At 42.7% G+C, this 71,004-nt stretch overlaps 6 protein-coding genes across 6 annotated transcripts; 3 read left to right on the top strand and 3 right to left on the bottom strand.

The window, feature by feature from the left end:
- Positions 1-6,222: 6,222 nt before the first annotated feature.
- On the bottom strand, positions 6,223-12,345 carry LOC128107924 (beta-defensin 109-like). The gene is made up of 2 exons (XM_052734261.1): positions 12,288-12,345; positions 6,223-6,428 (listed from the first exon to the last, which is right to left on the bottom strand). Exons 1-2 carry the CDS (start codon positions 12,343-12,345, stop codon positions 6,223-6,225), a joined length of 264 nt encoding a protein of 87 aa, XP_052590221.1.
- A 7,695-nt stretch (positions 12,346-20,040) lies between these two features.
- Positions 20,041-26,823, top strand: Defb108b (defensin beta 108B). The gene is given in 2 exon segments (XM_052731879.1): positions 20,041-20,083; positions 26,663-26,823. Coding segments are annotated over 2 exon segments (204 nt in total).
- A 3,662-nt stretch (positions 26,824-30,485) lies between these two features.
- Defb130b (defensin beta 130B) lies at positions 30,486-33,716 on the top strand. The gene is made up of 2 exons (XM_052734260.1): positions 30,486-30,543; positions 33,535-33,716. Exons 1-2 carry the CDS (start codon positions 30,486-30,488, stop codon positions 33,714-33,716), a joined length of 240 nt encoding a protein of 79 aa, XP_052590220.1.
- Positions 33,717-46,133: 12,417 nt separating this feature from the next.
- Positions 46,134-51,275, top strand: LOC128107921 (beta-defensin 43-like). The gene is made up of 2 exons (XM_052734259.1): positions 46,134-46,191; positions 51,039-51,275. The coding sequence occupies exons 1-2, from the start codon at positions 46,134-46,136 to the stop codon at positions 51,191-51,193; spliced, it is 213 nt and encodes a 70-aa protein (XP_052590219.1). The 3' UTR covers positions 51,194-51,275.
- Positions 51,276-57,788: 6,513 nt separating this feature from the next.
- LOC128107920 (dehydrodolichyl diphosphate synthase complex subunit Nus1-like) lies at positions 57,789-59,138 on the bottom strand. Its single transcript, XM_052734258.1, has one exon. The coding sequence runs from the start codon at positions 59,076-59,078 to the stop codon at positions 58,194-58,196; it is 885 nt and encodes a 294-aa protein (XP_052590218.1). The 5' UTR covers positions 59,079-59,138; the 3' UTR covers positions 57,789-58,193.
- A 6,395-nt stretch (positions 59,139-65,533) lies between these two features.
- Positions 65,534-66,735, bottom strand: Defb135 (defensin beta 135). Its single transcript, XM_052734257.1, has 2 exons — positions 66,678-66,735; positions 65,534-65,709 (listed from the first exon to the last, which is right to left on the bottom strand). The coding sequence occupies exons 1-2, from the start codon at positions 66,733-66,735 to the stop codon at positions 65,534-65,536; spliced, it is 234 nt and encodes a 77-aa protein (XP_052590217.1).
- Between the last annotated feature and the right edge of the window lie 4,269 nt (positions 66,736-71,004).

The following is a 71,004-nucleotide window of genomic DNA, read 5'->3' as shown; positions in this document are numbered from 1 at the left end:
AGTATCCAAAGCGAGCCGGGTGGTGGTGGCACACGCCTTTAATCCCAGCACTCGGGAGGCAGAGCCAGGCAGATCTCTGTGAGTTCGAGGCCAGCTTGGGCTACCAAGTGAGTTCCAGGAAAGGTGCAAAGCTACACAGAGAAACCCTGTCTCGAAAAACCAAAAAATAAATAAATAAATAAATAAAAATAAAGTATCCAAAGTGTCTCTAAAACTTCAAAGTCTCTTAACTGTGGGCTCCTATGAAATAACAAAAAATAAAAATAAATTACATACTTCTTACGCCAAGATGGAAGAACCAAGGCACAGCTACAATCAAAGCAAAGCAAAGCAGAACTCCAACAATGCTAATTACTGTAGCTCAGTGTCCCACTTCTGGAATTCACGCAGCGTCTTCTGGGAGCCAAAGGCCTTGGACAGCTCCACCTCTCTGGCTCTACCATCCACAGTACATATACCTCATCACATAAGCTTAGGGTATCTCCACACCACAGCTGCTCTTCAATGGTACTGGCATCTCCAAAATGCTGGGCTTTTCACTGCGGCCTTAACCAGTAACTGCTCCTGCACTCTCTTCAGGGACTCTGACCTGGCCAGGTGGTACTAAGTCTCAACTTCTCTTTATGTTCCCTGCAATCCTGGGCTTCCAACTGAGGCTGCACCTTCACTAATGGCCTCTCACAGTGCCAAGCCTTAGCTGATCTCCATGACCCCTTCATGCCTTCAAAATCAGTACCACCTGGGGAACTCTCACATGTTACCAATTTCAGATGCCAGCCAGAGACAGCCTTGGCCCACTCTGGACCATGGCTTCTGCGTGCCGACCATGAGGAATTAACTCCCAGAAGATTTCACTCCTATGATGCTGGGCTCTTCTTAATCACAGCTGACTCTCCGGCCTCAGTGAGCAGAAGACAGATCCTTAATTCAAAATATCACATGAGAGGCCCCAGCAGAGTCTTTAAGGGCCTCTCAAGTCTCTCTCTGAAACTTCACAACCAGGCCTCCATCGTCTGCTCTGCTCACAGCTTTAATCTTCCAAATTCCCACAAGAGCTCATTAAGCTCTGAACACACAGCAGCTTTTCAAGCGCAGAGTTCTAAAATCCTTCACGATCCTCCCATGACTACTCGGTCAGGTCTGCCATGGCATTAATTTACTCTCCGGCACCAATTTCTCTCCTAGTATCACTTTCTGTGGTTGTGATAAAGATCATGACTAAAAGCAACTTTACCGGGGAGGAAAGAGTCTATCGTCCCCCCTCACAGGTTACAGACTCTCGTAAAGAGGAACCTGGGCATAGAAACTGAAGCAGAGGCCGTGGAGGAACACCGTTTGCTGGCTGGCTAGCCTGGACTTGCTCACCATTTTTTTACCACACAGGGTCATCTCCCCAGTACACTACGACACTGCCCCCAGTGGCCTTGGCCCTCCCATCTCAATCAGTATTTAATAAACCACCCTACAGAATTACCCACAGGAAATGTGATGGCCTCAATCTCTCAATTGACATTCCTCTTCCACAATGATTCTAGAGTGTGTGAAGTTGACAAAAACCAACCAGAACATTTTTAAAAAGAAATTTATTTAAAAGCAATTCTTTATGTCTATACATATATAATATATAATATATTACCATTTATTAATGACAAAGCAAATTTATATACTGAGATGGATGTGCTTGTTTATTTTTACATGAAGAATTAAATCTTGGCTGAATGTTTGATATTATAGCACACACACCATCTCTTGCTAACTACTTGCTGTCCCAGGAGCACTCTCAGGGCTACTGTCATCAGGGAGGCTGCATGATGTGTGGTATGGACACTCATGTGACCCAGAGTCTCCTCCACTCCAGGGATGTCATCCAGCACTCACTCAAGTTGACTGCCTTCCTTCACAAGCACAAGCAGAAAGATGCTCATGTGTTTCTGATATTCAGCTTGAATGCCATGCGCGCATCCTGCCTCGAGGGAGCAAGCACTAGGGACCCGGCCTCTAAGGGCAGCACACTGATCTGCGAGATATTTGGGGGCTCCTGGAGATCTCAGATCTGAGATCTCCTCTGCCTTCAAGCACCTTCGACTCCTTCCTAAATCTCCACTTGGATATCAAAGCGGCTCCGAGTGTGAACGAAGCCTTGGAGAAGTTAGCAAAGCCTAAAAAGCTGTGTGCAAAAAATGCTATCTTTGCCGCAGCTGTCAGGAAATGATGCTGCTTCCAAGACCCTGTCTGTGCAAAGCGCCTCCTGTTGGTGTTGAATGGCTTCTTAGACTTCACGGGTGACAAAGTGTCAGGGGAGCGAGGTACCTTGAGTACCTTGACCTGCAGCCATTCATGTCAGAACCTAATAGAAGACCGTTGGTGTATACCCTCTACGCTGTGATGGTCCATGTCGTGTGACTTGTCCCAGAGGACGTTACTTCCGTTTTGTCAAAACTGGTAAAGGCCGGTGGTATAAGACGGATGATTTTAAGGTGGCCAGGTGCGATGTGACTTCTGTCCTGAGGGAGCCTGCCTGTGTGCTCTTCGACGTCCAGCAGACTGATCTCAAAAAGGACAGTGTCACTGCGCCGGTTGGCAGAGTAAACAAGGCTCTTGGCCCCTGAATATCAGGTTGAGAAAACCCAGCAGAGTAAGATCAACGGAGGATCTCGCATGGAAACTGCAGAGCCACAGGGACACCCGGAGAATACAGCGACCGGAGAAATCTCCTCGGATCGCTGGAAAGCCCTCCAGGAACACAGCAGCCCGAAGCCTGTGCTGAATCTCACTGAAACCGCTCTGCCCGCCACAGGTTCACCAGTGCAGACCCAGAGGGCACTCGGGGACAAGGAGAATTACCTTTGTTGCAATTCCTCCAGGCTCCTGTCTGCTGGGGGTTGGGGGGTGGGGTCAGGTAGGGAGACTAAGAACAAGGGCGGGGGTCCTGGCTGTTCACTAGCTCTCATTCCTCCAGCTGACACCCTGAGAAACAGAGGGGATACCCTTGGAGCAGGAACTGGATTCGCCCACCAGGCAGGACAGACTGTCTCACCCTTCAGGTGGTCTCCATTCGTCTGCTGTGGACTTGCCTGCTCCCCGCTGAGCCCCGAGAATGACAATTTGAATGTAGAAGGAACTGCTCAGGGTCTTGATAAAAGTTAAACCCTAGAAAGCTCCAGGATTCTTGGGAGCAGTCTGCAGCGCCCTCTGCTGGAGTTCATCGGCTTTGAGCAGGGTAGACTTACCGCCCACAAGCTTTTGATTCAGGATTTCGATTCAGCCAATGACGCGTTTGCCAAATCCAGGTTTGATAAATATTTCCTGTAAAATTTTTCTCTTGAATTTGCTGTATAGAACACATTATAGGGATTTTTTTTTGATTCATTGTACTTGAAATGCTATTCTTTTGACCAAATAAATTCCGCTACTTGACACTGCCAGTTTTAGATTTTGCGGTGAATGCAAACTGATCCTGGCCTCATAGATGTTTGCCCGTGGTTTTCTTTAGATAGGTATATTTCTGAGACATGAATTACAATGAGTGAAGAGTTTACCTGTTAGAAATAATGTGAAGAAAGGCAAGAGGATTCGAGTTGTGCTTTAAAGAATGTCTGTCCTGGAATAGCAGGGCACAGGCACTCTGATGCTATGAAGGGTAAGTGGGGGAAAGTGGGTGTAGGAGAGGAAAGAGGAAGGGTGTTTGAAGATGCTGGTCGTGAGGGGGCAGCTAGAGAGACAGCTCTGAGATTAAGAGTACTGACCACACGAGAGAGCCAACACGGTTAGCGCAGGTGTAGGTGAGCCAGTCCTGAAACTGTGACCGTGGGAGAACTGTCCCCATTTCCCATCTGGCAGACCAACCCTACAGATGCCCAGGCCCAGGGTTATGACCCGCAGACCCGAAGTTACAGGATCTCCACAACACAGGGCAGCAGCTGGATGTCCAGGAAGATTCCTAGTGTGGTCCCAGCATCGAACATGTAATGTTGACCAGGGGCCTCAAACCAGACTAATGAACACTTGCAGGTATGGTCAAAGGGGTATATGGAGTAACTTGTTGGGTTACACTGCAGCTTCCATAACAAAAGTTTTAATTCCTTCCCTTTTAAAAATGTTCTCATTTTATTCTCTTCCCTTTTTTTTCTCTTGAATTTTTTTTTATTTGGGGGGAGATTGGTGTGCAGTGGCAGAGAGCAGATGCGAAGGGACAATGAATGAATGGAATCAAGATACATGATGTTAAAAACACATAAAATAGCCGGGCGGTGGTGGCGCACGCCTGTAATCGCAGCACTCGGGAGGCAGAGCCAGGCGGATCTCTGTGAGTTCGAGGCCAGCCTGGGCTATAGAGCTAGTCCAGGACAGGGTCCAAAGCTACAGAGAAACCCTGTCTCGGAAAACCAAAAAACAACAACAACAAAAAAAGCAAAAACAACAACAACAACAAAAACACATAAAATAAATTTAAAAGAAAAAGGACCCAGATCTGATTTTCAGCACCCACACTGCCCCTCACAACTTTCTGTAACTCCAGTTCCAGGGGATCAGCTACCTCTTCTGGCCTCTGCAGGCACTGGACACACATGATGCATGGACATACACACAGACAATAACCCCCACACATAAAAATCAATCAATCAATCAATCAATCAATCAACTAATTAATAGCCGGGGGGAGTCCTTTACAAACCCCCTTCTGCGTTGAGGCCTGAGCCAGAGGGAAGGTGTTGTTACATTCAGCTAAGGTAAATGAGACCTTGTGGTGAGACACAGTCAGAAGGAGGAGGCTGTATCAGGAAGGGGCACCGACAGCCTGTGCCTACAGCACTTTACCAGAGTTACAGTAAATTGGTTAGCTCTTGGGTGGGAAAATTGTTTGTCTGGGTAAGTGTAAGGCATACATAATCTGTAAATGACCATGCCATGTGTTCAGAGGAGCAAAATCAAACTGTTAGCTTTGAACTTCTACTTTTGAAGGATTTAAAAAGTAAAAATTTAAAATAAAAAATGAGTTAAAAAATTTAAATTAATCAATAGAAGTTTGATTTTTCTATTTATTAATTTAAAATTTCTATTTCTATTGATTAATGAAGCGGGAAGGTTTTTTTTTTAGCATCTTCTATTAGTTTTCAGCCTCTCTCTCTCTCTCTCTCTCTCTCTCTCTCTCTCTCTCTCTCTCTCTCCTCCTCCTCCTCTCTCCATCCTCTCTGTTTTCTTTTCTGCTTTCCTATGTTTCTGATTAATTCTTATACACTTGACGTCTTCATGTATTATACCAAATCATTTTCCCCCAGCCTTACTCCAGTCCTCTCCCCTCTCCCTAGTGATCTCTTTCTCTCCACTCTGATATGATCTGGAAACCCTCCATGTCCTGTCTTTTAATTTATTTGTTCCATTTGTGCAGATTTAACGATGTCTTTTATCTTCATTGTTGCCGGTTGTTAATCTATTGAGTTTTGACTATCATTGAAAAAACATTTTTTTTTTTTTTTTGGTTTTTTCGAGACAGGGTTTCTCTGTGTAGCTTTGCGCCTCTCCTGGAACTCACTTGGTAGCCCAGGCTGGCCTCGAACTCACAGAGATCCGCCTGGCTCTGCCTCCCGAGTGCTGGGATTAAAGGCGTGCACCACCACCGCCCAGCGAAAAAACATTTTTAATTAAAAAAAAAAGGTATTGGTTTTTCCAGATAAGGTTTCTTGGCATAGTCCCAGGTATCCCGGATCTCCCTCTGTAGACCAGGCTGGCCTCAAATTCACCGAGATCCGCCTGCCTCTGCCTCCCAAGTGCTGGGATTAAAGGCGTGTGCCACAACTGCCCAGCCCGGAAACAGGATTTTAAAAATTGTTCTTATTTTTATTTTATGGTTATTTGTATTTAGCCTGCGTGTATGCATTTGTAACTTGTGTATGTCTGGTACCTGTGAAGTCAGAAGAGAGTGTTGGATCCCCTGGAACTGGAGTTAGACATGGTTATGAGCCAACCTGTGGGTGCTGGGAACTGAACACAGGTTCTCCAGGAGAGCAACCATTTCTCCAGCTCAAAGGGAGTTTCTCATATTTAAATATTTTGCTTAAATTTGGAAATGTCATAAAGAAATGATATCTGAGCATATTTGAAACCTATATTTGGTTTTATTGGCAAGCTGACTAGAATCTGGTTAAAGAGCTGGAAGCGTTCAGTGTGAAGATTCTATTGCTTTGGGGGCACAAGCCTCTCCGCATGGTGTTCACCATGGCTTTATTTGATCTTGCTCTTGAGGGGTTCTTGGTAGTCTGAAAAGATAATTGGTGTCGGGATCGGTACGAGAACCCACCACATCCTGCAGCATTTCCATTTTCTTCGGCAAGCACCGATTTCATCTTCTATGACTTTGCAAACGTCTCGTCTGCAAATGCCCTCCAGATGGAGACAGTGTTTCTCAGAAGCACCAAAGCCACTTCTAACTGCAGAGAAGAAACCAGGGAGCAGTTAGCCCAGTGTGTGAACGCCAAAGCATCAACGACCTTGCATGGGAGGACATCATAATTCTGGGCGGAGTACCTCTTTCTGTGAGGAAAGGGAGCCAGATCAAAGATCCCCTTAGCAGCTCCTCCGCATTGACCCTCTCTCCCCTTCTCCTAACAGCTCACTTATCCACAGCTTTCTCCTTGATTTCCTTATTAATATGTGAAAAGTCTAGATAAAGCTTCAGACGTTACTTTGTTAAATATCAGACCGAAATGAGAAGGACAAAGACAAAATAGATGCCCTAAGTATACTGATGTCTTCATGGCTTTACTCCTTTATATAAAATGTCAACACATTCTTGCTATTCACTCACCAAACACTTTTCTTTATAATAATAGAACAGTACAAATGACATAAAGAGTCCCTTATTTACACAGTGGTTATAATTGATTGGGAAATCTAACCATACAAAAAACAAACAAACCCTGGAGTAATGAGGTGATTCAAAAAGTGGCAAATGTTTCAGACAAAATAATACAGTAATGAATCAGAGATAGCCTGGGGGATAGAGCTGGTAAGATGGACATAGACCGCTTTCTGAGGTCATGAAAACAATAAGCAATTATCCCAGTCAAAGTACAAAGAACACACAGGACAGCGAGGACTGAATCCCCAGACTAAGACTTGGATGGATGGAGCAGATCAGAATAAGTCAGGTAAGATTAAACACAGGATTAAGCTTGTACCAGGCTTATGGACCATGGTAAGGGTGAAGATTCACACCTCTAATGTGTGGTTGCCAGACCTGATCCTGATCTCCCTTCATGACGCTTATGGCAGCTGTCTCAATGTTTACTGTTCTCACTTTTTCTTTCCTTCTTTCCCTCCCTCCCTTTTGAGAGGGCAGAATCAAGATTTCATAGAAAAACAGTATAAGGTAGTCAGTTATGGTGCTAGTCTATGCTAAGCTAATATTCCTATTTTATTATTTTTAATTGATACATGCATATAATGCTATACAGCATGAGGTTGTATATCATTAGTCCATATTGTGGAATCACTGTTTCCATTGGGTGAGGCTGTCTGTGTGTTGGAGCTGGTATCTGTGGTACCGATGTACACTGGGAGAAAGTTAACTCCTTATAGCAGTGACTATGGACTTTACATTTCAGGTAGACTTTGACCACTGGTGTACATTTGACACTGGCCACAGTGACTCTAGGATCCGGTGCATGAGTGAGTTCACTATGGTGACTGATTTAGTAACTGGTGCAGAGGTGCTGTGAGATGTCTTTCTGTATGCTGTGAATATGTGTTGCTCTGATTGGTTGATTAATAAAGCTATATTGGCCTATGGCAAGGTAGCTTAGAGGCAGACAGGAAATATAAGCAGATAGACAGGAAGAAGAAAAGAGAGGAGAGAGAGGCCAGCCTGCCACCCAAGGAACAACATGCCAGCAAATCAGTAAAGCCATGGAACATGTGGCAAAACATAGAGTAATAGAAATTAGTTAATTTAAGATATAAGAGCTAACTAGCAAGAAGCTTGAGCCATAGGTCATCCAGTTCATAATTAATATAAGCCTCTGTGTGTTTACTTGGGTCTGAGTGGCTGCGGGACCAGGCAGGACACAGGAAAACTTCTGACTACACATAGGCATATGCAGAGAGCTGCTAGTTCATGGACTCTGCTTGTGAAGAAGCTCAGTATGTGAATGGCTCAGTATTCGAGGAGTAAGAAAAAGAGCTGGGTTCTGGCATTGGGCCCAGTTGGAATGTTTACAACACTGATGATCAAAGACATGATCCTGGTAGGAGAGTTGGTAGCTCCAGTCTTGGAGTGAAACCATGGTGCCTACTTCTTTGTAGAGGTGGCTAAGGTGAGCATCATCTCCCTGTTTCCATATCCCTGGGAGAATTGGTTACTGGTTACCCCAATGGCAGAAGATCCCAGTGTCCTCTGCAGAGCAGGCTGCTTGAGGACCACAGGTGCAGCTAATAACGGTAATGTCTGCTTTTCATTTTCGTTCACAGCCGTCTCTTGCAGTCTTTGGATGCCAATCTCACAGAAACCTGCTCTGTGTGAATAATAAGATTTTCTTTTCCTTTTTTCTCCACTGTGCTCCTGGGCATCCTTCAATGGCCCTGGAGCCCTCACAGGATACTTTGCTTAAACAATTGTTATAAGTATCTCGTGTGTGAGAGTGGGATGGAAGCCAGTATCTCCTACTCTTCCATCTTCATGGAATCACTGCTCTAAGCTACAATTCTGGTCTTTCAATTTCCTCATGTTTTGTTTGATTTGGAAGGAAGGAGGAGCTGCTTTTTCTCTCCATGTTTTGTCCTGAACTATCTACTTCAGAGGTTAAGTGTATCTTAGTCATAGACTACCAGTTTTCTGTGCATGTCGTGTGTCAGGGGTGGCATTGAAAACAACATGAAAATACTATAGATGAGAGAAGAATAGGCAGCATGAAGAATATAAACTACAGACAGAAAATGTGGAAAAAGCAAACAAAATGTTAATGACAAATTATGTAATGGTGACAGGAGAATTTGTGAAGAAAGAGACATATTTAAATTATTTACACAGACAGCAGCACTGAAACCAAAGACTGACATAACTATAGCAAATCACAAAAGGAAAGCATAAGAAGGTCAACATTTCCAGGGGTTTTCAATAATAAGTCATGTAGAAGCACAACCCCAGTCAATCAAGACAGAACTTTAGGAGATACTCTATAAATGGCAATTAATTATAAACATAAAAAAGAAAAACCAAATAAAAGGTAGCAAATACTCTGAGACATAATTTATAACATGGGCCCAGCAAAAGTGAAGGTAAATATAAGTGTGCTCGTAAAAGAAATGTCAAAAAAGTATCTATCTATTGTTGTAGAATTGGGTTCTCAGAAATTCCACCTTCCAAGAAAAAAATTAAGTAGGGGCCTAAAAAGGTGGGTCAACATTAAAAGCATTGGCTGCTCCTCCCAAAGACCTGGATTAGGTTCCCAGCACCCACATGGTAGCTCATAACCATCTGTAACTCCAGTTCCAGAGGATTCAATGTCCTCTTCTGGCCTCCGTGGGTACTGCATACACATGGTGTTCTGAAAAAAGCAGGCAAACCCTCAGATATATAACATAAAAATAAATACATCTTTTAATAAAATTGAAATGTTTTACAAAGTCATCTGCAAAAAAAAAACACTAAAGAATGTTTATGGAGGAAACAATGTAATGTAGACTGTCTTCAGAGCTGAGTTCAAATTCTGTGTTAATACCACTAAATTGATTATATTAACAAGTGTTCTCCAACATTTGTAGATCTGGAAAGAGCAGAAATAAATGCTACTCAGTTTGGGATATAAAAAGTTACAAAAGCAATTGTTCTCTTCCTAAGAAAGAGCACAAGTTGGACAGTGCTTTTAAAATAGATCCTGGGGTTTAGAGCTCACTGCAGGAGCTGAGGACTTAGTGGAAACTAACTGAGCTTTGTCCAGCTAAAGGGAAGAGACTGGCAGATGTTTTCATGTGTGGTTGATTGGTAGGAGAAAGAAGCAGCTCCTGTTGGCAGGAATGAGAAGAGAGTCCTAAATTTCAAATGAACATCTGAAGGTAGAGGGCGACGTGTTTTTTGTTGTTGTTTTGTTTTTGTTTGGCTTTTTTTTTTCAATACAGGGTTTCTCTATGTAACAGCCTTGACTGTCCTGGAACTGGCTCTGTAGACCAGGCTGGCCTCGAACTCACAGAGATCAGCCTTCCTCTGCCCCCCAAGTGCTGGGATTAAAGACACGCACTACAATTGCCTTGCTACAAAACTAATTTTATGGTTGGGGGAGTCACTGCAACATGAAGAACTGTATTAAAGGGTTGCAGCATTAGGAAGGTTGAGAACCACTGTTCTAGAGAGTATTCATAAGATACATAGGGCAACTCAATGTGGTGGGCATGCAGGGGCTATTCCAATTTGAGGTCTTAATGGGAGACTATTAAGACCTTACTTGGAGTCTCAGATCACAACCTCCACCCCTGTAAAGGGAACATGGGGGCTGAGGGAAAAAACTCCTCTCTCTTTAGTTACAAATAGGCACATAGACAGACTGGTAAGGTTTGATGAGCGCAGAAGACAGGACACACTGTGGGTATGAGGCACCTGGTGCCCGAAATAGCCTGAGAGACAGGAACTCCAACAGAACCTCTTTGTACATTGGATCGTTCATTCCAAGACTGGAGTTCTAAAGAAAAGTTCAAGGGAGACTAGCTAAGTCCTTTAACAAGTGAATGGCTGTGGACTAGAGGAGAGGACCGGGCACTGAGCCCTGGAGCTCTCCTCCAGGAAGAATCACCGGAAAAGATGAGGAAGCAGCGACAGAAACTGAAGAGGAGCCGTCCATGAGGTAGACCGAGAATCAAGTGAAGCTTCCCTTCTGGAACATTCGGGTGAATATTATAAAGAGGGGAGGGGCTGACTTTGGAAAAGTCTGTTAACAATGATAAGTGGCCGGTTGGGCCAACAGCAAGGTGATTATTAATGCCTTCTGTGGGGAGGAAGAGAAAGCTTTTTTTTTTTTTAAATGAGTGGGTAAAAACAAAAGCAATTTCAATAGCAGAGTGGGAGGCTTAGGGAGAATGTTTGATGGGGATAGGTTTAAGAGAGAATGAAAAGGGATGATTTCAAGAGCAAGAATACAGATCATGATTTTTAAGGCGTTTTCCACAAAATGGAACAGGAAAAGCAATGACAGTTTTGTTTTTAAGATCAGATAAACATTCAAGTATTTGTATCTTAATGATGATAACCCAGTAGGAATATGATTAATGTAAAATCACTGCTATAATGAACTGCAGCAGAAAGATCTCCAAATACACAAGAGGAGGTGGATATATTACACACATTTATAATAAATCTTCTAGTTTTTCTTTGAGTGTTAGAAACACTTATTGTGAAATAGCTATTTTAAGTATGTTCTAATCTTTTCTTGATCCATATTACCAGATTACTATGAAGTATGCTATTCTTTCAATAAACACCTTTTCTGTCTTGTTGATCTTTTGTTTCCTTTCTTGTATTTGTTAGCTCCTTTCTGATTTATTCTTTGGATGTATCATGATATCTCTTCTAACATCCCTATAATGCATGTTCAGCCTACTAAATTTTTGAAGTCGTTTGCCATTCTTTACATCCATCCTTATGTTTTCAATTACTGCATATGAACCCATTCCACACTAAGTCATTGCAACATTGTGTCTTTGTTTATTATTAGTCTGTAGTTGTCCCCCTTCTCATCCCATGGTCTATTTTGCAAAGCATTTTTCATGGATAACAACTTTTACAAAGCGTATTACTTAGGGTGTTGTTGGTTTATATTTTGACCCATTTTACAAAGCCAATAAGCCCCCTTGCTAACTTCCTATTGGCCGACAGGGACTCTGACTTTTCACTTGTTTGGCAATAATAATTGCTTGGTAGGTTTGTCTCCCCCGCCCCCCAACCCCCACCTCCATCAAATTTCTAGGTCTTTGTGACCCTCTACCTGATGAGATTCCATCCTTCTCTTCTGACAGAGTAGATGTCATCATGGATGTTCCTGCCAGTGTCCTAGAAGATCTAGTCATCTACAGAGAACTCCCCATGCCTTGTAAGGAACCCAGAGACACAAAGAAAGGATATAGTACAATGTGATTGCATTTGGAATTTGGGTTAATGGCAATGGATGTCTATTTTACTCTGACATAATCTTAGGGGAGCTGTTGATATTGGTTTCTGAACCTGTGAAATTAATTAATTTCTGACCTACCAGAGAGACATTTAAACTGAAGACCTTACCCTCTATAATTAGCCATCAACTTACCTGGAGGTAAGAGGGCCAAAAGGAAGAGGAGAGTATGGAGGAGCAGATGGAATCTCATGGCTGAAAGGTCCATGAGGTGATGATGTAGAGATCTGGTGAAATCTGAGGTCTTGGAGTATGGCAGATGCAGAGCTTTTATGATGGCCCTAGGTCTGTGGTTTGTTCTTGGCTAGCAGAGCCTAACCAAAAGAGAATAACTCATTCTCCCACATCAAATCTTCAGGCACACAAAAGGACATAAATGTGGCAATAACTTGATGAGTGAGAAAACAGTAGATCCAAGATAGCCAATATAGTCCCTGAGGGAAAGAACAAAGTCAAAAAACAAACAGTACCTAACTTCAATACTTACTGTAATATAAATTCACAATAATCAAGATGTATCACAAAATAGCACATCAATGCATCAATAGAAGAAGATGAAAGTCCCAGAATTAGACTTAGAAAAAAATGGTTGCTTTTTTGACAGAAACCAAAGGTAACTCAGTGGGAAAAAAAAATACATTTCTCAACAAATAGTGCTACAGCAAAACCCGAAACCCACGTTTAGAACTATGTATCTAAGTACATACCTTAGAACTGTCACAAAAATTAAGTTAAGATAAATGGCATTGCTCAACATAAAACACAGAGTGGTGTGGTGCCTAGAAAATAATGTTGGAAAATATCTAGGTGACCTACAATTTAACGCTGACTTTTTAAAAGATAAAATCTCAAAAGCATGACTTATAAAAGATAAAATTGACATCTTAGACTTCATTAAAATTAACAACTTTTCTTATGTAAAAGACATTCTTAAGAAGATGTGAGGAGAAAGGATACTGGGAGGAAAGCCTTTATAAAATACCTAATAAAATTCTGGTATCCAAACTACACAAACAATGCCTACAAATTGGTAAGAAAGCAAGAAACACAAAATCAGATCAAAAGAATGAAGAGGAATCTTGCCAGAGATGGGCAGTAAGTAAATCTGCTAAAAAGAAAAGGGAAAGAAAACTCCCCCAGCATCATACTTTATTGTAATTGTGATATTAAAGAAGAATCCCATTACAGACCAAATGACCCAAACCTCTAACACTAGCCCTATTGGATATCAGAAATGGTGTGAAGAAAGAGGAATTTTCACTCATTATAGGACACCAGTACAACTTTGCCATTAAGTGAAAGTGATTAGCAAAATTTATTTTTACCATGTTAATCCTTGGAATCTACCTAAATAGGAAGTTTTATACCCATACAAAACCTGCACATGAACTATAATTAATAGCAACTTTTTATAACTGTTCAAAATTTAAAAAGCTAACAAGATATTTTCTAATATACATCCTGATACAGGAAGCATTTAGAGTCCAGTGAGACATGACTAAAAAAGAACCACTCCAGGACATATTATAATTAAAATAACAAAAATTCAGGACAAAGGAGAAAATTTAAAGGTTTGAAGAAGAAAATCCAAGTCACAGATAAAGACAAACTGTTCATAAACAAAACCTAGTTTCTCACCGGAAGCTAAAAAAACTCCAGAGGACATGGAATGATGTGTTTCAAGCTCTGCTAGAAGATGACAGCCAAGCTAAAATACTATACCCTTCAAAACTGAATGAGAAGTAGAGACTTTCCAAAAGACGCACAAGTTGGCGAGGTGAGGTTGGATGTGGCGTGTTCTGTTTCTCTGGTCTTTCAGCGTTCATCCCAATGTCTGGCTCCTGGGTTTGTTTTTATTAATAAGACCTTTTAAGATTTGTGCTAGACATAACTAAAAAAAAAAGAAGAAAGACTTAAAAACAGCAGAACCTAGTACATATCTTTTAATAATAACTTTGATTATAAATGGTTTTAATTCTCTAATTAAAAATTGTAAAATGATTGATTTTTTTAAATAAATAAATCTCAACAACTTGCTGCTTGTAAGAAACTCACCTGGCTGGTCAAGATATTCTCAGACTGAATATGGAAAGAATAGAAAATTGTATCCAGGTAAACAGAAGGCAAAAAGTAAACAGAAGGAAGCATATTCATAACTAATACAGCAGGCTTCAAGGCAAAAAATCAGTCAGAAGAGACAAAGACAGTCACTACATACTGGTAGATAGAAGAATAGGCCAAGAAGGGGTGTGTGTGTGTGTATACATCTACAACTGATGTATCGTATATGCAACTGATGTCAGACTACACAACTTTATAAAAATAGAATACTGGGCATAAATCAAGAAAAAAATAGGCTCAATACAATACTAGTGGGTGATTTTTTTTGCGTTCTTTTATTATTAAATTTTTAAACTTTATTTTACATACCAACCACAGTTTTCTCTTCCTACTAGTGAGTGATTTTGATGCTCCTCTTTCATTAACAGATGGATAACCAAACAAAAAAAAACATAGCAAGGAAACCCTGAAGTTAAACACACTATTAAAAGGACATAACAGACATCCACAAAATATCCCCTTCCATAGTCCCAGTTAGTCATCAGCTCATGGAACTTTTTTCCAAAACAGATCATGGTCTTCAACCATGAATTAGATCTAAACAAATACCCCCCCCAAAAAAAGCCATAATTTTTTTGCACTTTATTGAGTCATAACTGAATTAAACTAAAAATAAAGAGCAAGAGAAACTTACAGAATTTTTTAACGCATGAGAATTACAATTACAAATCTCCTTGAACAGTGTCACTGGAGAAAAAAGAGAGAAATGAGAAGTTCCCAGGATCAAAGGAATATGGAAATGCAATATACCACGAACCTGTGAGATACAGTGAGAACATTCCTAAGATGAAGGCTTGTGGACGTGAGTTTTTAAATTTATAAGACAGAGAGATATCAAATTAATAGCCTATTGTTTCCCTCCAGATCTTAGGGAAAGAGCTGATGAAATGGTTCAGCAAATAAAGGTGTCTGCTGCCAAGCCTGATTACCCGAGTTGAATCCCTGGGTCACACATGGCGGAAAGAGAAAACAGACTACTACAAGTTGTCCGCTGACCTTCACACATCAAGGTGGCACCCTGGAACCTACATGTGCACGCAGACACTTAGACTAGATAAATAAGTAAACAAGCATAACAGAAATAATAATTCAGAGAACAGGAGGATAACAAAACCAATTGCTTTTTTACTGCACATGAATCTCCCGGGAAAGAATTGAGATGACTACCAATCCCATTAACAATAAGGGCCACAACTCTAACCCTCCTGCCAAAAAAAAAAGACTTGTGAGTAAACCTAACCAGGGAGATGAGCAATCAATGCAAAGAAAATTACAAAACACTGAACAAAGAAGACATACAGACAAATGAAACGGATATTAAAATAGAAGACCCATAAACAAGGTCACACACAGCTACCTGGGAAGACAGGCTCTGAACATACTGAAGAGCAAAACAAGATGCTTGCCTCTCCTGTACAAAGTCAACTCGTAAGCGGCTCAAAGACCTCAATGTCACACATGACGTTTCTAAAGTAAAGCGTGGATAAATATTCGTGATATTGGCCCAGGAAAAGGCATACTTCTAAACAGGACACCAGTAAGGAAATAACAGGAATTGACAAACGGACTTGCATCAAATTCAAAACCTTCTGCATAGCAAAGGAATCCATTTCCGGGATCAAGAGAAAGCCTTGAGGCTGTCGAGATGTCTCAGCAAGTAAAGGTGCTTGTCACCATGCCTGACAACCTGAGTTTAACCCCCAGGACCCACATGGTGGAAGAAAACAACCAACTTCTGCCAAAAAATAATAGTTTAAAACTTATTTTCAATTAAAAAAAGAAACAATATGCAGGATGGGCAATAATCCTTGCCAGCAATTCATCCATCAGAAGATTAATAACCAGAGTATATAAAGAATGTCAAAAGGTAACACCAGAAGGAGAAACAATCCAACCACTAAAAATGGACCCAAGTACTGAGCAGACATGTCTCCAAATAGTTGTCTATGCCCAATCATTACATGAGGAGACATTCAACATCTTTAGGCATCAGGAAAAGACAAATTGAAATTACATTGACGTTCTTTTTAACCCAGTCACGACCACCAACAGCAAAACAAACACAACAACAAAGCAGTGCTAGAGAGGACTCAGGGGTGGGGCAGGGGTGAGTGTTCCTAGACTAGTGCTGGGAATTGAAATTAGTATAGCTGTGATGGATGCCAGCAGAGGGTCCACAAAAAAGCCAAAAATAGAATTGCCACATGACCCAGCTGTAGCATGTGCCAAGAGGAATCAACATCAGCAGATGCTGTTGATGCCTGAATACGTATGTCTTCAAACACTCCTCATACTGGCCAAGGAAACAGCCTACGTGTCTGTGATGGTCTGAATGAGAAAGTCCCCCTTTGGCCTAGGTGTTTGAATGCTTTGTCCCTAGTTGGTGGCGCTGACTGGGGAGAGGGTGGGAAGTATAGCCCTACTTGAATAAGTATTCCACTGGGGAGCGAACTTTGAGAGTTTTAAAGCCTTGGGCCGCTTCCAGTTCACTCTCCCTGCTCCCAGTTGTAATTGAAGATGTGAGCACTCAGATTCTTGCTCCTGCCATGAGGCTTGCTGCTATGCCTCCCTGCAGTGATGTATTTTTATGTCTCCAGAACTCTTCCGTCCATAGATAAGTCACTTCTGCTTATGGTGTATCATCGAAGCAAAGAGAAGTAACTAGTACAATGTCTATCAGTGGATGAATGTATAAAGAAAACGTAATTTAGAGAGACAATGGTGTACTACCAGCCATAAAGAAGAATGAAGTCATGTCATTTAAAGGCAAATGATGGAACTTGAGATGCTCGTGTTGGAGGAGCCAAGCCAAGCTCAGGAAGATAACGATCCCATGTATTCTTTCACATGGCTTCTAAAGGCTAAGTTCGAAGTGGAGAGGTGGCCCCACCTTAGGAGTACTTACCACTTTTGCAAAGGACCCCAGCTTAGTTCCCAGAACTTATATCAAATGGCTCATAACCGCCTGTAACTCCAACTTCTGGTGATCTGACATCCTCTGGCACCCACATGCACACACACACACACACACACACACACACACACACACACACACACACACAAATAATAATAATAATAATAATAATAATAATAATAATAATAATAAGTCATTTAAAGCACAGATAAATTAAATTAAATAAATAGATAAGACTTAGAGATACAAAAAGTCCTGTTATGAAAAAGAAAGAGAGCTGGAGTGATGGGAGAGAAAGTAGGGGCAGTGAATATGAGCAAAGTATGTTTCTGCATGGATTTCTCACCATTATTCTGTACAGCTAAAATGTACTTTAGAAACAAAACAACAAAATCTTCTGAAAGAATAAGCTTTACCCAAAGAGAAGTGTGGCTTTGCCCTGGGTTACTAGAGGAATTCTGGAATGTTCCCCCTGAGAGGAATATCTTTCTTTTTCTGGGGCCTTAATACAAGATAGTCTGTGTGTTTTAGGATAAGATTTGGGAACATTGTGTTCGGTGCTCACATCCGGAAAAACTAGAGACTTGACAGTTAGTCCAAACCTCAAGCAGCTGATGGAGACTAAAGGTCATCAGTGTAGGCAGGCTGTGGCTGGGGGTCAACAAAGAGCAGGAGCCCAGACACCTGAGCTTCCTGCCCATGAGAACACAACAGCTTCTTTTCCATGTTGTGAGAAGGGCCGTGCATCTTTAAAGATGTCGTAGGTCTAATGTTCGGAATGCTTCCAGATGCTCTTCCTGAACACTGTGCTTTTGCTTCGTCCTGGGGTTTAAAAATACATATTAAAATGTCTTCAAAAGCTCCACAGTGCTTCAAAAACACTACTACTACGATTATTTACTCTGTTTTTGTAGGTCTACCTATGTTTTTCTATTCATTTGCATCATAGGAATGTGTCCATTTGCTTCTATATGGGCCGCTGTTGTCCTTAGCATTCATTCCCTCAGAATTCTCATTTCTCGGACTTTGTAGTCCTATGCTCCATTTTATTCCAGATTTTAGTAATTTGAGTCTCCTCTTTAGGTTTCTTGTCAGTGTATTTAGTTTTATCCATTGTTTGGACTTTTGAAAGAATCAACTTTTGGCTTCACTCTTTCTGCTCCGTATTCCTTCAACTCTCATTCTTTCTTCATTGTTTCCTCCTCTGTTGTCCTTGCTCTGAACATGGCTTACTGTTTTCCTCAGTATCCTTGAGGACAGCTTAGGCTAGCAGCCTGTGCTTCCTTGTTGTGTAACACAAGTATTTGGGACTGTACACACCCCTCTTCACACTGACTCAGTAGGCACCTGGGGCTATACACACCCCTCTTCACACTGACTCAGTAGGCACCTGGGGCTATACACACCCCTCTTCACACTGACTCAGTAGGCACCTGGGGCTATACACACCCCTCTTCACACTGACTCAGTAGGCACCTGGGGCTATACACACCCTTTTTCACACTGACTCAATAGGCACCTGAGGCTATACACACCCCTCTTCACACTGACTCAAGGTTCTGTAAGGTTATATGCTTTGATTTCATTTACATTCAAAATACTAATTCCCAGTATACATTTCTTCTTTGTTTCATTCGTCTATTATTTAGAAACACATTGTTTGGTTTTCAGACATTTGCTGCACTCCTTCATCTCCTCCCCCTCTTTCTTTCCTATTTAATTCCATTCAGACTGGAGAACATCCTGTTGGTAAAGGCAGTCCCATGGATCTTTTCACCCTCTGCTTGACCACATAATAATGAATCAGGGACACTTCATTATTGAGATATAAAGACCCCACACATCCTGTTCTGGGATTATTACACTGTGTGGGGGTGACTTTCCGGGTTTCAGATTCAGCGTGTACTTTTTTCTGCTTAAGCAGATTTTACAGGTTACAAATTGTTAAAAATATAAAATAACTGAGTGTCTTCATATGCGATGCTACATCCCTCAGCAGAACAGAGGACGCCCCCTGCATGTCTGTACTGAGCCATCTCATTGGCCTCCGGAATTCCTGATCAATTGTTAAAATGATAAAACTTCTTGGAATGGGGTTAAGTGTCTTTTAAACCAACCCTCTCAACTAATTTTGTGCACAGCTGTGACTAGGAATCACCTGATGCAGAATCAAGACCTCAGGAGCTATGGAAGTGGTGTTGGCATTTAAAGAAGGCGTTTTTCCTGCCTAACCCATATCTCAAGACACTAGCTAATCCAGAGGCTTAGAACTCAAATCCAGGCCTCTTGCTATCCCCCCCCCCCACACACAGCAGCATTTTACTACCTGGTGTTGTTCCACTGATGATAAAAACCTTGAGACTAAATGACCATGTCATTCAACATCTCCCTCAAAGCAAAAGGTTCACAGCACAGCGTTGGAAGCAAATACCCATGCAATATGGTAAGCTGTCCTCAATGACCAAAGCACTGTGGAAGTTCAAAGCAAGAATTCAGTGGGTGATTAATTATTAGTAAGCCTAATAATTCTGGGAAATAGTCACTAGTCAAATATCTAGTCACTTAGTAAGCCAGCAGGCACCTAGCAGACTCTAACCCACTGTAACTTAGTATCGATGGTTGTGTGATCACAAACTTTCATCTGTAGCCAAAATATTTGGAGACCATGTTCCTATTTAGCAAGGTTTTCTGATCAAAACTGTGCATGCAACCACATCCTTGATGAGTCCAGGGACCCACAAAACAAGGACTTCAGTCTTCCCATAGAGATCACTCTACAGAACGCTGCCATCCATAAACAGCCCTAATGAGGTACAGAGGGACACTCATTGTCCAGACAAAGGCATCTCACCGATGGTCTTCACTGCCTTCCGGAAGCGAGGCCATCAAGCCACAGGTAGAGGTCTTCCCTGCCTCCCGGAAGCGAGGCCAGGCTTTCTTCTTCCACCATGAAGATCACTCTCTGCTTTCCTACTCTCTTCTTCACGACGCAGGTTCTACCAGGTAACAAAATAAACTCTGCAGGGAAAATAATGCTCACCCGAGGTCCAAAAGGCATTCTCACAAGAAATCCAGAAGACCCAATGGTGGAGAGGCCTGTAGTCAGCTGACTCATGTATTTTCCTCTACAACTGTGGGTTAGAGAAAATGACACCAAGACTGTTTCAAGGGCTTGCAACGCTCTTTTCTCCATTGTAAGTGTGAATTTAATTGGACAAAGTTACTAGCAGTTTCTGGATCAGAATAAGTAAAAAAATTGGGGCAATTCTAATAAATCTTTATCTTCAGAGCTCTCTTTTCCCTTCGGAAAAGTTACTGCTCTGTAGGGCCCAGCAGAAGGGATTGTGGGAGTTGTGACCTTGAGAGATTGCTGCAGCCTACAAAATCCCTAATCCATCCCTGTAAAAGCCTGCTTCCTTGGCCTTGATGCTACACCTGAAGGCTTCAGTCCAGCAGCCCTGGTTTTCCCTTCCTTTTCAACACCTACCCTGTTAAAGTAGAACTGAGATAAGGAAATCAGAGAGTGTGTCTGGCGTTCAGCATGAACCGTAAGAAGCAGCACTTTGCTTGGAGTAATGTGTACAGGCTCCTGGATTTAACCTGCCAATGAAAACAAATTAGAAAAATCTCTTTCCTAAAGATGTAGAGCAAGAGATACTAAGCAACACATTGCTTTACAGCAGAAGGAATCCAGTCTCTTCTTCTCTGGTGCCTGCCGGATGGACCTTCAGGGATGGATGGGGTAGAGTCAGAAAGTGGTCTTTTATCTCGCTTACTTTGGCTGCGTGCTTTATATGTGCAAAGAGTCACTGCTAAAAGTGTCCAGCAGAAATGTCATGGAGGTATGATTATCTTGATAAATCGAGTTTCTTTTCTAAGTATGTGCAATTAAAGACTGCTTACAGCTAGCTAGTTCACAGTACTCCATCCTGGGGGAGGGAGGGACGGCTTAGAGCACAATTCCAATTCAGGAAATACAAAGTGGAAAAGGCAGAGATGAAAGTGGGAAGAAAACGGAGATCAAAAACCAGTTTAGCACTGTAGATATTTACTGTGCACTGACCCCCTGCTGGAAAGCAAGCACACAAAGAACAAAATCATCCGGTGACCTCTGATTCACAGAAAGTCATACACCACTCAACTTTGGTTGCTACACGAGACTCTGTTTCCAAAAACCCTTGACATTTGGAAAACCTGTTCTGTTTTGAGTGTGTGTGTGTGTGTGTGTGTGTGTGTGTGTGTGTGTGTGTGTGTGTTTATCATTTTGGTTTGGTGTGGTCTGGTTTGCTTTTAGGAATATGACAGGGTTTCTTGTAGCCCTTGGACTGGCTACATAATCAGGGCTGACCTTGAGTTGCTGATCCTTCTGCATCCACCTCCCAAGTGCTGGAATTCCAGGCATGCACTGCCACATGCCTGTGGTGCTTCATTCCGGTCAAACCCTCCTGCACGCTAGGCAAGTACTCTGGTGACTGAACCAAGTCCTCACCACCCCCCTTACTCACCTTCTCATTGCCATTCAAACAAAATACAGGACGTGTGATGTCACAAAATGAACAGAGGAAAGGCCATTTCTTGTCACCAAAATGGAATGAGAAACGATGTTAAAGAAGCCACAGGAAGGTGGGTCTTCTCCCATGGTCCTTAGGTAGATATCTGCATTCCAACTGCGGCTTTGGGAGGTAAGGTTAGGAGAGAGGAAGAGAGAGAAAGCAGATGGGAAATAGAGAAGGCTGGGACATAAGTTGCAACTCTGTCCTCATACCTCCAACACTGGGTCCCTAGATGATCTAATCCTTTCCCTTGGTCCCATTTCCTCCTCCACCAGTGCTTTGGCAGGAGGATCTGTGGCTCTGTTCTGAGCCTAGATTCTGTTCTCATTCCAAGTAGATAGAAATGACAGGAGTCCACACTGTGAAATGGACAAGGTTTAGTAGCCAAGAAGTTCATTTTACAAAAGCCCCTAATGTCACTTCAATTCTTAGGAGTCCACATGACATGTCACATGCGGACTTAATGTTTGATATCTTCAGCTGTACAAAGCAGCATAAAGCATGTGAACTGAGCATGACAGCAAATTCCTTCACCTATTTGCTACAGAATGGAAACATCAGCAACTCAAGCCATTGTTCCACAGTCATTTCCTGAATTCCCTCTGTGTGCCAAGATTCGAGCCTGGCTCTTGGGTGCACTGAGTGTTCTGAGATTTCTGCCCTTGAGCAATTCATCACCAGAGAGTGACGTCAGATGAGGACACAGCCATGGTAGGAGGCAAGAGGTACTGAGATGGAGAGATGCTCAGTGATTCAGTACAGTGGTCATCCTCCCCAGTCTTCTAAGCTAGGGTGAACCTTCTTGCTACTATGGGACAGCCTAATAGAAGGGGAACCTGTATTTACAGTAATTAGCTAATGAAAAGATGCAAAGCCCAAGAATCAGTCAATTCAGATTTCAATTGGCTTCTGCCTAGCACTCAACACTTAAAAGGTCCATTGGCTTAAAACAAGACAAAACTATACCCTTAAAATTATTTCCCAATTTACATTCTAAATAAAAATGGGCTATTGCCTGCATGTTTTATCTTCTCATCCATTAAGTATTTTCTGTATGAACCACAAAGGCAATTTAATACATTTGAATGTCAGTTCACTTCAATTTAATAGCCCACACTGATTTGAAGGGATTCAAGAATTAGTGTTGGTCAGCTGAAGGGAGGGAATGGGGGTGTGTTTGATCAAAACACATTATATATATGTATAAAATTCTCAAGGAATAAAAATAAATAAGGTGTTTACTGATATAGAATGAAGAAAAACAAAGCATTGACCTTTGTATTCCAGAATACTAAAAAAATGCTTTGATGCTTCTTTAACTCTTTTTTTTTTAAGATTTATTTATTTATTATGTATACAGTGTTCTGCCTGCATGTGTCCCTTCAGGCCAGAAGAGGGCACCAGATCTCATTACAGATGGTTGTGAGCCACCATGTGGTTGCTGGGAATTGAACTCAGGACCTCTAGAAGAACAGCCAGTGCTCTTAACTGCTGAGCCATCTCTCCAGCCCCAGCTTCTTTAATTCTTAATAAATAGCTTAAGAAATTGTCAAAGAAAACACAGGTTTTGTTGCTCAGAATAAAGCCACTTCTGAAAGCATATGAGTGCATGTGACCAACCTCTGGGACAGTCAGATCTTAGGCCATAAAACAAATACTATCCAATGTTTCAAACAAGTGAATCTGGCTATCTTTTTCGGAACTTGAATGATTCACTCTTAATGCAATGGTTTCTAAAGCAGAGATGTGACCACAACTAGAATCAGAGAGCAAAGAATGAATGATGTGACACCAAGGTGTGACAGATAACAGTGAGAATGTATGTGTCCATGAGCTGTGTAGACATATAGTTCTCTTTCCCGAGAAGAATATCATCTCTCTAGCAATGTCCCTGAGGTGTATTTTCTTATAGGTCAATATTTTAGTTCTACTTCTAAAAGATAAATATGGGCCGGGCGGTGGTGGCACACGCCTTTAATCCCAGCACTCGGGAGGCAGATCCAGGCGGATCTCTGTGAGTTCGAGGCCAGCCTAGGCTACCAAGCTAGTCCCAGGAAAGGCGCAAAGCTACACAGAGAAACCCTGTCTCGAAAAACCAAAATAAATAAATAAATAAATAAATAAATAAATAAATAAATAAATAAATAAATAAAAATAAAAGATAAATATGTAAATATGGGAGATACATACATACACAGGTACATAGATAGATGATGGATAGATAGCATATAATATCTAGAGAGTTATCTAAAAACCTTCTAGAAGAATCAGCAGTGAAGAAATGGTATTAAAAACCTGTCTCTTTCTTGTCATTGTTGTTAGAAGATAGGAAAGAGAAAGAATAAAGTACTGTGTGCGTGCCTAGAACTCATGAAGTAGAGAACACTACTCAGCCTCAGCCTTCTGTTAACTTAGATATGCCCAATGTTGCCAGATTTCTCAAGAAGAAATTTCCAAATGTTTTGTGACATCAGGTGTAGTGGTATTTGCTCTGCACATGACCTTGGGCGATAAGGCCCGAAGGAGGTGGTGCTTCTTGCTGTTGTACATGACCTCTTAAAAAGAGAAGAGAGAGTATTGGGGACTAAGGGGATCCAGGACCTCGAGAGTCCCCTTCTAGGGTCCAGGAAGAATCTACAACCAGCTGATAATTAATCTTTGAAGAAAAGAAATGAATCTATGTACACGAAATTCCTTAGTCCATAAACTTTATTATTCTGTGTTGGTTCTCTCTCTACAAGCTTATACTCTGCTCTCATTTTTAGCTCATTTCTTGCCCAATTTCTCCTTACATTTATCTGTTGTCCCCTCCAGGTTCTATCTTAATTTTTTCATCTTAGTTCTGCCCCATCTAGGTTCTCATCCATCTAGTTCTTTCCCATATCAGCTCCTCTTCCATCTCCTTTCTCTTTCATCTTGTTCTTCCCCATCTGGCTCTTCCTCATCTTCCATCTCATTCCTCTAGTACTCTCTTCTAGCCCTTCAATCTAGTTCTTCCCCATCTCAGTTTGTTCCTCTCAAGTTCTTACCCATCTAGTTCTTCCATTCTCTTTTCTCTTCTCCGTTCCCCTGTGCCCTGGAAGTCCTGGTATATATACACTTACAAGCAGTAATCCCTTGGCAGTGTAAAGCCAGGCTTCCAGGGTCAAATGAAGGGGTGATAAGAATCACATAGAGGGGCAATAACCATTAATTATCATTTGCAACCCCAAAGGGAAGTGACCAATGGGGAAATGAATTAACTAAAGGCTAAATTCAAGTAATATCTAAAAAGAGGGATCTTATGTGCTCAACTAATAGTCTTAAATGTGATTGGTAGAAAATGTTAAGAATCTGTAAGTTGCTAGGTCAGTGGGAGAAAACAAAACTGCCTTCTTTTTTCCTGTGGCTCCTATCTGTCCAAGCTATCTGCCATTTTTCTGCAGGGTGGGGGAAAGTGTGCTTGGTCGCTAGGCAACCTGTGTACAGCTAGATGCCTCTGGTGATAGTTAAAGGGAGATCTGGAACTAGAGGTAAGATTTGGAAAAGAAGGAAGTTAAGCTTAATTGGCACATCCACCAGGCTTTCTCATACAGGTAGCCTGGATCTTTAAGTCCATTCTTAGAGAGTACAGAGGTATCTCTGATAAGGTACTTTCCTCCATCTGGGGATGGACCTGGTCGGATGCTGTCAATGATGACAATTACAGGGAGGCTTGAACTGGGGTTTGGACTGAGCATAGTTATTAGCTCAGAAGGTTATCTAAATATTCCTAGGAGTGGTTAGGTAAGGAGTTAGAGGTCTATAAAGTTAGTAAGGCTGTAAGAAAGGAGGGTCTGAGCTAAATTGTGTAAAGCTATTACTTAATGTCCACCTGACCTAGGTGGTGTCTCCTTGTGGAATTTACCTTAAATCAGGAGACTTGCATGTGGACTGTTATTACTGTTAGTCCTTGAAAGTGGCTAAGGGAGATATCTGATTCCAGAGGAAGCCTTTCCTGAGGCTGTTCTCCAAATACCTGGAATGTGTATGTCCAGAGAGTGATCAGTCCACACTGTTAGCCCTTCCTTAGGGAAAAATCAATTGGGAAAACTATGAAGGCACACATGATTTTCATAACAGAATACAGCTGATATATAACAAGCCAAATAACACCAAAAGCTCCTTGGAATTTGGCTTCCTCTGGAGGAATTACTTGATCCCTCCAGGCAGTGACTTTGCCATAACCAGCTGAGTTCTTGTGATATATTCCTGTAGCCCGCAACAAGAGAGGGTTCACAAGGTTTCCCTTCCTGGTTCCTGCTTCCTGATGTAATTGGACACTGGATGGCCTGGGAATTGAACCCAGGTCCTCTAAAACATCAGTCAGTGCTTTTAACCACTGAGCCATCTCTCTCCTCTCCATCTCTCTCCTCTTTTTTTGGAGAGGAGAGAGGGGTCATGTGGTCCCTTCTCTCAGTTGGTAGAGCATGAGACTCTTAATCTCAGGGTCATTGGTTCATGCCCCATGTTGGGTGCCATGTAATGTGATAAATCTACTGGAGTCTGTTTAAGGAATATTAGGGAAATTTATTAGAGTGAGGAAATACACTCACAAATATAGAATGGAGTAGACAGCTGAAGTTGTTCTCTGATCTGACTGGGAGCTAATCCACATCAGGAAGCAGGCAGCAGGGAGAAGGACTCATGATCCCTCTCCCTTTCCTTTTAAGAGGTCATGTAAATGGCAAGAAACACTGCCTCCTTCTGGCCCTATAGGCCAAGGTCATGGGCAGAGCAAATATCATTACAATCAGGTTTTTAAGTATTGGTGTAAAAAATCAAGTAACAATGAACATACGTACAAAGTTATTTCCAGATGTGACCCCCTCCTCCCAATCTGTGTACTAAGTAAAAATTCATCAAGTCAAGTAAATAGTTATAATAACCCTCTCTGGACGTAGTCAGGGGCAAGTTCAAGGAAATCTGTTAACTTCTAAATGGTGTCTGCCAATCACACTGCATTGAAACAGAAGTCTATGTTGGGATGTGTTTAAATAAATGACCTTGCTGCCTGCCCACAGGGCATCAACCCAGAGGTGAGGATGCTACAACCAAGAGCTGAAGTCTTTCACTTGGATCCTTCATAGTCTGCTTACCCTCGCGCCTCTCTCTCTCTCTCTCTCTCTCTCTCTCTCTCTCTCTCTCTCTCCTTTCCTCTATTTTTCTCTTCTGTATTTTATTATAAATTCTTGTTCATTACTCAATAAATAATAAAGCAAAATAGCAAAGAGAAGGCTGTGGTTTTTTTTAATTATTATTTTATGTGTATGGGTGTTTGGGCTATATGTATGTCTATGCACCACAAGTGTTACAGGTGCAGGTATGGGCCAAAGAAGGTGTTGGAATCCTTGGAACCGGAGTTACAGACAGTTGCAAACTGTCATGTGGGTGCTAGGAATTGAACCTGGGTCCTCTGAAAGAGCAGCCACTGAGCCGTCTCTCCCTGAGAAGGCTGCTTCTTAAAGTGTGTGTTCCAGAGGATCTGATGCTATCTTCTAGCCTGTGTGGGCACTGAATGCATGTGGTACACAGATAGGCATGCAGGCAAAACACTCATACAAAGAAAATAAAAAGACATAAAAATATTAAAGTGTGTATCTTACCTCATCTTCTGCTGTGGTTGGGTTCCCAGGGTATTCTATTCTCCTACCTGGTCTAGGTGAACTCCTGGTTCCCAGTGTCCCCTGTGGAGTGGGAAAACGGGTATCACAGCCATGGCCTTTGTCCAGCATCTCAGTCCTTCTTCACCCTGTTTCTGCGTCGACTCCCTTTTCCCACGGCAAAAATGCACTCCCTCTCATGCAAAGGGAATACACATCCTCACAAGGATGCAAGGGGCCTCCATCCCTCACTGAAAATGGACCAACAACCTAAGTGTTAGCTTGGAAACAACAAACTGCTAGAAGAGAATGGTGGAGAATTTAACAAGTTGGGTAGACAGCGTGGGTTTTTTTTTTTTTTAAATCACACCCCAAAAGCAAAGGCAACAACGTGAAACTATGCAAATGGAATAATCTCAAACTCTAAAGCATCTTGGCATCCAAGAAAGCAATCAGCAGACTCAAAGGACGAACTGCTCACTGGGAGAAAACATTTGCACTCCATTTATCTGATGAGGAAGTAATATCCAGAATATACCAGGAACTCAGGATACAGCGAGAAACCCTGATGTTTTTTTAAAAGGGAAAGTTATTTGAATAGACCTTTCTCAAAAGAGAACATACAAATAGCCAAAAAGTGTAGCAGGAATCTTAAAACGGTTGGTTACTTCTACAAAAAAGTATATAGAAAAATTGTAAGTGACCAGAAAACGCAAGTTATGTGCATACTAGGGTGTCCCGTCACCCCAGTTGGGACGGCTATTATCAAAAAGAAAAGAAAATCACAAAAGCCAGTGAGATGGTGAGGGAAAATGACTCACACGATGCCAATGGGGATAGAAATTAGTACAAAGCAGAGTAGAGGCTGCTCAGAGTTACAGGCAGAGCCACTGGGTCCAGCAGTGGCACAGCTGGACACAACTGCAACACTCTTTTCAGGAGCCATCTGTCTGCACTCCAGTGTTTACTGCAACACGAGTCACATTAGCAAAGAAACAGAACACACCTAACTATCGTGGGGAGATAAAGAAAATGTGATATCGGTATCATGAATGCAATAAAATAGCATCCCATCATTTAAAAGGAACAAAATCCTACCATTGTCAGGAATGTGGGTAGAGCTGGAGATTAATTACAATGTTCTGTGACGCCAACCACAGGAAGACCAACACCACATTATTCCGTTCTACCCTGTTCTCTCCGGGACATAGACACCCCCCCCCCCCAACTGGCAACTCTCTAGTGAGCTCCTCTCTTCATGAAGCTTTTGAAAGGTGTCTGAACATTGTTTTCATCTGTGACAACATGGGTAGAATCGGAAAATGTATGAAGTGAAACCAACCAGACCCAGAAATGCAAATAGTGTGTTCTCACTCACTAGTGGAAGCTTAAGGAGGCTGATAATCTGTGAGAGGAGAGGAGATTAGCCATCACTGGAGGATCAGCTGGAGCAGGGAATGGTGAGGAGTGAGGAAGTGGAGAATAGACAATACCAGTGGGGGAAGAAGTTCTGTTACACAGCATGCCATACTTTTAATGTCGGTTTTTGAAGCTGTCATACATGCCTACCACCCCTCCTCCCTCTAACTCCTCCTAGATCTACCTCCTCTACCTACTCCTCCCCTCTCTGCCCCTCACCTCCCTGCCCCTCCCCTCCTTTCCCCCACTCCCAATTTTGTATCTTCTATTTTTTCTTTTTTGCAAGATATGCCCATAGGTACAGCAGTGTCAAGAACATTCTAGGATCAGGCATGGCAGCGCACACCTTTAACCCCAGCACTCAGGAGGCAGAAGCAGGCAGATCTCTGTGAGTTCGAGGCCAGCCTGGGCTACAAAGAGAGTGCTAAGACAGCCAGGATCATTACACAGAGAAACCCTGTCTCAAAAAACAAAATGAAACAACAAAAATAAAAAAACCAAACACACACACACAAAGAAAGAACACTCTATGGTGTTCTGCTCAGATTTAAGACCCCTCCTAAGAAAGAAGCACATGCCTACTGTGTAAATCTGACCAAGGACCAGAGTTGGGGAGCTCATAGGCCTCAGGAGTAAACCTACTGCTATTATTTGTCAAAAAATACCAAGGTATCATGTTGTCCTCTTTTTACCCATAAATCAGAGCAGCTGTCAGACCTCATTAGAGAAGATTCTTTGTGCAGTGGACAATGGTTAATACAGAAACTCACAACTGGTCAAAATGCAGAGAAATGACTGTGGAGTGCTCAGCTACAAATGGAACATCTGTGTAACACACACACACACACACACACACACACACACACACACACACACACACACACACACTACAAGGGTCAGGAACCATTGCACCCCCAAAAGGAAGGAAAGATATTAAGAGCCAGGGGTCAGGGGTGAGCAGGGCAAATCATGTCTTCTGGACATGATAGGAACTGTCCTCATGAGCTTATGCCCCCTGTGATCTGCCTGCATAAGACCTGCCTGAGATCACGCCAGTCAGTATTTCAGCACAAAGTGGGAAGGGGTTCGTGAGTGCCCCACCCTAACTGAGGAGCTGTGGGGAGTTGACAGCTCCTGGGGGAGGGGGAGTTTGTTTTCTTTAAAGGTGTGGCCCGGGGTAGGTGGAAAACCTTGCACTGTAAGTATACAGACAGCACAAAGGGAATGTGATGGGCTATTAGAAAAGATGGGTAATATTTAATTAAAGAGTTCAAAGCGCTAGGGGATGTTTGATCATGTTCGCAGGAAGAGAGTTGCTAATTATCGTCATTTGACTGTTACATGCTGTGTCCACGTAGCTGATGACAACAGCCCTCCACAAACAGACATAAACAGTATATGCCCTGTGAAAAATTTAATCATGAATTGTGTTTTCCAAAAAGAGAATTGGCTAAAGATACTGACCTCTGGTGAAACTGAGAGCACATAGCAGAAGGAAAAGATTGACCATCTGGTTTCCTATTATTAGGTTAATTTGTCACCAAATTTAGAAACTCTAAGGTTTGGAAATATTCCAACAAAAGCAGTTTTTCTTCTTTGCATGTTAAGCTTCACTGAACAGACAGAACCTCAGGCCCCCAGAAATAAATAAAAGCTCTGCACTTCACCATCACTGACCACCTTCCACACTGCTGGCCACTCAACCATGAGACCTCATTCCTGCCTGTCTGTCCTCTTCCTCTTTGTAATGATAATGCCGAAAGGTAAGCCTGGAAATGAAGGCAGGAGCAGGGCTTCTTAGGAGGTCTACTGAGGTACACAGCTATACTTTGTCCCTTATAACTAAGATGTCAGCACGTGGACTTGAGTATCCCAAAGTCCAACATTTTCAGAACTGATGAGGTTCAAATTCAGAATTGAGTGGAGGAATCCTATCGACATAAAATGGGGCCCAAGAACCCCACCACTGAGAGGGAAAAGCCAAGGTAAAGAAACAGAGGCTGAGAAACTACTTGACTAAAAACTTAAGTCAATATACTTTTAAAAAAATGGCTACCACCAGCACCCTAGTCTTCAAGGGAGTGCGGAGATAAATGAACTCATATTGCTGAGTAGATGGAGACATACAGTCTATTGATGAGACGTGCATGTAAACACTAGAAGCAAATAAGAAAACTCGGGACCAGAGGAATTATGGGGAAAGTGAAGATAATGGGAAGTGTCAATTTTAAAAATGTTAATTGTAAGGTGACAGGAAGTGCGTAAGAATCTGGTTGCATCCTTGAAACACACAATTCACACATTTGAATGTTAGTTCATAGAATCGAAATTAAAGCTGCTCCAGTTCTCTTTTGGCTGGTTCGTGCAGATTCTGGTGAGAACTTACAAAATTCATTCCCTACTACTTTTTGGAAGAAAGGGGGCTTGCTGAGCATACCTGAGGGAGCAGGGGGCTGGACAGTAGTAACAGCACTGCCCACCACCAGCAGGGTGCCCACATCTCTCTGTCCTCACCAAGAGAACCCTTCTCGGCTCATCTCTGAGATCCTCTTAGAGCACAGCCAAAGCCTCTCACTTGTGGCTTTAGGCCTAATTTATGAACATCTTCATATCTAACCTGGCACATAGCTGCACTCTCACAGAGGAGTTGATACAATCCTCAGTTTATTTCTCAGCCCTAGTCAGAAAGCATGGCTCAGGTGGACAGACTCGCAGGAACTTGTGATGTAAAATATGATGGTAATTATCTGAACGTAGATGGCACTTTAGCGGTCATATCTTTCACTGTAGATAACAGAAGCCATGATCATGTGAATAAGATGCTTTAACTAAGATCACACATGTGGTTGCAACATTGAACCCTGTGTCTCTTCCTCTGGCTCATTCTCGTTTCCACCAATCCACGCGGACATAAAAATGGCAACTGATTTCTGCCAGACTTTTCCCTCAAGGTCTATTAACTGAGTATTGAGGCAACTAGAGAGATTCTTTGCCATGTGTGACAACATTAAAGAACCCAGAGGTTACTAAGCTGGGTGGGATAAACCAAAGGTGTCATTCTGCTATATAAGTTAATCAAAATCGGAACAGACACTATGATGGTGGTTATCAGGGCTGGGAGGTGAAGAGGACAGGGGGATTTGATATAAAAATTCAGTTGGACAATTCGGTGAGTAAATTTTATAGATGAATTCTAAAACCTCCTGACCAGAGCTCTTAAAAATGTGAAAAGGTTGGAACTCACAGTAAGTATTCTTATGGTAATAAAATGGAGTACTGAAGGGCTATTGAGGGGGAGGAGGAGGAGGAGGAGGAGGAGGAGGAGGAGGAGGAGGAGGAGGAGGAGGAGGAAGAGGAGGAGGAGGAGGAGGAGGAGGAGGGGAGAGTTGGCCTTCTGCAGAGCTGACAGGGAACTCAGAGGCCTCTGACCTCAAGATCCCTGACCCTGGAGATCAACTTTCCTTTGCTCTTCCCAAATCGGTTGCACTGTGAGGACAGAGTTCCTCAGTGGAGAGGAGCACTTCACATGGCCAGGTCTCTTGTGAACCCAGAATGTCAAAGACGCAGGAAAAGATCAAAGCATGTAACTTTTATTGTGTTTTTTTTTTAAATTCTTTTTATTGTTTGAGAGCTTTATGCATGCATATAATGTGTTTCGATGAAACCCACCCTCTCGTCCCTCTTCTCCAGGTCTTCCTCTCGTCCCTCCACCACTTTTCTCTCTTAGTGTCATGTGCTTTGTTTTACTTTTATTGATTGATTTTTGCTTCAGCTGCTGTTTCTTGACATTCAGGTGGACACTCTAGCACAGGTCTGGAGATGCTGCAGCAGGGAAGGTGGAAATGCAGTGTGAGTGTCTGCAAAGACAGCGGAGGGGTGCACAAGGAGGTGGGGAGGACAAAGCTGTTGGGGAAGCAAGTCAAGGCCAGGGCCAAAGGTTATCTACACTGGAACCTGGACCCCGTACCCTAGCCCCTGTGTGCTTTGTTTTTAAAACCACTGAGTCAACTTCTCCTAAGGACCATAAGCAGATGCATGACTTTTATGTAACATCCACCTTCATCATCAGTGGAAAGAATGAACCTCTGTGGTGCTGAAAAGGCTAGCGGAAGGGCACTGACATGCAGCCTTAGCCATGCTCTCCTCAACAGCCAAATGAATTAAGAAAACATGTGGATATACTTGAAGAAAACTTTCAGCTCTGAAAAGTCTTTCCACGCACGACACACAAGTGGCATCGAGTAACTCAATAAAGGTGTTTCTTATGCAGTCCTGAAGGGGGTGCTGAGCTGGAAGTGGAAGGATGGGCTGATTTTCTACAAAGTGAGTTGGAGATGAGAACATACGCATCTAATAAAGATGCTGTTGAAACTGCTTCTTGGTGGAGGTATTGATGCCTTCAGTGAAGGGTGATTCAATAGAGAGGAAACAGAACAAGACATTGTGTGTCCACTAAAGTTCCAAAGACACCTTCTCCATCATGTTAACAGTAAACACTTCCACACACTTAAGATGTGCTGCCCAGGGTGAGGACCACATCTCTAAAATCCCACAAGTTAGCCTGCTAACTCCAAGGTATCTATAAAAAAAAAAAAAAAAAAAAAAAGGCACTACTTCTGTATAAGCACATGATCTTCCTGTGTAGACAATATTTGTCTCCCATTCCAAAGCCACCTTCTGGTGTTGGGGCTTCACCCATATTTACAGTACATTGAAAGTGAATTAACAGTGTTGTCCAATGTCTTTCTGCACAGGAGAGGCTGGTTTTCTCCCAGGGGAAAAGCAGTGCATTTTTCTGAAAGGGGTATGCAAAGACATAGCATGTACATCCACGGATGACACCATCGGCGAATGTAACGATGAGAAGAAGTGCTGTAGGAGATGGTGGGTGCTTGAGCCCTACCCAACACCCATTCCCAAAGCGAAGTCTCCTTAGACTGGAGACAACTGCAAGTCCTTCAAACTCCGGCAAGCAAGGACAAGCTTTGCAGACTTCTGCTTAACCACACTCACCTTCTCTCTTGCCTGTAAATAAATGTCCTGAGTCCATACTTACTGGTCTCTGCAAGCCTCTTAAAGTTCTTCCGGAAGTTAGTAAAAAGAGTTGAGAGGGGAAATCCCCACACTGCTTCAGGATGTATTGGAACACCTCTGCTCAGTGTCCAACTTCATCACTTTAAAAACAGGTTTGAGAAATTATTTGGGATTTATCATAGCAATACTCTCCTCTCTAAATAATAATAATAATAATAAAATAATAATAATAATACAACTAGAAGAAAATGTACGAGAACCTCATATCTTGAAAATATTTAAGCAAAGTGAGCTTCCAAAAAAAATCAAGGTAGAACTTTATTTTTTTTTATTTTTTATTTTTTTGAGACAGGGTTTCTCTGTGTAGCTTTGTGCCTTTCCTGGATCTCACTCTGTAGACCAGGCTGGCCTTGAACTCACAAAGGTCCGCCTGGCTCTGCCTCCCAAGTGCTGGAATTAAAGGCGTGCGCCGCCGCCGCCGCCGCCGCCGCCGCCGCCGCCGCCGCCACCACCACCCGGCTAAGGTAGAACTTTAAACATGTGAAGTAATGAATCTGAAGTACACAATGATGGATTGCCTTCACTGGAATATAAACCCTTTCTCTCATCTGCTCCTGAAAACATAGCATTTTTCTAGGCTGGGAGTGAAGTTCAGAACCAAAGCACTTGACTAGCCCTGGCTTGAACCAATAAGTATAAATATAATTTTTCACTACTGATGAGTTCTACTTGGAGCATGCATATGGGTAAAAGGCTGTCAGTCATGTGATCTTGCTGACACTGCCCCTGAGAATCAGGCTGTAATCCCTACTTCCTCCCCGAGAATACAACCTCAAGTAACAGAATCCAAATCCTTAAAATCGAAAAAAAGACTACATTTCTTTGTGTTTATTACAAAAGACTAAAAAATTCCTAAATCATATAATTCTGGGAGAATATAACTTTAAATTTCCTTACAATACATCTATTAATGTAAAAGGGTAATTTATCTGTGGAACTTTAAAACACGACAGACCATCTTACAGACTAGTATGTACAGCAAAATACTTAGGATAAACACACATGGCTTTGCATAATAACAATGGTTGCACAGGTAAAACAATTATGAACAGGTCAGATATATCATAAATAAGCCAAAGTGAGATATACAAATGCATACCACTGTGATATTCTCCATTTATAACCACGGTAGTTTAAAAAATCATGACAGATACATGAAGTCTATTAACAAAACCAGCAAGAAGACACTATGAATTCTCACCATCGGTGACCACCCAACAAGCCAAAACCTTTTTATCTTCCACAAGTGAAGAAATACCAAAAAAAAAAAAATGGCATGTCTTCATTAACTGAAAAAGTCTCAGCATTTCTGTGCATATGCACAATATCAAAACATAAAGATGCCTTGTTATATACTCTGTGCACTGCTTTTGGTGCATGAAAATCTGTTCTGGTTGGTTTTTGTCAACTTAACACAAATCTAGACAGTAGAGAGACATTAGCCTCTCTAAGACTGACCTGTAGGGAGGGGCATTTTCTTGATTAATGTTTGATGTGGGAGGTGTCCAGGCCATTGTGGGTGGTGCAACCCCTGAGCAGGTGGTCCTGGGTTCTCCAAGAAAGCAGGCTGAGCAAGCCATGAGGAGCAAGCCAGTAAGCAGCATTCCTCCATGGCCTCTGCTCCAGTCCCTGAATTGAATTCCTACCCTGGCTTTGCTCTATGACAGACTACAAGCTGTAAGCTGAAATAAATTCTGTCCTCCCCAGGATGCTTTTGGGCATGGTGTTTTAGAAATCCTAACTAAGACAAAAATCCATTCCTCTTGCCCTCGCATACAGACTTAAATTGGACAAAAATAATCCAATTAATGTGATAGCATCTTTCATATGTGTCTTCTTACCTCATGGGTCACATGATTATTTCTAAGTATACAGTAACTTTCAGGCTTCTTCAGGCAAACAGAGCTTTGCTTCACTGAAAGCTCTTGGAATCTCATCAAAGCTGGAGGGATGCCAATGCAGGCCAAGGAGAGGGTGTGGGTGGGTGTGTTGTTTGTGTGTGTGTGCTTGTATGCCTAAGTGTGTACAGGTACCTGCAGAGGACAAAAGAGAACACCAGATTCCCTAAAGCTGGAGTCACAAGCACTTGCGAGCTGCCTGATGTGGGTGCTGGGAACCAAACTTGAGTTCCTGACAGAAGAGCAAGTGCTCTGAGCCACTCTCCAGCTCCTCCTTACCAAATGTCTAGGGAGAAGTTAAAGTCTGAAACCCAAACTCAAAGAACAAATCTCTCTAAAGACATAGCAAAGCCCAAAGACATCAAAATCCATATGAATTAGTTCCTGAACTGATCTTTCCCACACTGGGATCCAAAGTTTTCAATTAAATAACTGAAAACTTCAGCATCGGTTTTGGATTCTTCGTTACAAAGACCCTGCAGTGACTTGGGAAGCTTTAATTGATGCAGTATCTGGTCTCCCGTGGTCTTCACGTTTCATCTGAGCAAAGGATCAGATAAGAGGAATAGAAACTATACCAGACAGCTAAGGAGACGGCTCTTTTGGCAAAGTTCCTACCACACAAGAACCAAGACCGGAAGTTAGATCGCCAGAGTTCTGTTTAAAAGCCCAGCATAGAGCCACGTGGCTATAACCCCAGTCTTGGGATGGGAGGGCAAACTGGGAGTATCCTTGAAGCTCATTGGCCAGCCATCCTAACAACTGATGATGCGCTTCAGGTTCAGTGAGAGATGCTTTCAGAAAATCGTAGAGGGCAATCAAGACAAGACCTCCACCCACACATGCACACGTGTGTGTAGACGAATTTCTAAGCGGTCTTATTAAATAAAAAACATGGAACCAAATATAGGGGTGAAAGCCTTAGAGATCAGGGAAATAGGAATAGCCACCAGCTAACCTTACCTCACCACGCTGCAGCTTCCAAAGTGCCACGACTTCCTGTCTGCCCAGGCTTTTATTGCCTTGCTGTTCTGCCCTCTCATTGGCTCTTAGCCCAGTTACCTCACTTCCTTATCACTGCCTGTCCATACAGACCTCCAGGTCTCTATGGTTGGTGCTAGGATTAAAGGCATGTATCACCACGCTTGGCTCTGTTCCCTAGTGTGGCCTTGAACATACAGAGACCCTGCCTGCTAAGTGATAGGATTAAGGGTGAGTGCTACCACTGCCTGACTTTTGTGTTTACTTAAAATGGCTTGCTATTTCCTCTGATCTCCAGGCAAGCTTTATTTATTAACATAGAAATAAAATACCACCACTTTCAGCACAAATAAAACATCGCCACACATATGTGTGTGCACTCCCACTTATACAACACCACACCACACACACATAATAAATAAAAATAAGATTAATTGAAAAGTTTTTTAAATAAAAAGAAACAAGATCAAAAGGAGGCAAAATAAAAGTCTTTACACTCTCCTCTCTGCAGATAGGAAGCAAAGGAAGTAAATGATGACATTCTGGAGTAAGTGGCCATTGGACTCAGCAAGTCCCCAAGAGATGGGAACCCCTTCAGACATGGATGCTTGGGATGCTGACCCTAGAGTCATGACCAGGGGACTTCCCACAGAAGAAAGGGCAATTAGCATAGCCTAGGTGAATTCCATTCTTTTGAACAACATCAATCCTAGCTACAAGAGAGTGCCCCACTCATCACAGGCTGCAAGCCAAATTAGGAGACCTGGAATCCCCACAGTAGCTCCGCTTCAGGAAAGAAACTTGCCGTGCCCTCCCCCCAGTTCATGAGATCGGGCTTAGCCACTACACACTGTCTGCAGAAGCCACTGTGAGGATCCGTTCTTCCTGGGAGAACACTAATTTCAGTGTACAAGCATCCCTGGAATCCCACCACACTTGCTCTAAAGTCTGTAACCCCGTAAACCTACATAGACCCACAAAGCAGAACCCAAGACACGACAGTGCCCTACAATACAGGGACCGGCGCTTGGCATAGTGGGAGGTATGGCTGGAGGCTTGACCCCTGTGTTCCAAGACTGGTCCCCCTGCCCACACCCGTGGTGTCCATTGCTGCCTTCACCAAGTGCCAACACTTTTGACAGAGTTCCTTCTTCACTTCAGTAAAAGCATAGACACACCAGAAGTGAAGGACTGGAAAGAGCTATTCTTGCAAGTAGAAAAAAAAAAAAAAAAAAAGATATACGCAGAAGCCGCTATACTCAGTCAGCTAAAATCGAGGGGGATGGGAGAAGAAGAGATCAACAGGTCAGTTCAATATGAGGAAAACAACAATTTTATATACAACCACTACTGGAGTACCCAATTACACAAAGCAAAAGTAGACATTGTTAGAGCTTATGATGTTTAGTGTTAATTGTCAACTTGATGTGATCTGGAATTGCCAGGGAGATGGGCCTCTGGGCCCAGGTGTATTGTTTTGTAACTACTTCCTCAGAACAGAAATGTTTCATGCTAGAGGGAAGAGGGGGACTCATAAGACACACAACTCTTACAATACCTGTAAGACCCAGGAAGCTCAGAAAGCCACAAGATCTAGGAGGCCCCTCTGCTGTGGGATGTCTTTCTGTATGCCGTGAAGATGTATTGCTCTGACTGGTTGATAAATAAAGCCGTATTGGCCTATGGCAAGGCAGCTTAGAGGCAGGCAGGAAATTCAAGCAGATAGACAGGAAGAAGAAAGGAAAGAGAGGAGGAGACGCCAGCTGCCACCAAAGGAGAAACAAGATGCCAGCAGACTGTTAAAGCCATGGAACATGTGGCAAAACATAGATTAATGGAAATGGGTTATTTTCAGATATAAGAGCTAGCTAGGGAAAAGCCTGCCATAGGCCATGTAATTGGTAATTAATATTAAGCCTCTGAATGATTATTTTATAAGCAGCTGAGGCACCGCACGGCTGGGTGGGACACAGGAAAACTTCCAGCTACATTGGGCACTCACCATTGGGCATTGATCCACATTGACCTAAGAAAGCTTAAAGATTCTGAACGCACAGAAATGGAGCCACACTGGGCTTCCTAGTCTCAGTCTCATGCTAGCAGCAGGGTAGAGTCTCGTCTCTCAACAGCTGCCTTTGAGATGGAGCTGGCCGCCACCCGCCATAAGCTAAGCAGCATGGCAGATTCCCACTGCAGTACACAGTGGCATCTCCAAGCCACGCAGCACACTGCTTGGTGGATTTAGCTTTTGCTATTACAGACAAGTACAAGCAATACCAACACCTAAAGTCACCCCAATAAACTCAGTGATTTGAGTGAAATCGTCTTGTTAGTATAATGTCAGTGTGCTATCTGGGTGAACAAACGTTTGTTCACATACCTCCAGACAAAGTCCATGAGTCACCCTCCTGGCCTGAGCACAGTGCATACTAAGGACCTCCTTTCATCACGCCACCTAAGTGAAGTGTATCAGCAACCCCAGGAGTCACATGGTAAGAAAATTTGGCCAGAAACTGATGGATGAGTAACCAAAATCCCTAGAGTAACTTTATAGCATTTAAATAGTGAAAGTAAAAACACAAAATAAGAATAAGTAAAGGTATTATGGAATATCTGTGAAGTTCATTCTGTAGCCATTAAAATTATTTTGTTTACATTATTCTGAAGGGAGGCTGGACATGACAGAAGTATGATATATGCATCCTGGAAAGGTTATAATGAAACGTACTTTGTACAGCTAGTATGCATTGTTTACCCTGGCAGCACATATGCTAACATTGGACTCATACAGAGATTATTAGCATGGCTCCTGTGCAATTAATATGCATTAGTCATCATAATGTCAGAGTGTTATATGGAAAGAATGGAATGGGGGAAATATTTGGAACAAAATTAAAAACTAGAAATAGATCTGTGTTATTTCCATTCTATCCCTCTGATGAAACACCATGGCCAGGGCCGAAGAGATGGCTCAGTGGTTAAGAGTACTGACTGCTCTTCCAGAGGACCTGGGTTCAATTCCTAGCACCCACATGGTGGCTCATAACTGTCTGTAACTCCAGTTCTAGGGTACCTGATACCCTCACACAGACATACAGGCAAAACACCAATGCATATAAAATAAATAAATTATTTTAAAAAACACCATGACCAAGGCAACTTATAAAAGGAAACATTTAATTAGAGGCTTGCTTACAGTTTCAAAGGGTTAGTCTATGAAAAAAAGCCACATAAAGATGTAAAATACACAGAGAGTCTGGATAATGTATGTTATTGTGTTGTTGTTGAATTGTTTGACAGCTGAGGAAGGAAGTCCTAAGAGACATTTGATTATAAATGGCAGGGAGCATGGTGACAGGTCGGCAGGCATGGCGCTGGGGTGTAGTGGGTAGCTGTTCCAGCTTTGACCTGGAAGTACTACCCCCATTGAGGCTTCTGGTAACTGCCACGCCTATGAGGTGGGGCCAAGACAGGAGCCCTTAAGACCCAAGATCTGGATATGCCAGCTCTCTTGGTTCCTGGATTCTGGACACTGGATGTAGACTGAGCAGAGTTCTCCAGAGAACACTGCTGGACTGCGCTACACCTTTCCCAGACCCTGTAACCTATCCCTTCACTTGTAAGTTACCTCATAAAATAAACCTCCCTTTTATCTACATGGAGTTGCCTTAATACTTCCACCAATACTGGGGTAGTAGCTGAAAGCTCACATCTGATTACAAGAAACAGGCAGAGGGATAGCAAGACCAGGCTTGATGTGGGCTTTTGAAACCTCAAAGCCACCTCCAGTGACATACCTCCTCCACCAAGGCCACACCTCCTAATCCTTCTCAAAACAGTTCTACTAACTGGGACCAATCATTCAAACATATGAGCCTATGGAGGCCATTCTCATTCAAACCATCACAAGATCCTGAAAGGGAGAAATTTGACCAAAAAACAGATAAACCAAAATAGTAAGAATCTTTTAACTGTAGAATGCTATAATATATTTATCATTATGTAGAGAATCTTATTAGCTTTCTGGTTTTCAGATAAAAATATACTATTTATGAGTAAGAATAAAAATATTGAGTATTCTAGATGAGCCGATACATGCTTTTAATCCTAGCACTGTGGAGGTAGAGGCAGGTGAATCTCTTTGTGCTGTGAGATAATGTTCTTGTACACTGTAAAGATTTGTCACTCAAACTGGTTTAATAAAACACTGATTGGTCAGTAGCCAGGCAGGAAGCTTAGCATATTAAATGCTTAAGTGGTCAGAAAAAGATAAAGATATGCAGTAAAGACAGATTCAGAAAAAAAAAAAAACCCAACCTCTAAACTGTTCACACACAATATGTTTAAAAATATGTGTAGGCTTGGGAGAGTAAAGAGAAGGTATAGACAGTCATAAAAAAAAAGAAATATATATAAAGTCCTTAACAGGGAATAAAGTAAAAGAAAAAAAGCCATGTAAAGATGTAAAATACACAGAGAGTCTGGATACTGTATGTTATCGTGTTGTTGAATTGTTTGACAGCTGAGGAAGGAGCAACAGCTGCTACAAGACATTGGATTATAAATGTTACTGGATTAATCCAACCTATATATTTTGAAAATGCCTTAACTTCAAAATTTAAGTCAAAAGATATGTTACTTTGGAGAAGAGTTTATGCTTTTATTTCCATGGGAAATGAGAGGCTGTGGATTCATTCTGTGTTAAAAAAAATCAGATTTGATTGGGGAAGACCCCCTAAAAAAACTCCAGTGTTTCAGAGCACCTCTGTTGCAGTTTCCTCTGAGTTCTGCATCCAGAAAGGTTTCAAGGCTGCTGGCTGAGATGATCCAGCCTCACAGACTACTACAGTCAGGACTTGACCATAATCCTAAATTTTCTCAGGGTGCCCATAAGATTAACAGTGCCCCCAATAAGCAGGAAGTAGCCTAGAAAATGATGCCCACATTCCTGAAAAATGGATTATGGATGTTTGTCTTTGTTTAGGGGGTTGGTTACAAATTGTTATTGGTCATAGTCAATCTCTCTTTCTAAAAGAAGAAAGGGGGATATGATATAGAAATGATGGGAAAAAAGATAGATTATTTAATATACTTTAATTCAAAAAACAACTATTAATCTTACATATTTTACATCAGTATGGATTTTAGTTTATTGATACAAATTTAAAGTTAATTTTGTTATACAGTATGTATATTTCTACTCTTGTTTAGGGTATTAAGTTTATGCAGCTCATTTAAAAATGTAATATAAAATTAAGAAATAGGGAGTAATAGTTATCTATAATCACAAACTTATGGTCATGTTAGGCATGTTTTCAAGGCCATACAGAAATATATTTCAGATACATAGGCAATCTTCAAACACTTCAAAGACCTATAGAATATGGCATTTAAAATGTTTTAAGAGCTTATACTTTTCTCAACAGTGAGACATGTCTGCTCCTGGCAGCACCAATTACTTCAAAGAAGATGATGGGCATCGAAGAAACTCCATATGGAGTTTGTTTTCTTTATGGCAAAAGCTAGCCATGTGGGCAAAGAAAGTACCCTTGCCTCAACTGCTGACAGTATGCTGTACAAATTGGACAAGCAGGAAGGACACAAAAGAAAGTGACTGCAGAATTTTGCCGAAACAAGGTGGGACAATCCTTCAAAAATCCTGCTTCACAGATAAGTCTATAATCACAAACACAGATATGCTAGGCCTGTAGGCCAAAGATGGATGCCCCAACATTGCAGAGGAACTTTGGATGGACTGTCTAGGCAGCCTGATGTCTCTATCATTAGGTAACATTACATCTTTCTGGAGTCTTTGATGGAGTTGAAGACTAGATAGTTATAGTTTTCTTTAGTTATAATAAAAGATAATTAGATACAAAACTTTAGACTTACCAGGATAAGATAGATAATTAAATATTTTCTCTAATTTTGTCAAATGCAAATGGATTGGATATTGTTAGTATGATTCTTGATAACTGTTTTTGTTTTACTATATTTAGGTTAAAATCTTCCTTTTTAATTAAACGAAAAAGGGGAAATGCTGTGAGATAATGCTCTTGTACACTCTAAGGATTTGTCACTGAAATTGATTTAATAAAATGCTGATTGGCCAGAAGCCAGGCAGGAAGTACAGGTGGGATGAGCAAACTAAGAATGCTGGGAAGAGGAAGGGTGGAGTCAGGAGTCACCAGGCAGATCCAGAGGAAGCAAGATGAGAATGTCGAACCGAGAAAAGGTACCAAGCCACGTGTCTAAACATAGTTAAGAATTATGGGTTAATTTAAGTGTAAGAGCTAGTTAGTAATAAGCCTGAGCTAATGGCCAAGTAGTTTTACTTAATATAAGATTCTGTGTGGTAATTTGGGAGGTATCTGCTGGGTATTTGGGAGTTGGTGGAACAGAAACTTCTGCCTACATCTTTGAGTTCCAGGCCAGCCAAGGCTACATAGTGAGAGACCGTGTCTCAAAATAAATTAAAATAAACAGTATAGAGGCAAAAGTTCACACGTGTATGTCTGTTTATCCACATAGGAATTATTAGTAATTTAATACGAAGGTAAGGAAAGATGTAGAAGCCTGTGGGGTAAGAAATGAATGTTATGAGGGATAGGTGGGGGGGGTGTAAAGGGGGAAAGTACTGAGATGACTGGAAAGGGGGCACTTTTTTGGGGTGAGGTAGAAACCTTGTATAAGGGAAACTCCCAGGATTCTACAAGGATGATCCTAGATAAGAATCTTAGCAATAGGGAATATGTAGCCTGAACTATCCATCTACTGTGACGAGACAAGTCTTCCAGTGGAGGGGTTGGGACACCAACCAGCCACATAACCTACAACCTACAGTCTGTCCTGCCTGTAGGATGTGCTGGGGTAAGGGTGGCACAGAGATTGTGGAAGTGGCCAACCAATGACTAGTCCAGCCTGTGACCCATGCCACGAGAGTGCATTCACTCCTCACACTGCCTGGAGTGCCAGGACCCAGAGGCTAGATGGCCCAGAGACTTAGAATAGAACCAAACACGACTGGAGAAAAAAAACAGTCAATGTAATGATGCCTAACAATATTCTGCTTTACTCATAGATTACAGCCTAGCCCAATTGTCATCACAGAGTAACCGATGCAGACCCACAGCCAAACATTAGGCTGAGCTCAGGGGATCCTGCCGAAGAGAGGGAGGAAGGATTGTAGGAGCCAGAGAGGTCAAAGACATCACAAGAAAACCCACAGGATCAACTAACTTGGGCTCATAGGAGTTCACAGAGACTGAACTACTAACCAAGGAGGCTGCATGGGACTGACCTAGGCCCTCTGCACATATGTGACAGTTGTATAGCTTGGTCTTCTTGTGGAACTCCTAACTAGTGGCTTTCTGACAAGCTCTACTCAATAAAACCCGTGATTCCTGGGCCAAGTTTCCTATCTGATAGTAAGTCATCGTCTCTCTTCTTCCTCTGTAACAGCTTGTGCTTGATGGTTGATGGCCCTCTGACCTTTGAGGAGAGCCATTGTCAAAGCACAGAGGCCTGTCCCCACAGAGGCCCCGGGTGATCTGGCAGTGCCCCGGTGTTCACCAGCCTAGAGCCTGAGCAGAATGGATTTGGTCCTTTGATGTCTATGATGGCAGTTGGCAGCTGGGCATCACACAGTGTTCCTGGGCTTCCAGGCAGCACCATCTCGTTTCAAATCTACCACACAAGGAAACACATTGATTGAAAATGTCAGAAAGTCACTAAAAATTCTGCTTTCAATGTTCCATAAAGAACTTCTATTTCTTCTTATAAATTTATATCACTTTACCACATAAACTGTGCTTCAAGAAGCCAACAGTTTGAAGATATGAGACAAAACTCAGCATATTCTGGACTCATGATCAAAGATGGTAAAAACTCAAGCCGGACTCCCCTGAGTGAATGCAAGAGTTATCAACAAGTAGCATCTGCAAGGACTTTCTAGAATGCTGGAGAAGTGGGGGCCCACGTGCCTCTGTTTCAGCAACTCACAAGGAGGAAGGACCTGAACCTCGGCTTAGAGACGGACACCCCTAGAGAGTTCCTTCCCCTCATTTATTCCCTTGGTCTAGAATGTGTGCACTCTCTCAGGACCTCTAGTCACGTACCCTGGTTAATCCATCATCCTGACAATGGCATCTCCAAAGTCTCAATATTCAGGACTAACCTGCATGTATAGAATAACTACATGTTGTATTCTCTGAAACCGCCAAACAGAAGGAACACTCTAGCAAGTCTTGGCAGGAAAAGAACTTCCATTTTATTGATGAAAAGTTCCCTATGTGGAATGAGTCCATCTGGAAAGCAATGAAGATCTTGGGGCTGGAGAGACACCTCAATAGCTGAGCACTTGAGTTCAGTTCCCAGCACCCACATCAGGTTTCTCACAATCACCTATAACTCCAGTTCCAGGGAATCTGCCACCCTCTTCTGGCCTCTTTAGGCACCTACACTCATGTGCACATTCCTGTACACACACACACACACACACACACACACACACACACACACACACACACACACACACAGAGGTTGGCTTTTTTTGTTTTGTTTTGTTTTTGTTATAAAGATCAGTATCAAGGATATGGGCATACTTTCTAAAGTTGGGGTACTTCTGTCTCCTGTAAACCTTCCCTGGGCCCCTCAGACTACTCTGGTATCCACTATGTTTGCCTCATCAGAGCCCAACAGGTAAGTCATGCTACTTCGTCAGAAATACGCCCATGTTGCCATTCCATTTGCATTATATACCTTTGTGTGTTTTATAACGTCTTAATTTTTCCTACATTACTTAATTTTTCCTACATTACTTCACAACTGAGAAGTGTGAACAACTTGTGTTCAATAAGACTTGCAGCAGAGAAGTTAGTTAATCTCATTCAGCTAACTCAGAAATAATAACCGAAGTTTTTTCCCCCACATCTCACTAGCCTATGTATAGTTTCAAATCTAAGTGTCTATTCCCTTAAAACACTGACAAATCAGCATGATATCACATCAAGGGTTTCTCTCCCCATTACCAGGAAATGAGGTGAATAGTTCCCCTTGGTAAGTGAGAGCTTAACTTGCACAGCTCTAGAAACCCTAAGGCAACAGATTGTTAGCTGCACGTCTCCCCACCTTCTCCAGGACTGACCCTTCCTTCTGCTGTGTTTACCATCTGTGCCCACACCCAGCCAGCATTTGATAAATGTGCTCAAAGTGAACAACAGTCATGTCCATTGCTGCCTCCTGGTACAAAGCCTCATCGGAACCCAGAAATGTTCTTGCTATTGAAAGGTTCAATAACCATGCAGCAGCTCACCACTCCAGGGCCAAACACGGGCTCTTCTCATCCTGGCATCTGATTCTCATAGCCTCCCTACTCAGCTATGAGGGTCCTGCTCTCAGTCCTGGGAGTCCTCACCTTGTTGTCCATAGCTCCTCTGGGTAAGACAAAAGCTTTTTATTCCAGGAATATGAAAATAGAGGTGAAAGAGAGGGTCTTCTGTGTAAGAAATTTGAGGAATTGAGAAAAGGAAAGTGGGTAATTAGAAGAAAGTGGGAAGCCAGGTGGTGGTGGCACACGCCTTTAACCCCAGCACTCGGGAGGCAGAGGCAGGAGAATCTCTGAGTTCCAGTCAGCCTGGTCTACAGGGTGAGTTCCAGGACAGCCAGGGTTACACAGAGAAACTCTGTCTAGAAAAAACTAAAAAAAAAAGGAAAAAGAAAAATGGGAGAGAGGCGAAGAGGCACATCCTCCACCACCGTTCTTCCTGGGCTCACAGAATGCTGTCAGCCCTGGCAAAGGCCCCTGCCATGCATTTCTTTCTTCTCTCTCTCTCTCTTTCTTTCTCTCTTTTTCTTTCTTCCTTCCTTCCTTCCTTCCTTCCTTCCTTCCTTCCTTTCTTTCTTTCTTTCTTTCTTTCTTTCTTTCTTTCTTTCGTTTTTCTTTTTTGTTTTTTTGAGACAGGATTTCTCTGTGTATCCCTGGCTGTCCTGGAACTCGCTCTATAGACCAGGCTGACCTTGAACTCACAAAGATCCGCCTGCCTCTGCCTCCCAACTTCTAGGAGTAGAGGCGAGTGCCACCGCCGCCATCACCACCCAGCTGTATTTCTTTAAAGTTGGTTGACACTCATATGGTTTTACTTAATCTGTGTGGGTATTACATAAGGTGGGAATGACGGCTCCACCTGAATTCATTTTTAATGTTTATTAGCATGTATTAGTTATGCACAATAATGGGTTTCATTGTGACATTTTCATACTTGTGCATGATCTATTTTGATTATATTCAATTCCCCATCTTGTCCTCATCCCCCACCCCCTAATCCCTTTCTTCTTCCCAACTGACCTTCTACCTCCAGCTTCAGGTCCTTTTTTTTTTTTTTTTTTTTTTTTGATATGATGGATTTCCTTGGGTTTGTTTGTGGGTTTGGGGTTTTCGTTTTGTTTCATTTTAGATAATAATATAATTACTTCACTTCCCCCTTCGCTTTCCTCCCTCAAACCCTCCCATACATCCCTCCTTTTCTCTCTTTCAAATTCATTCCTTTTTAAAATTAATTGTTATTGCACGCACATTAGGAATAGATGAAAACATAACTTGTTCAGTCTGCATAATGTTACTTGTGTGTATGTTTTCAGGGCTGATCCTTCGGTACTGGATAACCAGTTGGTGTGCTCTTCCCTGAGGAAGACTGTTTCTCCCACACTCAGCATTCCTTAGTTGCCCGGAGTTCTTTGTGTAGGGATGAGGTCTCTCCTGAGCTTTCTCTCTTACACATTAGCACGTCTATTCTTGTCATGTCCTTGTTCAGCTCATGTGTAGGCAGTCATGTTGGTGAGACTTTATGGGTGTTGCTTCTGACGTTACTAGGAGACACAATCTCACAGCAAACTCCCCGCTCCTCTGGCTCTTATCTTTCCAACCCCTTGTGGTCTTCTATAGCAGTCTCCATTTATGTCTGTTGTTATTGTTATTGTTGTTTTGCCTTTTTCTCTTCCTTCCTTTCGTGTGTGTGTGTGTGTTTTGTGTGTGTGTGTGTTTTGTGTGTGTGTGTGTTTTGTGTGTGTGTGTGTGTGATCCAATGAGTCTCATTAGACTGCACTGAGACCACCTTTGCAGGCACTGATACCCAGTGCAGAGAGAAGCTTCTCTGGCAGGCTCTGACAACATCGCTGCCCTGTGGGCACAAGCACCTGCTTAGAGGGTGTTGATGGATCGGTCACGTCCATTAGCAAAACAGCAGCATCACTTCCGCTAGAGCCTATGATCTCCCCGGCCACTGGCTTGCTTTTGTCCGGGTTTCCAGTACCAGATATGTTCCCAGGACTAGACTTCCTGGGGATCAGGATCAAATCTCATTTGCAAGTGGTTGTTTGTCTGTGTGGCAGGCTTGCTGCTAATGCACCAAGGGCTGTCTGTAAGGTACACGGAGCTTACGGCTGAGTAAGACTGTTGGTGACAACCTTCCCTGGAAGCCTGCACAGCACCTTCTGTCTACTAAAAATTAGTTAAAAATCATTTTTGGTTTTTTTTTTGAGACACTGCTTCTCTATGTAACCCTAGCTGCCCTGGAACTCACTCTGTAGACCAGAGTGGCCTCACACTCAGAGATCCACCTGCCTCTGCCTTCCAAGTTCTGGAATTAAAGGCGTGTCCCACCACTGCCCAGCTAATTATTTTTTTTTTTAAGATTTATTTACTTTTTCCTTCTTTGTTTGTTTGTTTGTTTGTTTGGGTTTTTTTGTTTGTTTTTTGTTTTTTGTTTTTCGAGACAGGGTTTCTCTGTGTAGCTTTGTGCCTTTCCTGCATCTCACTCTGTAGACCAGGCTGGCCTCCAACTCACAGAGATCCACCTGCCTCTGCCTCCCAAGTGCTGGGATTAAAGGCATGCACCACCACCGCCCACCCTACTAATTTCTTAATTTCTAAAAAAAAAAAAATGTTTGCTATCAATTGGTGAATTATTTGTCCTGCTTTCAGGTTAAGAATGATTCCATGAACACATGTACCCGAGTCTTATGTGGACATGTCCGGTCCTCCTGGGCGTAAACTTGGGGATTGAACCCTTGGGTTGTGTGGGTATTCTGTGTTTTTGAGGAATTGCCGCACTCTGTGGCTGTTTGCCCTATTTCACACTCCCACGGTGGTGCGCAGGGTCAGCACCTGCTGGTGTCTGTCATTCTGTCCTTCTTTACAGGCGTGTGATGGAGGTGAAGTGATATCCCGTTGTAATTACCATTTACTTTCTTTATCAGCAATCACGGCTGCATTTTTCGTTAGCATTTTGGTCACTTTTTAGACCTTTCATGGAGAAGCATCTGTTTAAGTGTTTTACCCACTTTTAATTGTTTTTTTTTTTTTTTTTATTGAGTTGTGAGTTCTTTAGGTATTTCAGCCCTAAGTCCTTGTCAGACATAAGTTTGCAAATATTTTCTCCCACCCTCCAGATGGTTATCTTAAAATATTTTATTGGACACACTGTCTGAATCATTAAGTTTTCAGGGTTATGGTACAGACAGGCCAGCCTCAATAGTTTTAAAGAATTTAAAAACATGTCATCATACATGTGAAGGTGCTCATGATCGGTCAGTCCTTAATAGACCTTCTGGGGTTTGTATGGCTTTAGTGAATTAAATTTAGCTTAATTGAAGTAAAGGGATTTTAAGATTTGTTAGCCAGGTGTGGTGGCACACACCTTTAATCCCAGCACTCAGGAGGCGGAGGCAGGTGGATCTCTGTGAGTTCAAGGCCAGACTGGTCTACAGAGTGAGTTGGAGGAAAGCCAGGGCTACACAGAGAAATCCTGTCTTGAGAAACTAATAATAATAATAATAATAATAATAATAATAAATTTTTTAAAAGCTGGAAAAAAGGACCAGTTCTTCCAACAGTGTCCACCAGCACCAGCATCCTCCCCAACTCTTCCTCCCTCTTCTCTGATAGTCTCCATCCTACTTAGATGTTTTCATTTATTCTGGATTCCACATATGACAGAAAACATGATGACATATACCTGAAATCTCAGCATTTGGGAGGCTGAGCCAGGGGGATTGGCGTGAGTCCAAAGATAGCCTGGGCTACATGATAAGTACCAGGCCATTCAAGGGTACATAGTAAAATTCTGTTTCAAAATCCAAAGAAGGAAAAAAGAGGAAACATTCTATGCTTTCTTTCTGGTCCAGATGGTTTTGCTTACTGTGATGATCTTTAGTCCCATCTATTTTCCTGCAGATGACATGTTTCATCCTTCTTTATAGCTCGATCCATTTCTTGATCCATTCATCTATGGATGAGCACGTAGACTGATCCCATGATGTAGCTACTATGAACACATTTGAAATAATTTTGCTTCAGGAATTAACCTCCTTTTTTATTTTTTTTGCACCATAGGCAGAAATGTATAGTAAGTAGTTCTCTGCCCCTTCTCAGTGGCTGCTTCATTTGCCCTCTCTTTCCAGAAGAAATTATCATCCACCTGTACTTATCACCTTCTTGTCTTCTTTTGCATTCATTTTAATGCTGTTTTTCTTACATTCTGGGAAGGTTCTTTATTCTTTTCTTAAATCATAAACTATTTCTAACGATAAAAATAACAAATAGAAGGGGCTAGAGAGGTAGGTTGGTGGTTAAGAGCCCTGGCTGCTCTTGCGCGGGACCGGACTTCATATTCTCAGAAGCCACATGTAGCTCACAATCAAGTGTAACTGCAGTTCTAGGGGATCTGACAGTTCTTCTGGCCTCCATGGGACCAGGCATGCATGTGGTGCACAAATATATGTGCAGGCAAAACATATCAAGTAAAATTTCAAAACTTAAAGTAATACTAAAAATAACAAATAGAGGGGCTGAAGAAACGACTCAGCAGTTAAGATACTGCTCTTGCAAAGGATCCGAGTCTAATTCTCAAGCACTCACGTCAGGTGGCTCACAACCACCTGTAACTCCAGCTCTAGGGGATCCAACACTCTTCTGGAGTTCATGGACATTCACATACATGGCAGACAGACATACACACATGCAGAAATTTTTAAAGTAGTAGAAATGAATTTTTTTTCTTTTTTTTTGGGGGGGGGGAGGGGGTTTGAGACAGGGTTTCTCTGCATAGCTTTGTAGCCTTTCCTGGAACTCACTGTATAGCCCAGGCTGGCCTCAAACTCACAGAGATCTGTCTGCCTCTGCGAGTGCTGGGATTAAAGATGTGTAACACCACCGCCCGGTTGAATCTTTTTAAAAGTGGTAACAAATAAGCAATACAGTGAAACATTTTTGTCTTCTCTTTTCAAAGCCAGGAGCTTCCTTGAGGGACAGGAGTGCTCCTCCGAGTACCGCCACTGCAGAATGAAGTGCGACGCCACCGAATATGCCATCAGATATTGTGAGGATTGGACCATCTGCTGTGGAGCAAAGAGCAGAGAAGCAAAGAAGAAAAGGTTGTGGTGACTAGTTGAACTCATCTTCTTAGGAAAAGACATCCAAAGTAGTGAAAAGTTCCGTGTCCACCTAAGAATAAATGATAAGACGAGTAAAAGAAACTTCATGCTTACATGGCCACGTTGAAATAAATACATGCTTTATCACATCTTACAGTCTATTTTCACATCTATAATTTTTTTTACTAGATTGTGTTTTCAACTATATACTCCATCATGTATACAGGGTTGGCCTGGGCAATGCTAATCAAACTCAGTGGGTATTTAAAAGAAGAAGAAGAGGAAGAAGAGAAGAAATAAAAGTATGATGAGAAGTATTGGGGAGGAGAAGGGCTCAGCGGGAGGGGTAGAGGAATAAGAGAAAGGAGCGGGGTGAATATGATCAATATGTATTATATACAAGTATGAAGTTGTCAAAGAATAAATTTAAATTATAATGAATACTACCTGTAATGAGCTATCATGGTGATTACATAAATTAGAATGTGTTTTGTGATCTTTTTACACTCTTATAGGCCCTTCTGGCTTTAAAGGTTTCTGTCAAGGAGTCCAGTGTTATCTAATACCTTTGTAAGAAACCAGCTTTCAATGTTTTAACAATAATACGTCATGGAGAATTTCTTTTCTGGTCTTGTCTGTTTGGTGTTCTATAGACCTCTACCTGGATAAGCAGTCTGGATTTGGGAAATTTTCTTCTATGACTTCATTGGAGATGTTTTCTGTGCCTTCACTGTGATATTCTTCTCCTACGCCCACAATGTGGCGGCTAGGCCTTTTCATGATGCCCGAGAAGTTGCCCATGTTCCACTCATCTGTTTTCCCTCATTGAACTTTTCTGAGTGATCTAGTGCCTCTTCTTTGTCTTAAATCCATCCCTCTCTGTTTTTGACATGGTCCATTTTGTTGCTGAGACTTTCCACTGAGGTTTTTTTGTTGGTTTGTTGTTTTTCCGTTTTCAACATCATTTCAGTTTGGGTTTCTTCATTTCACCCATCTCTTTGTTTTGTTTTGTTTTTTATCTTCTTTGGGTTGGAATGTTTTTAATTCTTTGTCTGGGCATTCTTCCAGATTATTCTCATTAAAGCATGTCACCATGGGATTTGTGTTGTTCTGGGGATGACAAATTCTTTTGCTTGTTGTTTTTATTTCTGCATTGGGGTTTGTGCATCTAGAATTAGCTCTTTGGTTGAGTTTTCTTTCTTCCTTCCTTCCTCCCTTTCTTTTCTTTCTTTCTTTCTTTTTTTATTCCAATCACCTTTCTTCTTTCAGCAGAGATGTCTGCAATGTTCAGGAGGGGGCTAACTCACAGCAGGGTTAAGATGTGGGTTTCCTCTGTTTATCTGGTATTTGGGGATATGGCCTCTCTCAAAGGTCTTGTATCTCTGTTACCACCTGGTGCCTTTATCTGTTTGGTCAAGGAGCCTGGAACAAGCTTCTCCTGACAGTGTGGACTAGTCCAAGGTCTCAAAGCCAGATAGAACAACTGAAGGGCCCAGTGGAGCAGCAATCAGGGCTCTAGGGCTCTGAGCTATGTGTGGTGACTACTGAGCTCCTGGCAGCAAGCAGCCTGGGATCAGCCATAATAGAATTTGAGCCAATAAAGAATATGAGTATAGGTCAGGCAGTGGTGGCGCATGCCTTTAATCCCAGCACTCAGGAGGCAGAGCCAGGCGAATCTCTGTGAGTTCGAGGCCAGCCTGGTCTACAGAGCAAGCTCCAGGACAGGGGCACCAAAACTACACAAAGGAACCCTGTCTCTGGGGAAAAAAAAAAAAAGAATATCGAGTATCAGGCAGAAGCCAGAGTATGCTTTTAGTCCCAGCACTCAGGAAACAGAAGCAGATGGATCTCTATGAGTTTGAGGCCAGCCTGGTCTACATAGCAAATTCCAGGTCAGCCAAGGCTGCACAGTGAGACCTTGTCTCAAAAGAAAGAGGAGGAAGATGACGGAGGAGAAAAAGAAAGAGGAGGAGGAGGAGGTAAAAAAGAGCAATTACCTCTCTGGATCTATAGGACAATTTGCCTTCTAACAGTATTAATTCTGCTGAACTAATTCTTTCCTTCTAATGCGTCCTTAAACTTATTTTTCAGTTCTTTATAGCTTCATTGTGTAGGTCTTTAACATCTCTGGCTAAACTGTATGTTGGGGGGGGCGTCTGTGCTAGGCCATTATGTATAGGGAGAGGGTTAGTTGAACCTGCTGTCTTGCCTATAGTTGCTTAGTCTGTACTGAACAAGAGAAGTTGATGTCCACCAGAGATGTTTTTTGTGGCAGTAGTTTTTCTTTGTGTATCAGAGGCCTCTGCTGGCCACACTTGGCTTTTCCTCCTTCGGGTTGGGCAAGACTCCCCAGATGATACCCATAGGTGTGACTCTTTCAGCTAAGGGCTTCCTCTCAAGTGTACTGGCCGTGAGGGAAACAGCCACATCACTGAGATCAGAACAGGCAGAGCACCTCTTGCATAATAATCACTCTGCAGGAAGGATGCAGTTAGGGGTGTCATGTAGCCCGCCCCCCAGCTCAGAGCTCTCAGGCTTTGCAGCAGTAACCGACAGGTTGCTCCAGAATTTTAACCACACACTGACCCTCAGGCTCAGAGCTATATAACTGCAGGTAGATTCTCAGTTGATGAGATCTGTTCCTGTCCACTGCAGGCAGAACCCTCTCTCCTTATACACGGCTAGACTAAGCCATGCTTTCCCCTCTTTCAGCCCTCTTGCTCTCAATGACCGCCTCACTTGGGCCCTTCTTCTCCCAAAAATATGGCAGGCCAAACTGAGATTCCTTTGCCTGTGGATGTTCCCTAATCTTGGCGCCTCCATCAGGCCCAGTTGTTAACATACAGTTATCTCACAAAACACCCCCTCGCTGTTCCATCCACTGCTGACCCACCTGGCAGATGAATCATTTTCTCACCGAAACCTCCAACTGGATCTGAGGCTTTCAAGGGCTGCGGCTGATTGAGATAGGACTACACGGCTTTCGTTTGGCTCACCTTTTGGAGGTGGCTTCTATCTCCCCTCCCTCTGCCAGACAACTACCTGGCTGACACAGTTTGGCTTGCTTCTCTGTGTCCTGCATTATTTTCTCTGCTCATTCCCAGTTACCACCCCACCTCCCTTCATGGCTCTCAGATGCACTTCCTCTACTTCTCCCTTTTAATGTGGTCTTCTTTTGTCTTGTTCTGACACGCTCCTTCACCAGCTCGCACAGAGGCGGCCGCTACTTCACCATCTTGTACAGAAGTTCATTTTTATTAATGGTTGTCCGCAGTTTCATTGTGGATGTAGACTGTGTTGATTCATTCATCTCTTGGTGGGCATCTGTGTCACAGCTATGGTGACTAGTTCTGCAAGTGGACAAGGACGTGCAGTATCTCTGTGTGTTGCTGACTTAGATTCCGTAAGGCACAGCCCCGGGGAGTGGAACAGCTGAATCACATGGTCATCCCATAGTTAGTGTCTTGCGGGACCTCTGGCCTGATTTCCATAGCAGCTGCACTAGTTTATTCCCCCTGGCAGAGCACAGAAGTTCCTTTCTTCCACAACCTTCCCAGCACTTGCTGTTTGATTTCTCTCTTTCTTGTTTAAAAGAATCCTTTTCATCCCACTGACATAGTATCATGCGTTTTTTAAAATAAAAGAAAATCTTGGAAAGACGGTCATCACAATGTAATCAAGGCCTCTTGATTTTTATTTCTCCGAACCCTCTAATTTTCTTAAATGTTGTTATTACTTATAGTAAATGTTTTTAAGCCTCCAGGAAATTCTTTTCACGTTCTCCTTTTCTGTAACTTTTATCCATTCACAGCTATCAGTTAGAATCTTGGGTGAGTGCTGATGCAGGCCCTAGGTTTTCCTTCACACCGTCTTACAGTCACTTCTGCTAAAGGCAGATCCCAGAGTCGGAGCCGGCCTTTGGTGGGTCCTGGTTTTCGAGGAAAGCAGCAGGTATAAAGCTGTCTCCAGCTGGGTCTTGTGTTCGGAAGAGAACACTGTGCTTAGGCCCGTCACACTTCTCACCTTTCCATCTCTTCCTTTATAAGAACTGTCCAAGTCACCGTTTCTAGATTCAGTGAAAATTCAGCTTTTAGTCACTGTGGAATTCAACAGTTCTGGTAAAGGTGAAGCTGACCCTTTTGGTTTAAATAAATAATAAACTATTTAAGACTGCAAATGGTGAAAATGAGAATATGCTCCAGAAAAGAACATACTAGCTAAAAAAAAAGTCTCTGTCTCAAAAAAGAAGCAAAATAAATAAACAGTTCTTCTGTAGTCCCTGTTTAGAATAAATATAATATTCACATAGCCACTATGGTCCATGAAGAAAGTATATTCTTTTATTGATTTTTTTCATTCATATATATTTCAACCTTTATTAATAAAATTCAATAAATTTGATTCCTTAATCATAAAAACCTGCTGTATACATTGTTTACATGTTGTCAAAATCTCCACTCCAAGCATCACAAAAACTTCACTGATTCTAAGAGTGGAACCATCACAGAGATGGGAGGAGCTAATTAGCATACATTCAAAGACTGAATTATAGGTATGCACCATTTATTTGGCACTGTTCATTAATATTGTAGCATTTCCTTGTCAGAAACAGGCATTCGAGACTCAGTCACAAAGTACCAGAATTTGCTATTCACATTTTAATCAGCTTTTCAACTTCAAGCAACCACCAGTCAGTTTGAAGAAGCAATCCACAGTCCAGCTTCAGAATGAGTTCAAACCCTCCAACTTCTTTACACAGTCCAAGATGCCATCAGTGAGTAGGAAGCTCCAAGGGGTTTGGATGATGTACAGCTTGTGATGATCCTGACAAGAATTACAGAAAGAACAGTACACTTCATGTTGTCCAGATTGCATTAGCAATCACGTGTGAAGGTTCTAGAATGCTTACATTGAAATGCAGACCCTAGTTACTTGCTGAGGCAATTCTTCCTAAGACTACAATAGACTTAGGATTTTGGTTCTGTTCTGATAGGCAATTTAACTTCATTTTAACAATTTTGTTTGTTTGGGGGTTTTGTTTTTGTTTTTTGTTTGTTTGAGACATGGTTTCTCTGTGTAGCCCTGGCTATCCTGGAACTCACTATGTAGACCAGGCTGGCCTCAAACTCACAGAGATCCACCTGCCTCTGCCTCCCAAGTGCTGGGATTAAAGGTGGGCACCACCACGTCCGGCTAACAAATCTTAAATCGCTTTACTCCAGTTAAGCTAAGTTTAATTCACTAAAGCCATACCAACTCCAAAAGGTCCATTGAGAACATGTATATCATGCTAATAAAAAGCACTGAATTTTCTTAAGTTAACCTCCCTAGGGAGGATAAAAACCAATGGAACATGGATCGCTGCCCAGGACGCCAGAAAAGGGGGATTTTCTAACAATGTTTACATATGTTGTAGCCTCACACAAAGTTTTGGCAATAATTAAGACCTTTTAAAAAAGAAGTTGTACAAAAAAAAAAAACCTTAAGTGTAAAGTAATATCACTGGACCAAATTTCATTTTAATAATTTCTATTATAAGTATTTTTTAACATCATAAATGGGGTTTGTAATCCCAAGTGAAAACACATTCTTCCCCTCAGAGTCTGAGATGCTATTCTAGATCCTACTTTCCAAACCCAGTTGTCTTTGCTGTTTTTCAGATTTCTGGGGCCTGATATTTAAATGGCTCCACACTAAATGTACATGACTCGTGCTGGTAAGAGCTTTCTGAAAACTGCCCATTACATGTAAAGAATGGTTTCCATCAAAACGTGAGCAGTATGGGAAAAACATTAAATCCCTGTTAAGAATTGACTTCTTCTTAAAATAATAGGGCCAGTGCTGTTCTCTGACACAAGAGAACACAAATGATCAAGTTAAGTTAGTTTCATAGACTTTAGTGACACAGACAGACCTCTGTCCTGCTCAGTCCTCTATGCAAAGTTGTTATTGAGATTTACTGGGGAGGGGGAGAATCTACCCAGGGACTACTGGGAGGAGGAACGGGCTACCTTGGTTGCTTCTCTCAAATGTTCATTTTAAATAAAACGCTAATGGAAATGTTTCTGGGTACCATGTGGTACGCTAGTCTTCACACCAGCAAAGGCATCAAAACTGTCTTTTTAGGAAATTTTCCACCTTTAAGACGATTATTTATTTAGTTTTTAACTGCATAATTCAACATTTAAAATTGTTATCTTCAGCACTTCAATACAGAGCGATTTCTTTTTCAAATGATCTTCACAACCCAGAACACAGGCACCAAATCAGTACTCCAAAGTCACATTGCTTACAGAATAATGCAACGGATATGGCCAGAAATCTGAGGAGAGATGTTCTGAATGTAAGTAAGCTTTCAACATGTGAGTACAGGATTCTGCTCCTCTGAATCGCCCTCAAAATGAGAATACTGCCGGGCGGTGGTGGCGCACGCCTTTAATCCCAGCACTCGGGAGGCAGAGCCAGGCGGATCTCTGTGAGTTCGAGGCCAGCCTGGGCTACCAAGTGAGTCCCAGGAAAGGCGCAAAGCTACACAGAGAAACCCTGTCTCGAAAAACCAAAAAAAAAAAAAAAAAAAAAAAAAAAAAAAAATGAGAATACTCCTGTTTAGTAAGTCAATATACTATTCTTAAAAATTAAAGTTTGGTCACTAGGATAAACTGAATAAAAATTACCCTCACCCCACTCCAAACGACCAGCTTTAATCACTTCCTATACTTCACAAAATCAGGAAAGTTGTACCGGCTGAGACCTTTAAATCTAAAGGCTCATATCCTCTGCTATTCCATTCCCGGCTGCCTCCCTGGTTTATTCCCAAACACACACACACACACACACACACACACACACACACACACACACACACACACACACTCGAGTAAGACATTCTTTGTGTCTGCTGATAAATTATGAGGAATATGAACTAGGTGTGCACAGGGTATTTATAGATACTTTGTAAACATCAGAGTCCCTCGGGTCCTTAGTTCCAAAAGGGACGCAAACAGGGACCACTACTTTCCCAGACGCGGTTCACTCGTCGCATACTGACAAAGGGCGGAGAAGAAGTCCTCGTAACGGAGGTTCAGGTGAGAAGGCAAGGACACGATCTCAGCCAGTCTGATTTGCCAGGGGAGAAAGCCTAATGTGCTGTCCACAGAACCAAACTTCAGTACTAAATCCGGATCAGGGAAGCCGTGGGAACGAAGCAAGCGGTCAAACACATCCACGTTCAGATCCGTGGCTCTCCGTTGCTGCCGCGCCACCAACTGGCAGAAGTCCTGGGCGGCTCTCACAACGTCTGCTTTCCCGTCTTCTGGGGACAGCACCTGCACGGCCGACCGGCAGATTAAAACGAGACCGTCTTTGCCATTACTCTCTGCCAACTCTGCTGAGTATCTGGAACAATCTAAGCCCCAAAGTTCCTGTTGTCGTTTTAAAATTTCCTCCATCAGTCTGGAATTATTTCTTTTGAAAATACCCTGGTGGTCGTAGACGCTAACGTAGGAGATCCCCACGGCCACGCACCACACCACGATGCTCGCCACGTCCGAGAAGCTGTGCTCCAACTCCGTGATCAGCAGACCCAGGTGCACGGGCAGCTTGTGCAGGGTCCCGCAGTCCGCGCGCCAGCGCAGCCCGGGGTGCATTATGGCCAGCGCCGGGTCTCCCGGCGAGTACGATTGCGATTGCGAGTGCCGGTGCAAGGGCCGGTGCGGACTGCGACAAGAGTGCCCACAGTTCGTCAGAGGCTTGGGGAGCCACCGGATCCAGCTCCAGGTGCCCGGGCGCGCGCGCAGCGCCGAGATGAGCGCGTGGTGCGGGCAGAGCAGGGCTTGTAGTGCCCGCCACACCAGCGCGCGCAGCACCCGCTGCACCAGCGCCTGCAGCCCGGCCATCGTCGGAGAGCCGGGCGCCGCCTCCTCCCAAGGCCCACGCTCACAGCTGTCCCCGGCTCCCGCGGCCCCACCCCCACTGCTGTGCGACTGCTTAATGATAGCTACCCTGACACGAGTGAGATGGGATCTGGAGACCTTTTAATCATTTTTTTAAAAGAATTTATTTTTTATATGTGAGTGGTGAATGTGCGTTGTGCTTGCAGTTAAGTTTATATACACCTCTTAGGTGCAGGAGCTGGTGGGAACCAGAAGAGGGAGCCGGGCCCAATAGAACCAGAATTACTGTTGTGAGACGCTAAGGAAGTTGGGAATCAAACCAGGATCCTCTGCACGAGAAATGCAGGTAGTGGATGGACCGTCTCTCCAGCCCCTGGAATGTAGTTTTGATTTTTCGTTTTCCTGACAGATAAAAAGACTGAACATTTTTCAGAATTTTATTGGTCATTTGGATTTCTTTTTGATGACTATATATTTAACTCATTTACATATATATATATTTGTTGGATGAGTTTAGAGTTGGGGAGTCTAATTATTGTAGATTTTTTTTAAAATACCTAAGTCATAGGGTCGGCACCGCGTTCAGCCTCCTGGGACAGGAGTAGATTTCAATCTGACCTTTAGCAGTTTCTTCTCCATGGTGTTGACAAACTCCTCTCACGCCGCTCAGCTTTTCCAAATTCCATTGTGCAAGGTTTCTAGCCCAAGGGCAGACGGTCCCAGACTCTTTATAGCAAGCTTCCTATCTTCAAATGTCATTTAAACTTGTATATTGACTACTAGAGAGACTCTGGTGGGTGGACATGGATGTGGTGTGTCTCTGGGGACGTTCTTTCAGTCAGTGTTGTCCAACGTTCTTATTATTTAACCAAGACAATGATCTAACCTTTGCCTATTTTAGCCCTAGGCTTCCAAGCGAGTCTTAGTAGTTAAAGTAATTGGGCTAAAAATCGTTTGAGCCACATACATGACATGATGTGTTGGGTCGGCGGTCTTTCACGGAAGCTTAACTGCTCTACTGGCTGACTCTAAAACTGGTAAGCCCTTAATACACCTTCATTTTTCTTTCGGAGTCCTTGTTTAGAGTTCTAACGAGGAAGGATTCGGGTGCAAACTCACAGGTAAGTTGACCTTTCCAGTTTTAAATGTCTTTCTAATCTAGAAAACATTCAGTCACTGGCTCCCAGATGTAGTTAAGCATAGAAGATGCCTGTATTAACATACTAGTTTTCCTTGCTGTGGCAAAATCCCCAAGGAATGTCACTTAGAGGAGAAAATGTTTATTTTGACTCACAAAAGATTTCAGTCCATAGTCATGTGGATCCTTGCTCCTGGAACAGGACCAGGCAGAACACCAGGGCAGGGAGCACGTGACAGAGCAAAGCTGCCAACCTTGTAGTAACGAGATGAATTTGTGAGGAGGAAGCCTGGGGCGGTATGTAGTCCTTGGCGCATGCTCAGTCAGGACTAGCGCCCTTCAACTGGCACCCATCTCCAAAGTTTCCCTCACTTCCCCAAAGTCCATCAACTCAGCAGCACATGCTGGGCTAATGATGTCAGAGCCCTCACTAGCTAATTACTCCTCTAAAACTGTTGTGTTGAAGACTAAGCTTTCAACAGATGAGCCCTTGGGGAACATTTCAGATCAGAGCCATAAAAATATGTAAGCATGATTTCCAAAGCCAAAGAAACCACGGAAGGAACAATTTAGACAATAGTAACTGTCACTGCACACTATGAAAGACGTGAATGACATAAATAGGGCCAAGAAGATGACTCAGTGGATAAAGGCGCTTCTGCCAAACCTGGCGACATGGGTTCCATCCGTTACAGCGAAAGGAGAGAGAAGGGGCTGGAGAGGCAGCTCAGTGGTTAAGAGCTCTTGCTGTTCTTTCAAAGGGCTTGAGCTCAACCAGTTATTACCTGTAACTGCAGCTCCCCCACCCCATGAAAAAAAAAATAAAATAAATCCTTTTAAAAGAATAGGAAAGAGCCAACTCTTACAAGTTGTCCTCTGACCTCCACACATGTACCATGGTGCTCCTCACGCGCGCGCGCGCGCGCACACACACACACACACACACACACACACACACAAATAATTGATAAATAATTAATACAAAAGCAGTATAAGTGATAGATATGGGGAAATATCTTTCCTACTGTCTAATATTTATGGAGATAATGTGTTTATCACCAAATAACTTACATCTCAAGAAACTCAAACTTCAGCTGTCATCTCCTCAAGTTACTCCAAGGTCGTTCCCTTCTAGTTTTTTTCAACATAAATTACAAATGGCTAAGTGATGGCATTTGGGGGAAGCACCATGTCTGCCAGTGTATAGTGCGTGTGCCACTTGTGAGTGACAGACTCTGTTTAGCAGAAATAAGTATATAAATAACCCAGGCAAATAAATAAATAAATGAAAAAAGAAAAGAAAAATAACTCAGGCTAAGAACTCTTAGAAACTAGGTGGAGAAGGCAGCTTCCTCAATGCGATTTAAAAACAAACAAACAAGAACAGACAAAAACCACAGCTGACATTATGTTTAATGGTGAAATACTGCATTGCCACAAGAATCAAAAAGAAGACAAGAGGGCGTCTCTCCAGAGATGGCTCAGAGATTAAGAGCACTGGCTGCTCTTCCACAGGACACAACTATATGTAACTTGAATTCTAGGGTATCTGACACACTCTTCTGGCCTCCTTGGGCACTGCACACACATGGTGCATAGACATACATGCAGGCAAAAAGCTCATACACACACAAATAATAAAAAGAAAAAAGAAAAAGTTAAAAGCTAAGAAGAAATACCTGTTCTCAAAACTCTTAGTGTCCTGCTGGGGGGATTACTAGTCAGTATGATGAGGAGGAAAAGTCGGAGCCCACCAATTAAAAAATACAAAGAAAAGTCTCTTGTCTAAGGTGTGCGATTGGCTATGTAGACAATCTCAAGGCATCTATTGAAAACAACTATGAGAATTAAGAAATGAGTTCACACCTGGCAATGGTGGGACATGCATTTAATCCCAGCACTCAGGAGGCAGAGGCAGGTGGGTCTCTATGAGTTCCAGGCCAGCCTGGTCTACAGAGCGAGTTCCAGGACAGCCACAGCTAAACAGAAAAACTCTGTCTTAAAAAATGAAAAATAGCCGGGCGGTGGTGGCGCACGCCTTTAATCCCAGCATTCGGGAGGCAGAGGCAGGTGGATGTCTGTGAGTTCGTGGCCAGCCTGGTCTACAGCGCGAGATCCAGGAAAGGTGCAAAGCTACACAGAGAAACCCTGTCTCAAAAAAAAAAAAAAAAAAGAAAAATAATAAAAATGAGTTCAGTAAGGTTACCAGATAAATAGGTCAACTGTATTCCTAGATAACATCCATTAACAGTAGCATTAGCTGGTGTAACATAAACAGAGAGGTCATAAAGCTTTCAAGGCTCTGGAAGCTAAGAAAATTATGATACTCACAAAGCCTGTCTCCAAGGTCACATGTGCAGTAAACATTCCAGGAGATGCTTTAGTGGAGCTCTTCTCGAGTTTTGCAGGAAGCTGCAGGAATGCATCTTTCATGAGTCACCACCCATCTTGGAATGGGCTTCTCAATGATGCACCTGCCTGAGGGTCTATGCACACCTCACCCCGTAAGTAACTCCAATAAACTCATTGGTTTGTCAAGACAAACTTGGGTAGAACCATCTCTTGGTTGTGTCTTTGGTGCCCTCTCTGGATATCCCTAGAAAATGTCCCACAGCACAGTTAAAGCCTGAGCACGGACAGACAAAAGAGCAAAGACGGGGTAAAGCGGAGCAGTTGCATGGCCCTGATGAGGGCGATAAGGCATGCAGCTAAGACTGATCTGTTTGAAGGTGAAGCAGTCATGAGCCCAATCCCAATGTGGCCGCCTTTCCCACGTGGTTTTGGAGGTTACGGCTGGTTGCTCAAGTGGCAAGTGTATGATTTCTCTTGTGAGGGAGAAGACATGCAACCAATGTCAAGTCATCTGCACGTGAAGTGTCCCAGGGTGGCATGGAGACACCTAACATAGTCCTGCTCTCACGGTGGTGCAGACAAAGAGAAGTCTGACTTTCTCCTTGTCCCGACTTTTGTTTTATCCACTCAGTAAAGCATAGAATGCTCTCTAGAGAGAGTGTCATGCTTTCTTAATAAATGGAGTCTACCACACAAATATGTAGACGTAAAATCTATGATTCCATATGTATACAGGGGCCTCGATAATGGCCCAGTATAGGAAACTATAATCGAACAAGAGTCTGCATCTAAGCTGCTCGGCAAATTGAAGCCTTTTAAACAGAAATGAGGGAGTCCCTTGCAGCGTGGCCCGTGAGGTCATGGGGCATGGGGCCAGATGGGATCAGTCTGAGGACTGTAGAAGTAGAGAAACGGAGAGATGTGGCTGCTTTCCCTTCCTTGAGACCAACGCTGTGTAATGGGATCTAACGTGAGAGAAGCTGTTGGGAACACTTGCTTAGTGCTGCCTGTGGTCCCCGGGAAGGGTGGGCATTGCTGAAAAGAGGGGGTGCTTGATTTCCAGTTTACCTAGCCTGTAGAGCAAGAGACCCAAGTTAACTCATGGGGACTCGAGTGGTAGAGGACTTCAGTTACTTTGCTGAGGCCCATGATGGGGAAGGATTACCACAAGACATGAGAGGCTCCAGAACCCTGGAATGATTTGGACTGGCATTTTAAATTGGGTTTTAGGTGCTAAAGAATTCAAGATGAGGTGGGGGCAGGAAAGTAGATGATGGAATCTGTCTGGGTTTCAAAAGCAAATGTGATAAGATTTGCACCGAGTCAGAGTTCCCAAGGAAAATTTTTGGCAGGAAACCAAAAGTGTCTGAATGGCCTCAAAGCCTGGGCAACAGTTTACCAGGGAAATGAGAGAGGAAGTGAATGGCAGAATAGTTCAAGTTAGAGAAAACAAAAAAAAGATTAAGCTTGTCCTAGAGGTGAACAGTTATTTCCCACAGAGAATATTCTATGTAAATTTTCCTCTGCCAAAAACATATACTGGGGAGGAGGGGGTTGTTTGCATGGCCTGGGGCCCTTCCAACAGCCAGGTGAGGCTGATGGGGAGGTGGGAGAACCAGAATCAGCCTGTCAGAACTGGGGAGTCAACCCCAGTAGCACTCACGGCCATTAAGAACACAACCATGATGATACATAAGGTTAAGTTGTTGCACACCCTTCCACCAGTGTGTACAAACAGGAGTATATCATTATGTCTTCATCATTACTTGGCAACAGAGACTGGCAGGATGAACTCAAGGCTTCACACATGCTAGGAAAGCATTCTGCAAACCGAGCTACATCCCCACCCAACAGAAATGTTTAAATGATGTAGTCCCACTAAGCAGTAGGAAACCCCCATGGGTATTATAAACATGCTCAACACTTCAATTTAGGTATTTTCCAGGTGACTTTTATTTTCCTATTTTCTACATTAAAGCTTGAATAAACACATTGTGAATAGGGATACATAGGCAAATGCTCTAACTTCCAGCTGTACCCCAGTCACAAACAAGGACATCTGACCGTTCTGTAAACATTTATTAGTCATAGGTAAAATACAAATTCAGTTACTATGTATTATTAGTATACATACCCCAGAGCGGGACTGGGGATAGAAAACACTAGCCGGGATCCAGAATAAGAAGTAACAACATGGTTGAGGACATAAATCGGTACAATCAATTTGAGAGACAGAGGTGAGATTTCTGGGTCCACAACTACACGTTGATCTACTAAAACAAATGTGACCTATAAGAAAGGAAGAAAGCAATGTTTGTCACAAACTATAGATACAGTCATTTAACTACACAAGAATAGTTCTCCAACGTAATACTACATTGAGAGTGGTGAGTACAGTTACATGACACAATGGAATACATTCACAAAAGCATTTCAGAGTAGAAATCAGACTGAAGAAGGACCAGCTGGGGCTGATCTAGTTCTGTTGTAGAGTCCTTGCTTAGCGTAGGTGAGATCTGGGCTCTGCTTGAAGCCCCACAAAAGTATGGCCAGGCAGTGGTGGTGCACGCCTTTGATCCCAGCACTCCGGAGGCAGAGGCAGATGGATCTCTGTGAGTTTGAGGTCAGCCTGGGCTACAGAGCGAGTTCCAGGAAAGGCTCCAAAGCTACACAGAGAAATCCTGTCTCAAAAAAAAAAGTAACTACTGGATAATTCTGTTGATATAAGGTTAAAAATGAAAATGGATGCTGGGACTTTTCCTTTAGAAGCACCTTAGGAAATGTCCCTTGTAGGGTAATGAGAAAAATACTGGTGACAAGGAATTTAATTTAAAGTATTTCCTGAAGAAAGACAACCAAGAAACACAGCCTACAGAAACACTGACAGACTAAAGCCAACATTTTAATAGTGAAACTGAGCTTCTCAGATTTCCCAGAGGAACCAGTGGGAGACCCCAGATACTCACAATTACTTCACAAACAGAGTGGGCATGTCCTTACGGTCTATACAGCACAAGAATTTAGTGTCACACAAAATGTTAAAAATTTCTTCTTGTTCTCTGTCACATTCTTCCTTGCAAACGCCTTTGAATAGCCAGCATGAATCAAAAATTTGTCTTATGTAAATATTCAGTCCACTCCTAACTGTAAAGAAGGAGAAAAAGGTTAATGTCCAATTATTGACCTCCAGTGTCATGAATAATTTAGACTTCAGGCCCTTCACACACTTTTATAAGAAACTCTACATAATCAAATATATCCGCCGGATCTATGGCTACACACTCCTTCCAGTTGCTTTGACTCCAGCTTTCAGGGGCCCCGTTATGAGCCATTAGCTCCTATGGTCCAAAACTACACGACCCACTGGTCATTTCTCTGCATGGAACAGCACAGTAGGTTCAGTTTGCTGCTATTTTCTACGTGGAAGACAGAGAAGTTCCAGGTGTCTGCAGAGACTCCATATCAGGAGACGCAAGCATCTCCCAGGGAGCTTTTGGTTGTCAAAAGTTCAGTCTGAAGAAAGGAAGACCAATGGCCTAGAACTCAGAAGTCTTTAATTCCATTCCAATGTGTCCAATACCTTTCTGGATGACTTTTTGTTAAGTGCCCCATTACCTGTCCTAGCTTAATGACAGGGTACTCAGAGGTATCCTGTGGGGTAATGGGTAAGAAATGGCTTCAAGTACCTAAAACCCATACCTAAAATCTAGCAATGTTAATATCTAAGTGCCCCTGGAAGCCAAGGAATAATGGGCAGGAGGTAGGGTGCAGTTCATGGGACTGGGTGCAGCCTGAGTCATCCTGCTCCTCTTTGGTAAGCTTTGGTGTCTCTACTAGCTGCCAGCGTAGAACCATGGATTGGGCTTTGATCTGCAGTAAGAATCAATGTGTGCAAATGATCAATAGTGTATGATCAGCTGCTCCTGAGAAGCACACTTGCCTGCTGTGTGCTCCCTAGCCCCGGAGCACCCCTCTGGGGACAGAGAGTCAAGAGGAGACCCGGGGCAGTCTCCGGAGATCTCTATTTCTATTCCTGGTCTCTCAGCACTGCCCTTATCTCGGTCTTACAGAACCCCACACCATGATTCCATAAGGAAAGGAATCCATGTTACCTGGTGGAACATAGGAGAGCAAGACAAAGACCACAAGGACCAATGGAACGCTCTTCATGGCCAAACCAGTGAGCAAAGAGTCAGCAGGGATGGAAGGAAGAGGCAAGTCACTGTATATGTAGCTCTTGAGACCTGAGGAGCTGTGTGGCTAGTGAACCTTCTGGAACAAGAACATCTGCTTGCTCCATTGAGCAGCCCAATAAATGCAAGATCGGACTTTGAATATGGCATCTCATCACTAACAAATGCTTGCTGGCTGCCACTTCCTGCCTATGTGAGATCTCCAAGGGCAAGTGTACCTACATGCCATGCCAGCTCTCTGGTGGAGCCCTCTCACAGACAGAACTGTTATTCAAAGACAAGAATAATAAGTCCCACTTTATATGTTCAGATACTAACACAATGCCACACAATAAACCAAGGAGAAAAGAAAAACATGCATGCATGCACGCCTTTCCCAGTAGCTGACCACAAAGAAATGGAGATATATCAGCTTCTCTGCAATAATCCCCAATTAATTGTTCTTTGGAAGCTTATTGAGCCTGAAGAAAATACAGTAAAACAAGTCAATGGAAACAGGAAAATGAAGGACTAGAATAACCCAAACTACAAATTTAACAGAGATTATAATTTTTTTGAAACAACAGAAATCCTGGAGCTAAAGGACCCAGTGAATGGAATAAAACTGAGGCAACAAGCATTAGCAGCAGCAGAGCCGGAAGCAGAGGCACCTGCCGTCAGAAGATGAGTCATTCAGAAACACACCGTCAGGGAGAAAAAAGAAAACTCACCCAGGGAATGGTTAAATATTTACTTTTGTCAGAGAAGAACAATTTTATTTCCTGATACACCCAGTTACCAAGTTCAATCAGTCCTCCATGACTTAATGGCTTGGGACTATATATTGTATATATTAAAAAACTGCCCTAATTCCTTAAACTGGAAATGGCCACTGTGTATCCAAATACAGAACTTCATCAAAGAACCTCATAAAAACACTTAGGATAAGCAAAAATAAAGAATTTCTGGCCGGGCAGTGGTGGCACACGCCTTTAATCCCAGCACTTGGGAGGCAGAGGCAGGTGGATCTCTGTGAGTTCGAGACCAGCCTGGGCTACAAAGTGAGTTCCAGGAAAGGTGCAAAGCTACACAGAGAAACCCTGTCTTGAAAAACCAAAATAAAAAAAAAAATTTCTGTATGTGATGACAGGCAATTCAGGATGCTGTTTGGGTTGGAGTGGGAGTCAGGGGCATGCTTGTGCTGCACTCCTGGGGGCCAGAGGGCCATCTCTAGAGTCTTCCTCTATCACTCTCTACCATTTTTTTTTTGAGACAGGGTCTCTTACTGAACCCAGAGCTCATAAATCAGCTAGATTGACTGACCAGATGAGCTGCCTCAGTCCTCCCATCTCTACCTCCTAGCACTGGGAAGTTGCTATTCATTTAAAATAAGGTATTAAAAGGACCAAGCAGATGCCATAACAGGCTGCTCAGTCTTCTCTCAGAGATCAGGCCTCAATTTCAGTTTCCTGAGACTGAGCAAGCAGTCTCTGGGAGGGCCGTGAACAAAAGACATAGGCCTTGCAGTAGCTCCCTTTCTGCACGTACTCTGACTGCTCAAAGTTCAGCCAGATGTTTACTGTCTGGGACCCCTCACCAACTTAGAGTTATGTGCATGAGTCAAGGACAGAGCCTAGACCACTGAGCCAGCCCCCACAGTCAGTACATGCTAGGCCAGCCAGCCCCCATGGCAGCTCAAGGACAGAGCCTGGAACTTGTCCTGGACAGCCCCCAAAATGATAATTGTAACCCCCAACCAGTAAATTCAAAGGTTACATACCCTCACCCAACTAAAAGAGAACAGAGATAAAAAAAAAAAAACCAATCCAAGTTGCACCTGTGCCAAACCCCCCTAACCCCCCCCCCCCAAACGCCCTGAAGGGCTTGCAGTTTTTGCCTTTAAAAAGCTAGCCTCACAAAGAAAGAGCAACTCCTCCCTTGGGTGTATTGGGTGTAGGAATGAGTTCCCTGTCTAGACTTGTATCTACAGAATAAACCTTGCTGTTGCATTCTGGAAATCCACGGTCATCGGTGGTCTCTTTGGGGTCACAATCTGGGCATAACAGTATTATATATAAAATGCTTTAAATAAGTCTTGTCATAACCACAAAGATTAAGCATCTTGGACAAACAGAAAACAGAAAGAGAAAGCAATCAAGGCATACCACCACCACCACCAGGACCACCAGCACCACCAATAAACAAACAAACAAATAAATATGAAAAAAACCCAACAGACCTACAAAGGAAGACCTTAAAGAAGGGGGAAAAAATGAACTACAAAATATTCAGGAAATAATTAACAAAATGCAGTGGTTTTCTCCAAAATTCATAAAGTTCCTGCTTCAGATTCCTTTTCTTTGTTTCTATATTTATTTGGCTTTGCTAGCTCCCTGCTGTATATAATTTGCTTAGAGCAATCGTTGGGACCTAGTATGGAATGAATCATGGAAAGGCCCCAAGTGAGAGTGATAGAAATGGTAGAGTCTTATCTGTCTCTCACTTGAAGGAGACCTAGAAGGGAGCTGAAAAGACTGCCACACTAACAGAGAAAACATCCCGGGGGCAAACCATCTGCATTCCACAGCACTTTGTGATTACTGGACCCAGTGAGGAGCCCTCCTGTGTTTAAGACAACACATGATGTGGAAATGTACTCTGGCCATCAGAAAATCCTCAGAATTAACTGGAACACTGCGAAGATCAAGGTAAGAGAGGCAGGCTTCAAGACTCTATCAGTTTGGGGGACCGTTGCCAGGATAGGGGGTTGGGAAGCAGTGGAGAGAGAAACAGGATACAAGTGATCTGGTCAGGAGAAATGGAAAAGGGGGACTCTTTAGGGACAAGGAGGGAGGTAAATAAAGGCTATGTTTTGTTTTTGTTTTGTTTTGTTTTGTTTTAAAAAACATCCTCTATCCATGCCTTTGCCAATAAATTTATGAGCATAAAAATCTCCATGTTTCTATCTCCCAAGGACTATTACATAGTCCCCTTCTACAACCAGATAACAGAAGAACACAGAAACCCCTTGATGAGTATTTCTCATCAGAAGTTGGTCTGGCACTTTTATAAACCAATCCTGCAGACCTGGTTTATGTTAATCTAATCCTCCATGTGCTTCAAGGAAGTTAAAAAAAAAAATGAAGAGATAGACTCTGGATTGAGGCAAATAATCTAACATGCCCTCCAGAGTCCTGTGACTCTCTCCAGATGTTGGCATCCCCAGCCTTAACTTGGGTGTTATCATTGTTCTTATTAACAGTTCCATAGGGCTGGAGCCCTTCTATGCAAGAAGATCCTACAGGGGTGTTGCCCTAAGAACTGATGGAGTGACAGAAAAGCCCTCAAGCTCCATTAACTCCATCCTATCCCTAAACACATCCTGCACAGAAGTGCTCAGGAGACATAGGCAGATAGGAAACCAACCTCTCCACTTCCCCTATAATGCCCTCTGTCTGCATCTGTGGAACTTTCATGGTAGTCTTCTATATTTGAGTCTATCGGCCTCACCAACCTCACCTGCAACAGTATCCCATACTCAATGACAAATGCATCTTCATACCCCATACTCCTGTGCTGTGCTCTGATAGATTTAGTGGGTATTCTTGGGATCACCCCCTCCAGACTTTCTAGAATATTTTCTTATACTTACTCCTAAAGATTTATAACCACCTTCAGAAATTCTTACCTGCTTCTTCCTAAGCATAATAAACATGTTGCCCTATAATATTCCATACATAAAACTATTGTAGGTCTTATCTAACTATATTAAAATTATAGCCTTGGGACCAGCAAGATGGCTCAGTGGATAAAGGTACTGAGTTTGATCCTAAGAACCCACATTGGTAGAAGGAGAGAACTGACTTTTGAAAATTGTTCTTTGACCTCCACATGACATTGTGGCTTGCACATGTGAGCTACTGTACCCAAGAATGTGTGTGAGAGCACAGCACACACACACACACACACACACACACACACACACACACACACACACACACACTCACTCACTCACACACACACAAATAAATAAATAAGATTATATCTTTATAAGTCTCCTCCAGCCATGTTACTGGAAGTGAATTTTCTCTACACCTGGAAATACGGGTAACGAACTGTAGAATGGACCAAGTACTGACCCCACTGAACTGAACCAAATCTCCTCCCGCCCTCTGGAGCACTCTCTTTCATCTGCTCTACTGGCTTTTCCTTCTCACACATCCATACTGAACCTCATCCTTTTAAGTTTTTCCACATTAGCTCTGTG

Source organism: Peromyscus californicus, unplaced genomic scaffold (genome assembly GCF_007827085.1).
Source record: "Peromyscus californicus insignis strain IS unplaced genomic scaffold, ASM782708v3 Scaffold_12__1_contigs__length_115047231, whole genome shotgun sequence".
NCBI lineage: Eukaryota > Metazoa > Chordata > Mammalia > Rodentia > Cricetidae > Peromyscus > Peromyscus californicus.
Note: the sequence above shows the minus strand (reverse complement) of the source record. Positions and strands in the feature narration are given on the sequence as shown.

What these genes read in the sequence shown, in the direction of transcription:
- LOC128107924 (XM_052734261.1), bottom strand. Translation starts at nt 12,345, where the DNA reads ATGAGATTCCATCTGCTCCTCCATACTCTCCTCTTCCTTTTGGCCCTC. An exon ending in TTTGGCCCTCTTACCTCCAG is followed by an intron (nt 6,429 to 12,287) that starts GTAAGTTGATGG and finishes TCTTCTCTGCAG; the next exon opens with TTAGAAGTGGCTTTGGTGCT.
- Defb130b (XM_052734260.1), top strand. Translation starts at nt 30,486, where the DNA reads ATGAGACCTCATTCCTGCCTGTCTGTCCTCTTCCTCTTTGTAATGATA. An exon ending in TGTAATGATAATGCCGAAAG is followed by an intron (nt 30,544 to 33,534) that starts GTAAGCCTGGAA and finishes CTTTCTGCACAG; the next exon opens with GAGAGGCTGGTTTTCTCCCA.
- LOC128107921 (XM_052734259.1), top strand. Translation starts at nt 46,134, where the DNA reads ATGAGGGTCCTGCTCTCAGTCCTGGGAGTCCTCACCTTGTTGTCCATA. An exon ending in GTTGTCCATAGCTCCTCTGG is followed by an intron (nt 46,192 to 51,038) that starts GTAAGACAAAAG and finishes CTCTTTTCAAAG; the next exon opens with CCAGGAGCTTCCTTGAGGGA.
- LOC128107920 (XM_052734258.1), bottom strand. Translation starts at nt 59,078, where the DNA reads ATGGCCGGGCTGCAGGCGCTGGTGCAGCGGGTGCTGCGCGCGCTGGTG.
- Defb135 (XM_052734257.1), bottom strand. Translation starts at nt 66,735, where the DNA reads ATGAAGAGCGTTCCATTGGTCCTTGTGGTCTTTGTCTTGCTCTCCTAT. An exon ending in GCTCTCCTATGTTCCACCAG is followed by an intron (nt 65,710 to 66,677) that starts GTAACATGGATT and finishes CCTTCTTTACAG; the next exon opens with TTAGGAGTGGACTGAATATT.